The 72089-nt window shown below is 37.0% G+C and overlaps 1 long non-coding RNA gene across 1 annotated transcript; it reads left to right on the top strand.

The window, feature by feature from the left end:
* Window positions 1-16096: 16096 nt before the first annotated feature.
* Window positions 16097-50598, top strand: LOC131904701 (uncharacterized). The gene is made up of 4 exons (XR_009377802.1): window positions 16097-16235; window positions 16360-16633; window positions 35778-35870; window positions 50422-50598. It is a non-coding gene; the product is annotated as an uncharacterized LOC131904701 (long non-coding RNA).
* The last annotated feature ends 21491 nt before the right edge of the window (window positions 50599-72089 follow it).

Below are 72089 nucleotides of genomic sequence, written 5' to 3'. Positions count from 1 at the left end.
GCAGTCTAGGAGTCCTTTTTGTTAGATTTATTTGTTCTTTCCAAGGGACCTGAAACTCAGTCAGGTTGTCTCCACATTAGCTTTTTTTTTTTTTTTTCCTTTAAATCCACTAAGAGGAAAATAGGGTCTGAAAGATCCCTGTTTTAAGAGAGAAAAGAATTTTGTTTGTGGGATAGAGGATTCCAGATCCTCCTGGGCTTGGCAGAATTCTTTGTTCATAGCTCTACTTCTGTGACAACGGAGAATGTAATCTCTTTGTATCTTCCTTTAAGAGGTCAGTTTCAAGACACAAGCTCCTGAATTCCTGTTAAACACTCTGATTTTGCAAGTGAAAAAATCCTGGTAATACAAGAGTTGCAGGGAGACATATAAGTGAGGAGTCAACGCTGTTTTTAGCAAAACCTGCTGCTTATTATGTGTTCCAATAATTTTATCCAATAAGATTGCGAAAGAAACTAGACAATGAAGTCATCAACTAGAAGCTGCTTTTGCTAACAAACAGAAAAAACAAGCAAATGAAAGGACTTAACATTGATTCTTCCTTTGAGCACACAAGGTCAAGAAAACTGGGGTGGAAGGCTGACATCTCTGACTTCATGTCTGTCTCTCTGTCCCATTTATTCTGGCTAAAGTTACAGAGATACTATAATCTTCCCTTTTTCTCCTAACGTGTTTTTTTTATTGTTAGTACAGTGGCTGGTTTTTTGTTTTTCTGTTGCTGTGATAAGATATTCTGACCACAAGAAACTTGGGGGAAGGAAAGGGTTTATTTGGCTTATATTTCATGGTCACATTCTTCAGTCAGGGCAGTCAGACCAGGAGTTCAAACAGAAACCTTAGAATAACACTGCTTATTGGCCCTTATCTGGCTTGCACTCATGCTCATGGTCAAGTAACTCTTTTATATGGCACAGACTTGTATGCTATGGATGGTGATATCCATAATGAGCTTGGCCCTCCCACAACCAATCATCAATGGAAACAATGCCTCCTAGACATAATTATAGGCCAATGGGGTCTAGACAACTTCTCAGTTGAGGTTCCCTCTTCCTGGTCCACTCTAACTTGCACCGGGTTGACAGCGGAAGCTAGCTAAGACAGGGTCTCATGTAGCACATGTTAACTTCAACTGTGCTGTTTGGCTGAGAATGACAGCGAGCCTATGAGCCTGCTCTTTCTAACTTCCTAGGGCTGGAAGTATATACTTCAGTATGGATGTGGATTTCTCAAAAGAGATTCTCACTTAACTGTCCTTAGAATAATTGTATGTAGGACTTTGGCAGACTGCGTAGTTATATTTTCAAAGGGTTGAAAAGGAACTGAATGAGATTCCAGCTTGGTTCCCCAAATCCATCTGACAGGATTGTAGCTGATAAAGTAATACCCTGGTCATAAGAGTTATATGGCAAGTTCAGATGTTTTGCTCTGTAAAAGGACTTAACTAGTCTCACTTATAACATTTCTAGAAGATAATAGAGAAAGGAGCAAGGCCATATTCAAGGTTACTACACGTGCTTTGTGGCTACCTTAACATTCTTCTGTAGAAATGACTCTCTGTGAAGGGAATATTGTTGCTATTAGCATCCTTCAGTGTCAGTGTCCATTATACTGGAACTCTTTATTCTTAGCTCACAAGAAATTTCAGCAAGACTCTAAGACCCTTTCCTTACCATGACCCCTTTATTTTCACTATTTTTCTATCTTGCCTCATCTTCTGACAGACAAGTAATTTAGAGATCATTATTCATTTCCTCATAAGTAAAACACTGACAAATCTGAAAAATCAATTCATTTTAAATCCACTTGGGAATTGAGGCTCAGCACAAACCCTCATATAAGAAAAAAGATAAAATCGAAGACAGCCTCACAGCTTAAAAAGGAGCCAATTCTGGGGCCAGCAGCTAACAGAAGTATTGAAGGCCTAACTTCTCATTTCTGGAGCCTGTGACCTGTATAGTCTGACATAAAAGCTCCTAGGGAAGCCCCATGCCTTCATGGGTTTTACTTCTAGCAGACTGACCAGTTTTTAGAGTGAAGATTAAAGAAAAAAAAATCCCCTCTGGCCTCAAAAAAGGAAAAGTCGCATTTTTGAAATACAGCCAGGTAAGTCTGTAATCCTCAATAAAAGATACTGCCATCAAGGGAGAGTATTTTACTGGGGTTTACTTTACCCAGAGAAAGGAAACATCCTAGTACGGCCTCTTGTAGCTGTTGTGAACAGGCTGCATCAGAAACATTAATGAACAGATTTGTGTCCTTAAAGAATGTCAGAATTCATTGAATGACAATAAATTTACAAGGCACTGCAGTTTCATTCACAGACATTTTCCAGATGCTCCTGCTGTCAATGGTGTCCCTGGTTGGACTGACCACAGGCCATTTTATTTCAATCTGAATGACTAATATAAACTTTCAGAGCATATATTGTATATCACAAAGTAAATATATCTATACTCTATATTGTATATATCTATATTGTATATATCTATATTGTACAATAAAATGAAATGTGGCCTTCATGGCAGTTTTGTCCACCATGGTCAATATTTAAAAGTAATTGCAACATGATAAACACAACAAAAGACAGCGGAAAAAGGTAGCACGCAACTGACCAAGATGTTTGAGCTAGCAAATAAATATTTCAGATGATAATGCATCCAAGAAAAAGGAGACTGTGACTGGAATAGAAAAAATAGTTTACACTATATGATCACAATTTAAAGTACATGAAAACAGTGCTCATGCATTAAGGGAATCAATATTGTGCAGATAATTTTCCCTAATCATCATGCTAATCATTTCAGTTACATTAATACAGAAATTAATTTGACTTACAATTTTATCAGGTCAGTGATATATTTTTATTATTTTTTGTTACCAAACTTTGTTTACATTTTTTGGGAAAATATCAATGAAACCAAACCTTCCCTCAACACAGATTATTACTCCAACAAAGACAGACAAGAAAAGAAGCACTTTTGTTATTGAATGAGCACCAAACAAAAAATGATTATCATAGGGAATCTTCTGAGAGATTAAATTAAATAGTCAGAAATTGTACTGGAGAGATTGCTGGGTGGTCAAGAGCTTCATTGATCTTCCAAAAGAGAAGGTTCAGTTCACAGAAGCCACATGATGGCTTACAACCATATGTAACTTCAATTTCAGGGTTTCTGACAACCTCTTCTAGCTCCATGCGATCCAGGTACACAGATGATGTATATACATAGATAGAGGTAAAACAGATACACACATAAAAAGTACAAGTTACAAGCAAAGAAAATAATCTTTTTAAAGTCAAGAATCTCAATATTTTTCAGCAAAAAGGAACAGTCCATTCCCTATGTTATGAAGGTAATAGTCTCTAAGTAAGAGCATTAGTATCATAAGTTGTCTCATTATGCACATCTTGCATTTACTTAGTAATGTGGGTGATTCTGTATTAGATAATTAGTTAGCCAATGAGAAAATTATACATGTGTATATATACGTATATACACATAATTTGTACATGCATGTTTATGCACATATATATGTAAATTATATATACCTATATATAGTATATGTGTGTGTATATCATGTCTATGACTGGAAGTTGTTTTGCACCTTGAAAAGAGGAGCCTAAGAAGTTATGATTTTACCCTTTTGTAGAGATGAGAGATGATAGAGTATAGGGTTTTCTAGTCCTAGATGTTTAGATTTCAAAAGAAACATCTCCTGGAATTTTCAGAATGCTATCTATGGTTCTTACAACTTCTAGTTGCTTGTTTGGCAGTCAAACATTTATGTAGCTGTTCAGAAACAGGGAACAAATTTCAGGTTTTCTCCGGTAAATGCTCTAAGAAACCAGAGGTCAGAGGTAAGGAAGAGTAAATCTTTTCCATTTTTTTTGGAAGAATTAGATATATTAAATTTAAACTGTAGTCAGCATTACAGTCTCCTCCTTGGTTAGTAAATAAATAGTATTGCATTTTTCTAATCATGTCCACTGTTGCTTCTAATTTTTTTCTGTCTATTTAACCAACAAAATCCTAGAAAAGGAAGTTGGTTATCAGAATTAGCAGAGAAAAGAAGAATTACTGAGTTTAATGACATCAGATTCTTAATGAACAATGCATTTATTCCTACTCACATATTAAATGTACAAATTTATTTTCAAGTCAGTAAATATTATTTGGTAGGTCTTTATTGTCTTTTATCTTTTCTTTTTCTCATTTGAACTTTTAAGAAAGGATTTCACTCTGGAGTCCAGACTGGTCTGTTTGTAATTTGTGATCTACTCGTCCTAGCCTTCTGAATGCAAATATTCCAGGCTTGCACCTCTATTACACCATTATGTCCTGGTCCAATGTCTCATCCCCTTCACATCTAAAGTGTGTTTAACTCTGAAGGCGGATCATCTAACTGTGTAATCAAGGATTTTCCTAGAGAGTCTGACAATCACTTTTCATTTCAGTAACTGAATCTTCCATGCTACCCACAAAGGTACACGTAGTAATAACTTTATACTGACCACAGGCTGTTGGATAGAGATACAACTTTTAAGATGTAGGGTCTAGGGGAAGAATCTGGAACCTTGAAACTGTGCCTCTGTAGAGGATTTTGTGTTACCACCTCCTTCATTTTCTTGTTTCTTTCTTTTCCTTCCAACTGTGAAGGAGTAGCTTTGCTTCAGCACACACGATGCTGCATTGCAGCAGATCCAAACAACAGAGCTTTGAAGTATTGCGTGAACCTATCAATCTGTGAGCCAAAATAAAATATTTCTCATCCATTTGTCTCCAATATTCATTACAGTAGAAGCAATTTCACCTACATAATAATGTAAATGACATCACTTCTAAGTGACAGTTTAGGTCTTTTGTTAATTATTTTCTCTTCTCTAATAATTCTCTTGGATAAGAAGTGAAATACAAATATATCCATAACCATTATCTAATGCCAAAAGTTTTATTATGGACCTCACATTGAAAGGTACAGATTGCATTGTCAGGGCTTAGTGACTATGTCTTTGTTTTAAACCTCAAAGACTAACTTAGTCTACAAAAATTCACAGAACAAATTAATAATACAGTCACAGTAGAGTAAATCTCCCTGAATCATACCTACTCACCTTGTTATTATGTGTTCTAGAACTGAACAGAAACTGCATGCCAAAGTTAAGCAAGTACATCACAGAACTGTCCTGTTCGCTCTCTCATTGTAATGCTAGGTCGATGTTTGCTAAGAAAATATTTATTTCTTTTCTGCATTACTCCACTAATCAAAGCACATGAGAAAGCACATTTGCACAAAAAATTTCAGATCTATGTATTAAGATGCAAAACAATCATTTTTACTTTGTTATTCTAAAATTTACAAATAAAATGGTTTGTTTTGCTTTGTCACCCATCAGGTTGCTGAGTACATTAATCTATATTAATTTGTCTGAGTACTGAAGATTTCCTATTAGTAAAGAATTAAAAAGTAATATAACAAATATCCTGTTTATTTTGTAACAAAATGCAATTTTTATATAGAAATAATCCTTCTGTAAAAAGGCCAACTGTAAGAATAACAGTGTTTGGTAGAATGCTGCCTGTTACCTTAGCTAATCACTGTATAAGAATTAAGTTTTGACTCCTTTGTGGAAAATGTGGTTTAATTCTCCTGAAAAGATGGCTTCAAAAAGGAACCATGTTTCCAGTTCGTACTTCCAGTTTTTCAGCCCCATGCATGTGCCAACAGAAGCACTTGAAAGGGATTCCTCAAGCCCAGCACCATGGCAGCTTATCTTTCCTGGGGAGCATTTTTATGCAGACAAAATTCTCCAATCAACAGACTTCTTTGGACTATTCATTCTGGGTCCAAATGATTTGACATTTCACAGTTGCTGGGAAAGGGAGAAGCCTTGTTTTCATTGGATTTGATTAGGGAAGGATGCAGTTGAGCCAGGCATAGGAAGGTGAACTCAGTAACAACTTTGTAGGCCTGCCCTGCCACACATGACTTTAACGGAAGACCTTCCATGCTTATTTCTGAACTCCACTTAGAGTTTTAACAAACCTACTGGTGAGTATAAAGCCTTAGGCCATTTTCACATAATGGTTGCAGAATTGTAGAGAAATAGTTCATTTTACTGTTTGATTCATTTGCTTTAATGGAAAACTGATGCTTACAAGAAACTACAAAAAATTTAATATACTGTAGAAAGGAAATGTCCTCTAAGCAGTTTCCTGTGCTCTATTCTCCTAAAAGTGGTAACAACATATATTAATTGAAACTTTATTACTCTCCAAACTTCGGCCACCCAGACAGACACCAAACAATTAAAACTTTCAAAATATCTTTCTCTTTAGAAGGATTCATTCTATGGACTTCAACTGCCACCAGCTTCCTGGTAAAGTTGATCAAAGAACTTTCTGCACTTTGGGCTTATCCAGCAACAAATTCTGCCAGAAGTATACCTCTAAGGCTTTGAATGAATTTTATGTAGATGGTTGGCATAGCAACAGTCTACCGCTGCCTTTAAAAAGTTTATATTCAGATAATTTTGTGAATGAAACTGCATTATTAACAAAGCACATGAAGACTGTGGTGCAGCAAGGCTCTCAATTCCTATCCTCTTTTATCATCAGTTCTCATCTTTTTATTAAAATACTTTTAGAAAATTGAGGCTGGGAGCATGGCTCAATGGATCAAGCACTTGCTCGGTAATTATGAGCACCAGAATTTGATCTCTAGCACCCATTAAAAGCCAGGTGTGACCACGGATGTCTGAAATCCCAGTGTTGAGTGGCACAGTTTGGCAGATCTAGGACTGAGGGCTAATTGCCCAGCAAGATGGCAAGTCTGAGATTCAGTGTGAGAACCAGTTTCAAAACATAAGGTGAAAGAGCAATTGAGGAAGAAATTCTAACCTTAACCTCCAGACTCTTCATGGACACCCCTGTGGACAAACATGTATATGCACATCAAAACACTAAATCAATCAATCAATCAATCAATCAATCAATAAATCAGTAAAAAAGAAACAAGGTGTAGAGTAATGGAGGCAGACACCAGGTATTTACCCTGTGACCTCTACAAGTGTGTACAAAGTCACACACACATCCTTACACATATATGTACAAACACACACATATAAATACACACACAATTACAAAATTTACCTAGTCTTTAGAAAATGAACAAAAGTTTCTTGTATTAAATGGCATTTCTAAGTTTAGATTTTGCTGTATTTTAATGCCAGCTTTTCAGTTCTATAGCAATATCTTTGCCATCAGACACCTTGCCCTGTCTTCTGTGAGCTGTAGCATGAATGACTCATAACTGAGCAGGAAGCTGGAGTGCCACTAACAAATATGCTATCAAGTTCTCATCAGACATTTTTGTTCTCATTAAAGCAAAACATCATTTTTAAAAAAGAATTTCCCCCGTTACTTGTTACAGTCATCATGTACATTCACTTAAAGTCCAGACCAAGCATCACAGCCCTCTAAGCTGTTGACAGCTCATGCATGAGCACAGTTCACTCCAGACATAAACACCCACTTTTTAGAGTTTTTAAATTTATTTTACTTTATTTTTTGGATGAATTTTCACAGACAAGAATCCTTGATGAATCCAGGCCTGTGTTTTCCTCTCAGTATACGACCAGCAGTAAAAAGTATCCAATATGCAACATTAATATGAGATAAATCATATTGGGGATTTCAGAATTTGGAATAAATAGAACTGGTAGAGCTATGATAATTTATTTCAGTTTTTCATAAGCCTCTTCACATCCAACGGCCCAAAACAGAGGATTTATAGAGTTAACTTGACATGATGGCATAGGATTTGCCTACTCTGCAAAAGCTGGAATCTGTCCTTTGTAGAACCCTTTCATCAATTACCCCAGGTTTTTCTTTGTTTGCTTTTATAGAAGGACATGTTATCTGCAAAAACAACCATATTTCTAAATTGCAGCAATCTCTAGCTTATAGCTGACAACAAATTAACTAAATTATTTTTTAGTTTGGTAATATTAAAATCTTCCAAGTAAGGGCATAAAAATATGCTCCTGTAATGCACACACACAAAAATGTTACAAAGCCAAAATATCATTTATACATTTTTCTCCTTCTGAGACTAATGAGAACTTATCTGTATTTTGAAGAATTATAGGTCCTTCTTGTAGGATACATTTCTATCTTTATTTTGTGTAAACAACTAGAGAAAATAGAAGAGCCCTGAATCCCTCAAATATCTTATACTATAAATACTAGGTTCTTCCATAAGTAGATCAAACAAGTCTTTAGGCTTTTTGTTTGTGAGACAAAAAGGAGGGAAGGAAGCATTTTTGAGTATTTCATAAATGACCTAGCTAAGTTTCTGCCCCACTCTAATCTTCCTTTTTCTTTTTCTCTTTGTTTTTGCCTTTAGGAAAGGATGCCTATATGCATAACATCCCAACTCCAAGGGTTCTGAGGTTAATTTCCTTTTGTGTCTACAACTATTCCTATTCTTGGCAAAGAATAAAAAAAAATCATTCATTGCTTAACTGATGCTCAGTTTTGTTATTGGCTCCACAATTTCAAGAGTGGGTAAGGTCTCATTGGCAGATAAATAATTTTATAAGCAAAGAAGCACAGAAGAAAAAAAAAGGAAGGGGCTAGAGAAGGAAAAAGGAAAGAGAGAGGAAGGACGAAAAACTTGGTAGTGGATTCTCAGAACAATTGCAGCAACTGCATTAAATTTCTCTTCCTTCTGGTGCCTATCTGCAGATCTCTCAGGCCACATAAACATGTCCCAGGGACCTAAGGAGCCAAAACGGTTAATGTTTCCCAAATGCAACCTGCAATGGATTTCATAGACTCACACCGATGATGAATTAAGATATGAAAATGGTTGTGAGCAAAGCCAAATCAGGCTTTAGTAGAGGAAATTAAAGAAATGTGAGAAACTAAGGAAAACTAATACAAAATGCCCAAAATGGAAGGGATCCCCAGTGGAGGAAGAAAATCACTGTGCTTTTTGTCTAGGGTCTTTTACAGGGTTTATGGACGGAACTAGACAAAGTGTGAGGTAATCTCTATTGAGATTGGTAAATTCACCTATTGATTCATTGAACATATCACAAGGTGTGATGGTTATTCTTAGTTGTCAATTCAACTACTTTTGGATGGAGTTAACTAAAACCCAAATTACCTGGGATACCAATGAGGGCTTTTTCCTCAGTGAAATCATTTGAAGTGCAAAGACACTTCTAATCTAGATTTTTTTGAGATGAGAAGATCCCTCTTTAATCTGGACCATACCTTCTGCTCACAGCTGATATAAAGAACATGTAAGAAGGAAACTCTTTTATTCTGCCTGATTACTCTTGCCTCACCATCAAGTTCATTCCTTCATTAGCAATAAAGCCAAGTTTTTCGGGGATTATGCATATACTGAGATGAGCTGAGACATCTAGCCTTTTTGACTGAGCAACTACTAGATTCTTGAATCTTCTGTTCATAGGCAGCCATTGTTGGGTTACCTGAGCCACAGACTGTAAGTTATTCTAATGAATCCCCTTCATATGTGGGATTAAATAAAGTATATGGTGTTATATAACATATATACATAAAGCAGAATGAATCTCTCTACATATACATGCATATGCACACATATGTATGTAGAGAGTTTCATTCTATTTTATGTTCTGTATTTTAAGTTCTGTTACTCTAGAGAACCTTGACTAACACAGAAGATGAGTCAATGGAGAGACCACATACTTTGTTCATGTTGCTCTGGCCCAGTTATGGAGATGATCATGTACAGCTGGCCAAGTTAATTGTGGTTGAAGCCCCATAACCTCCATTCCATTTCTGTCTTCTTTGAGTAGGTCTGGCTGCCATTGGTACTTCTGACCTTGCAGATGTCTTCATGGTTGCTAATAAAACTATGCTCCCTGTATTCTCACATCCATGTGGCTAGGTGGTAGATCTACCAGGGAACCGACTGCTGTCACAGATACCAAGATGGATCTGAAGTCTATGTTGGTTAATTCACGTTTAGCTCATTGCATGTGAGGTAGTCTTTTTCCTGAAATAGGTGGAGATTTTGTGGAAGCTGTTCCTACTTACAATCTAGTCTGTTAAAATTAGTTGAATCAAAGAAGAATATATTAAATAATGACTGATTGGTTAAATCAAAGAAGAATACATTAAAGGTTGACATTAACATCTATATATTTCTCTAGACTTTATGGGAGTTGGCCAGCTGGCCTGCACACACTCACCTCACTTTCAGATGCCCTGTCTTGCTTCTAGCTGGTCAGTTTGGTTATCTGATGAACAGCTACAAGAAATCTTGTTTATCTTCCTCAGTGTTTCTGATTTCTTGATATAACCCTAGTATTCCTCTCAACCTGAATATCTGTCTCCATTGTAACACTGGTGATCAATGTGTAGGTTTTACTAAGTGTCTTTTCTTCTCACACCTACCCTGAGGTACCTAGCTCCCATCTTGCTTCATTACTAGAGGTCTAGAGATACCATGAGGTAACTCTGTATTTTGGAAACTATTTCTCATGTTTCTAATTATTCCTTTTGTTACATTTACTTGAGTTATTGGCAAAGGATATATTTTGCACATAACTTACTTAAGCATTTTGTAAACACGTTATTTGTTTTTTTACAGATCTATCAGAATAGCTTCACCATTCCCTAGGTTTCTAAGCAATGAATTGATTGGCATTGATCAAATTGTTTATCCAGGACTGAATGAGCCTGCCTTCTATTCCACACCTTATTTTTCTTTCTGCATGTATATGGCATTCAAATCAGAGACTTTCCCCAGAATAGTTCCACAGACATGTGACCCAGGCTTCTGATGTTAGCCTTTAAACTATGCAGCAACAACCTCATCTATATCTTGAAAAGGAAAAAAGAATAAGTCTAAACATGTGTTCCCTAATAAAAGAATGTATGTATAGGAGAACCTTGAAAGGAAAAAAAAAACTAAACTCTAATCCAAAGGTCAACAGTTTCTACTAAGCTATCGCCAATTGGTACACAACAAATTTTCAAAGAAATGGCCCAATTAAGTAGCAATGTATCTACCAGAAATGGCAAGGTTATATTATAAAAGTATTTATAGGTAGAAATCACTAGCCCTTGGCACTAACACTTCTAGTTTATCAATTTGAGTCACTTGGCCAGTATTTTCTAGCTTAGTATCTTGTGTCTGCAATTTACACATTTCCTAGCGTTCCTCTCTATGCTTAACTTCCAATTTCTTAGCTTTCTGTAGTAATTCCATGTAGACTCCTTTCTTCCTTCCCTCCCTTGTTTGTTAGCTTGCAAAGAGATTGTTCTATTTAATAAAAAGATCTAGCTAAAGAGTCAACATAATAAACCCCTTCTTTCCTTCTTTCCCTCATTTCTTTGTTTTTCTTTATTCTGTCGCTTATTTTTCTTTATCTGTCTTCCTTAGTCTCTCTGGTCCTTTCAAGTTTCCTGTCCCTTGCTTTTCCATTCCATCCCCTCTCCTCTCCTTCCTTTTGCTTCCCTGTCTCTTTTGAGAGCTTGTCTGAGGTCTGGTAAGGCAGCACAGATACTCCCATGTCCCTGACTGAAGAATTGTCTTTCTGTATAGGGGAAGACTGCCCTCTTCCAAGGAGCCTACACTTAGGATAGACACACATGAAGAATTGACAGAAAAAGAAGATACCTGCCTGACCATTCAGAGCAGCTGAATGAACGTTGGCAATTCATGAGGTATGACAAATGTCCTGTGTTACCATCACACCCAGCCTTTTGGTTCCTATGGTTTATCCTTGTCATCCTACTACTTTAACTTTGTCTTAGCACTGGATAGGCTCAAGACCAACCCAAGCTAGGTAGAAAAGAGAGAAGAAAAGATTAATCAGACTGAAGCAATGTTTTGAGCTGCCCTTGGGTCCATGCTTGTGACTTTTCAGATCTTAAGCCACTGCATGTGGAAATCAATTGAGAACTCACTCCTCTTCTGGCTAAAACTGCTTCCACTCTCCTTTCCAGATAAGCTTCAGGTAAGTTCCACCACTATTCGATTTTAACTTTTCTCTAGTTATGAGTTTTGAGAAATCCCTGGATTCCCTTGGTGCTTAGATTCCTTAGGGTGAAGATCTTTTATACTACAAAGCATTACCTTGCTGGAATCTGAATAGGAGAAATGTAAATTCTAGGGCACTTGCATTTTCTTTTTTGTAGCTATATTCATCAGTTTGCTTATCTTCCTCTAAGTTATCAGCTTAGCTATTGTCCATTTTGTTATACAATTACATTTTTATAGTTAGAGTTATAATCCTTACTATGTAATGTGTTCATATTAAGGGACACTTTTACAGGAGTGTGCTCCAGGACACAAAGTAAGGTCAAGTTTAGTCAAGAGAACTCAAAGATGTGTCCACAAAAATAGAAGAAGTATCATTATCAGTTAAGCCACAGACCTCGTACTTCTCTGCAGGTAAACGCACTGAGAAGGGAAACAGCCCATCTAGAACATCAGTGCCGTTTCCAGTCAGCTGAGGCACGAAAGGAAAAGCACTGGCAAACTAACAGTGGGATGGAGACAGCAAAGAAAAGAGAATGTGAGGTTTTTTTTTGTTTTTTTTTTTTTGTTTTTTTTTTTTTGTTTTTTTTTTTTTAAGGAGGGTTATCAAATTCCCTGTCTCATTTCTCCACTTTAATTCTGGCTACCTAAATCAGTTTTGCTAATAATGATATATAACATATAATTGCCAGCAATTTATCTCCTTGGGATGAGATATGTTTAGGAGTTCTGTGGGAGAAAGTTTGTGTCCCACCAACAACTCCCAAATACCCAACAGCCACTTCCCAAATTACCACACAGAAGTTTATATTAATTACAACTTCTTGGTCATTATCTCACGCTTATTACTGACTAGCTCTTACGCCTAAATTAACTCATAATTCTTATCTATGTTTAGGCACGTGGCTTGCTACATTTTCTCAGTTCCACATTCTCAGCTTGCCTTCTCTGCATCTGGCTGGCGACTCCTGACTCTGCCCTTCCTCTTCCCAGCATTCTTAGTTTGCTTGCCCCGCCTATACTGCCTGCCTGCTTGGCTACTGGCCAATCAGTGTTTTATTAAACCAATTTGAGTGACAAGTATTTACAGTGTACAAGAGCATTATCCCACAGCAGAGTTGCAGTTATACAAATAATAAATGTGCTCCTTTGTACAAATAAAAAATTAACTTTTGGATGTTGTATGACTATATACCCATCCACGACAGACAGGCAGAGGGAGAAAGAGAAGGAGAAGGGAAAAGGAGAGGTAAAGGCAGAAGAGAGGAGAAAGAGAGAGAGAGAGAGAGAGAGAGAGAGAGAGAGAGAGAGAGAGAAATTTAAACAAAGTAATGTTTTGCAGGCAATATTCTTATCCCTACCTTCTTATATTCTTAAACTGTATATATGATTTTTGAAACCCTTGTTACCATTATTTACTATTATTCAACAATAAAAATCTGCACATTGAAGGCATAGTCCATCTTGTCAGTACTGAAAAAGAGCAGAGAGCTACAGGAGATTTGTTCATGTTTAATTTACAGTTTAAAGTCTCTGATTTGCGCTGCTGAAGTATACAGCTTGTCTGTTAGTTGAGAAATTTCCAAATTTCCTGTTGTCATTGACAGGGTGTGGAAGAAATGTAATTAAAAACAACATCTCCCAGTAACCCAGGAAACTCTGCACAAAGGTAGAAGAGAAAGAAAACCTTGCTTACTTTTGTTGAATACATATTAATACAGAATGTAATGTGTGCCACAGACAATTCTCTAAAAGGTTGCAAAGATACAAAGAAGTCTTTGTCTTTTGTACATCCAGACAGATACAACACTTTGCATTCATGTTATCAAAATAAAACAAGAAAAGCTCCTGGCTGTAACAAAAAGAGTGTGGGGAGGGGTATTAGCCCTTTTATTTTCAATTTGTAGTTTCTTATGTGTAATCCCATGTGGTTTTCCTCATTTTTCTTTTTACTTTGGTTAATTAAATTATAATTGAACATTTGTCCTTGAAATGTTATAATGAATTAATTTATGTCATGTCTACATCAACCAGTGTTTTAGCATACCAAAGAATAATGAAAGAAGCCAATTGTTGTCCTACAGAACTCCTTTGGTCTAACATGGTCAGTTATTTAATTTGAATAGTTTAATGTCTATGCAATCAATTTTTGGTAATATCTACCTGCTTGGCAACTTCTTTTTCTGATTTCTTAAGATCTTTATATATTTTTCACATTTCTAAAATGTGTCCGTTAGTTGTTTTTTTTTTTTTTTTTTTTTTTTTTTTTGAGACAGTGTTTTTCTGGATAGCCTTGGCTGTCCTAGGACTCACTCTGTAGACCAGACTGGCCTCAAACTAATAGAGATCCACCTGCCTCTTTCTCCTTTGTGCCGAGATTAAAGGCATGTGCCACTGCCTCCTGACTTCATTAGATTTTCTTAATGATGGCCCTTATGCTGTTAAGTTTACTTATCACAATGTTTTTGTCCCTTCTACTTTTAAAATAGTTTTGCAAATTTTCCATCTGTAGATCAATAAGCATGTGAACCTAAATAAACCCAATTCTCCTTTAAATCTCTTTTGTTATGTTACTTTATCACTGCATCAAGAAAAGTAATTAAGACATGTGGAGTTTCAATTCTACCCCTTATTTATAATTCTTTGTGTAAGAGTTACCATTTATCTGGATTAGTTTGTTTTATACTGTCTTAAATATCTCTTACATTTAATTGACAAATAAATACAGTTGTTTTAATTGTGCAAATTAGGTATAAAGTAGTCCCTACACCTCTTGGTTCATGGATCCTGCCACTTTGAAATAAAAGTTATAGTTTTTCTATCAACTTAGAGTGATGCTTTTAGCATTATACAACTTCATGCCTTCCTCCCTGCTACACCTTTTGCTTTTGACTTTCACAGAGAACTAACCCAATAATTTTGTATGTTTCAAATGAAGGTGTGCTTATACCAGTCTTCAAGTTCTGAAGGCTCCATTCTTAACAACCTCTCCAGCCTGAGCCCTTCCTCTGATCCATGCTCCCATGGACATAGGGACTTGCCTGAGTCACCCTGTGGGGTTTGCTATGATTCCTAAGTCCAGCTAAATCTGTGTGTCAGAATCAGTTTAGAAGTTCTATGCTGTGTCTATGCAACTTCTCTTCCCTTGAGAACCTATTTTAGATTTGTGCTCCATGGGAGCACTCCTCTGAGTTTCTTTGACAGCTGTTCACATCACATCTTTGTAAAGAAGCACACACTTATGTTAATGCTTCTTCTTAAAACAAACAAAAACAAACAGTTTTTAGAATTCATTTGAACAAAGAATCTCTCTTCTTTTAAGATCTTGAACAAAATTTTACTACAAAACAAAATTGGTAGCTTGTTGCAATAATTATTGATTGGTTATGAGATAGAGCAGTTAAAAAGTTAAATTTTAGAAAATGCACAGGTGATTTTATTAACACTAACAACCTCCTTTTTCAATATATATATATATATATATATATATATATATATATATATATATGCTTAAATACATATTCATTGTCCATGGTGTTATATGATATAAGGATATTTTTACACAACTATACATTGTACATTGAACATATTGAACATATCCACTTTCCACATACCACGCTCTCCAGAAAATCTTAGAAGTCAATTTTCTTTGTGTGGCTTGCCCTATCACAAAATTGAATTCCTCATTGTAAACATATCTTAAAAAAAATACTTGGGTTTATGAAATATGACCACTTTCCCGAACATTTCCTAAACCAATGGAATTTTAATTAACTCCATATGAATGCTAATTTTTTTAAAAAACAAAGTTTGTTGAGTCTTTAATTTCTTATTTTTTGTATTTTTAATTGAAAATAGGTTTTTCTTTCATACAATACATCCCAAGCACAGTTTTTTCCCTTCCACTCCTCTCAGCATTTCCCCACCTCCTCTCTCCCCCAGATCTATTCTCCCTATATCTCCCTTCAGAAAAGAGCAGGATTCTAAGAGACAACAACCAAAAATGACAGAGAACGATACAATCATTTCATCCATAGCATTTGTGGGAACCTCATGCTATCTTTTCTACTATCTTTTCTACATTCTAGTTGTTATTAGAATAGAGATTTTAGAATTTTTATTTGAGCCTCTTAGGTCACCATAGAAATCAGCTGAAATGAGTTCTACTGACTTCAGCTCTGTCTTCATTTATGGTAAGTAGAGATAAACTTTCCCTATTTTCCTGTTCTCTATTATGGGTTAATAGTCTTTATATTTGATTAATGTTTGAATATTTCTGTTGTTGTTGTTGTTTTGGTTGACTTTGTGGATCCCTAGGTGTTTAGGCTTCCAGAGTGAAAATTACCAGAGAAAGATACATACAACATCTGAATATATCACAGAATCATAAACATATGTAACCTAATTTCTACAGATGAAGTAAAACGTGGAATACCCCCACAGAAAAGACTTTCTCAGCATTTGTAATTTCTACAGATGAAGTAAAATGTGTAATACCCCCACAGAGAAGATTTTCTCAGCACTGTGAAGGACAAGGAATGAACCACACAGTTTAATAAATGTAAACTAGAAACTGCAGTTGGACATGGAAGTGAGTTGAGAAAAGTAGTGTGTCTTAGAGCTCAATGGACTCTTTCTTTCTTTGGGTGGGCTTTTAAATGAGGAATTGGGATACCTGCTGCTGTTTGTGATCACATACATCCTTCACTGAGTCAGTGGCTTCATGAAGAATAACCCACACAGACAATGAGAGGATGAGTTTAGAAAAGGGTTTTATTGTAGGTAGATTCATGGGTGGGTGCCCAATTTAAAAAATGCAGAGTTCTATAAATTGCCGTTATTATGTTTAGGGATGTTCCCTGTATTCCTGTAGAACTGAATTGTATTGAAAAAAAAAAAGAATGCAGAGTTCTTGTGTAGAAGGAGTGGCTCCCCCAAAACAGCATGCCATTAAGCCCCTAGTCTAGGTTAGTTTTATAGAACTTAGGGCCAAATTGAAGGTGAAATGTACGTGATCATCAGTCCATCCTGCAGGTGTCTTGTGTTTCTTCTCAGTTTCAGTCATGACCTCTCACATAGTTTCTAGGCAGTGGTGCTCAGTCACAGGAAGATAAAGAGGGAAAACAAGATCTTCCTTCTCATATTTCTGGTGTCTGGTCACAGAAAGATATTTGGCTTCAACATTTCTAGCATCTTAGTTCTTCACCAAGAACAGAATTGTTAAAAAGGCCGAGGACAAACATAGATTTTTTAAAAAATTATTTATTTAAAAAAAGTTTTTTTTTTTTCATTTTAGATTCTAATCCCAGTTCCCCCTCCCTCTCCTTCTCCCATCCCCCTCCATCTCCCCAAATCCCATGCCCCCATCCACTCCTTAGAGAGGGTAAGGCATTCCTTGGGGAATCAACAAAGTCTGGCATACTAAGTTACAGGAGGACCGAGTCCCTCCCCCACTGTGTCAAGGCTTAGCAAGGTATCTCACCCTAGGGAATGTGTTCCAAAAAGCCATTTCATGCACCCAGGATAAGTCCTGGTCCCGCTGCCAGGAGATCCCCAAACAGATCTAGCCACATAACTGTCACCCACATTCAGAGGGCCTAGTTAGGACGCATGCATATTCCCCAGCTGATAGGCCAGAGTCCATGAGTTCCCACCAGCTTGAGTCAGCTGTGTGTGTGGTTTTCCTCATCATGATCTTGATCTCACTTGCTCCTGTGATCCCTCCTCCCTCACTTCAACTGAGGCCTAGGAGCTCAGCCCAGTGCTTGGTTGTGGATCACTGCATCTGCTTCCGTCAGTTACTGGATGTAGGTTCTATGATGACAATTAGGGTAGTCACTGATCTAATTATAGGGGAGGGTAAACTCAGACACCCTCTCCATTATTGCTAGGAGTCTCTAAGGCAACACTGCTTACTTTCAGGGCCCCCTACTATATAGACTGTCTAGCCATTTTCTGTTGGTATTTTCATTGTAAGAAAATGAGAGAATATGACTGTAAGAGATAAATTACTTAGGTTGTCTTGACAAAGGTTGAATATGTTGACAGTATTCTGTATTTCTATAATATACATGTTTTCTCAGATAATACATTTTTCCTGGTGGATTTAGAGTGTGCTATGCCTATAAACTACCAGAAGAAAACATTTGTCTTTCTGGAGAGCTGTGTTCTTTGTGTTAGTTTATTTCTGAGGACTCAGAAAACACCACAGGAGCTCTGGGCAGGTTTTACCTCCAACAGAAGCAAAATGAGTGATCGATTAAAGCATCTGGACCAGGCTTGCTGAGAACTGAGCAGATATTGGCATGTTATACACTTTTAATGAAGGAGAGCTTTCCACTTTTAATTTAGAAAGAATTTAAAATAGACACTATCAAGTTCCTTTTGTTTGATTGTGGTTTTTATTTATTTGTCTATGTTTTCTGTTTTGTCTTTAGTACTGATTATAGGTAAAACCTTGGCACTTTTTGGCTAAAATAACCATGGAGTCATTACAGAAAACACATTCATTCTACCAAATATTTCTGAGATAAATATATATGGCCTGAGAAGTTGGCAGCATTTAGGTGTAAAGGAGATTCCTTTTTTTTTTTTTTTTTCTAAGTGTCCCACTGACTCTGAACTAGATTCTGTGTACTTAGGAGCACTCTGAGATAAGTCTAAATTTGATGCAGGGAGATGACAGGCAGGGAGAAGCCCCTTTAAAATCTTGTTAAAAAGACATCTCTGAATCATCAGTGTGCAGGGTGTGGTAAACAGAGTGACTTGAGGAGCCAAAGCATAGCCTGGGAGATCATGCCCTATCTCATACAACAGAAGTCTTTATTTTTTAATAAGATCTCCACATGATTTAGAGTAGAATTTAGGCATTGAAAGTCCTGCTCTAAAGCACATTATAAGATGTGTCAGATCTGCAGATTTTCATTTCAGAATCACAAATCTGCTTGCTAATTTAAATTATTTAAATAATCCACTTATTATCCTTGGACCTTTATGAAATTGCTGATAAGTTACCCTGGCTTAATCTCATAAGGACAAAATGAAGTTAATCCATGCATGTGTTTTGCATTGGGTCAGTGTGACAAAATAGAGATAAATGTTCTCAGAGGCCGCTGAAGGAAGGAACAGGAGCTTTACTAGGATGTAGTCATTGTCCAGCTTGCAGATCATAATGAGATACTGAACTGCAAGTCCTCCCCCCCAGAAATCAAGAATATCTGAAGTCTAGACCTATGAGCACAGACCAAGATCTGAACTGACTCAACTCTGTCTTGTATTAATCTTTATATCCTCATTCCCTCACTGTGCCAAAGGGTCAGTTGCTGGAATCAGGTAAATGTTTGTTGAATTAAATCGACATACAGTGCTTAAAAAGCTATGTCATGGAGGGTTATTCCATATTTTATTCATTTCATTTTCAATGTAATTATACTAAGTCTACATCCCTTGTGCTTTTGCAAATTGATCTTCATCCTGTCCTCTGAAGTTTTACACACTAAGCCCATGTTTTCATACTAAAGCAATGTCCACGATGACAGTCCAAGCTAAAGTGCTCAAAACTTACTTCTACATGTGAACTACCCTTACATTTCCCAAATATGTCCTAAGTGTCATTTACTCAGATCTGTCATCATTATGACTTCCATACTCTTCTTAATCATGAACCTGAAGTATGCCTTTTGAAGGGGTGAAATAACAATTCAAAAGCAAGACACATCAGAGAGTGTTTTCCTTTTCAATCTCAAAGGATATGCTGAGGATTTTAGAGTTACAGAGAGTTGAGAGAATTGAGCCAGGGAAAAAAAAGTGAAGTGTTTAGATAGGTGAGATCAATGACTGTCTCCTAAGTGAGAGACACATTGCAAACACACTGTAAAATGATTTAAATAGTAATTGAAAATACCTGGAAAAAATTTGATTAGAATCTGGGGAATCTACAAAGGTAGCCGGATAGTAAGAAATTCATTTCCAAAGCTCATTTGATTCTGTCAATGTACTTTACTCAGTAAATTTGCAGGCAGTCTCATTAGAAGAATTAATTAAACTGCACTAAACTTTCTACAGTTATGTCAGTGTTGTAGAGAACTTTGCGTGCATGTGCAGCCACTTGCCTTCAAAATTCACAGGATGAACCATTTCAATTGCAACAAACAATTAGTTTTATTAAGTCAGGTTTTGACACTTTCATGCATGTGTATAGAGCATTCTGGTTACTCCCCCAACCCTCTTTAATCTCCCTTCCACCCCTTTCAACATGCCCATCCTCACTAACTTCCCATTTCCTACATTTATGACGTGTGCGTGTGCGTGTGCGTGTGTGTGTGTGTGTGTGTGTGTGTGTGTGTGTGTGTGTGTGTGTGTGACTTGTTGTTTGGTTTAATTAAAGCCATTTGTATGAATACTGACTTGCGACTACCCATTGGAATATAGTGAGGCCACCAACAGATATACAATAGAAGGCAATGAATCTCTCTTTCTTTGAATGTATCTAGAGGAAAGAGTTTAGCAGTGAGGGGAGGAGCCCCTTGATTCCTTTTTCCATCCTTGTCTAAATATTGATGGGTCCATTCTTGTGCAGGCCCAGAACAGTCACTCATAGTTGTTGAAAGTTTATAATAACAATGGCTACTATGCCACAAAGATGACATTTCATACCTCTTCTTATTTTCCAACTCTTTCTGTCCCCTCTTATCTAATGTTCCCTGAGCCTTGGAGAAGAGGATGAAAATTTCTTCTTTAGGGCTGAATACTTAAATATCACTTGTTTTCAATAACTTATCCAGGCAAAAGGCCATGCTTTTAGCACAATACTGTAGAAATAGATGCCTCTATTGTTTAGGCTGAGAGTGGTAATTGTCTATGGATATAAACATATACAATTAGAAGGTGGTGATTTGGCACTATGTCATTGAGCTAAACCTCAGAATTACATTTTCCCCTGCCTAGTGTCCTATGCTTTCTGATTCCATATTATTTTTATAGGGTTTAAAATATCAGTTATGGACTTTCTCCTTTGGAGTAGGTCTCAAATACAATCAGAGAGCAATTATCTATCCTTGTAACAGTTGTAACATTATTGTACAACAGGTGACATCTCCCTGACTGGTTGATACAATTGCCCATAGGATCTAAAGGTAAGTAAGACCATTGGTGTCTTGGTGCCTGTATTGCTACACAATAGCCTTCACAATACCTTCCTGTACTATGAAAACTAGCCAGCAGGAAAGAGGTGTCCAGTTCAGTTTTGGCTTAATTTGTCTATATCATACAAACAAGCTATGTGATATCTTCAGCAATAGGATTTAATGATCTAGTTCTGGTAAATAATCAAGGTCAATGGTAAGAGTAAGTGTTATTTCATGGATCATTAGGCCTTCTCAAATAATAACTCATAAGGAGTTTCACATACCTGCACTAGAGTTTTTATTTAATCACCCATAGATTTAAAAGGCAAGTCTTTTGATTCACCCAGTGTTTCTCTCTTCCAATATGTTTTGTATTTATTGCCTTGAAATGTTTTATACACTATATTTTGATCACATTCTTTCTCCTGCAAACCCCTTCTAGAACATTCTAACATCCCTACTGACCCAACTATATGCTTGCTCGCTCTCTCTCTCTCTCTCTCTCTCTCTCTCTCTCTCTCTCTCTCTCTCGCGCGCGCGCGCGCGCGCGCGCTAAAAGAAAATAATAAAAACAAACAAAATCAAAATTTCAACAAAAATACCGAATTGAACAAAATAAAAAGCACATAAAAAGCCTGGAGTCAGTCCTGTGTTGCCCAACTTTTCCTGGACCTGGAATTTTCAGTGGAGTGTGGTTGATTGACCAACTGGAGAAAACTGTCTTTTCCCATCAAGTATCAGTTGCAAATAGTTTCTCATTTACGGGTAGGATTTTGTGCTCACTTCCCCTTCTTCATGCTGGGGTGTTTCCTGGCTTGAATGTGCACATGTCTTATGAGTGCCATCTCTGTCAGTTCACATGTACATCAGTCCTGCTGTGTCTAGAAGGTACTGTTTCCCTGGAGCCATCTACCACCTCTGGCTCTTACAATTTTTCTGCCTCCTCTTCCACAAAGATCCCTGAAATGGAGGGATTTGATTAAGACATTCCCTGTTGGCCTGAGTTCATCCAAGTTTCTCACTCTCTGCACATTGTCCAGTTGTGAGTACCTATGTTAATTTTCATCTACTTCAAGAAGGTTCTCTGATGAGAGCCAAGTGATACACCAATCTATGTGTATAACAATACGATACTAGAGATCATTTTATTGCTGTATTCATTTAACAGACTGATTGTAGCATATCTATCTCTAGGATTCATGGCTTATTTATTAAGCTTCTTAGCCACTATAGTATGTCAGGTATGTATTGCAGCTCATAAAATGAGCCTTAAGTCCAATAAAAAGAAGTTGCTGGGTTTTTTGTTTTGTTTTGTTTTGTTTTTTGTTTTTGTTTTTAATAACATTTGAACCACCATTGCAGCAGTCTTACTGTCTTCTGACAGTTCCTGTTATAGTTCCTGGGATTTGTATCTGGGTGATACTGATGATTACTTTTCTCCTCCAGTAGCACAATAGTACCTTCCAATATCATGAACACTAATTGTAGGAGTGAAGATTCTAGCTGCATACCAGTTCAATTTCTCAATGCTCAGACATAGGTATCTTCAGCAACAGGGCCTTATTTGTCAGGTTGTGGAGGATAGCTAGTAGCCTTGGCAATGGACTATAATGTTTAGGGGACCTATGGGATCCCTCTGGTCAACATCTCATCAAAATGTAACCCACACCTGACACTTAGAGGTTTTATTTGGTGTCATAAGATGTTTAGCTGGGGCATTTTCTCTTCCCTTACATAGCAACTCCATTTAATTTCCTTCCACATATATTAGGAAACTTCTACAGTAGTAGGTAACCATGTGGCTTTCAAAAGGCCTTTAGTGTTAGCTGTCTCTTCTCATATTATCTCCTTTACCCTACACTCCTTCTTTCCTTCCCATTTAACTCTCCTATTCTAATTTCCTCTTTATTCCTTTATAACAGTAAATTCTATATCCCCTTCCTTGGACAATTCTTTTTTCTTCCCTGGTCTCTTACTAGCTGCCTAACCTCTGAGGGCTCTCAGTGAAACCATATATCTGCAGATTTAAAAAACTCCACATATAAAGAAAACATGCAGTGTTTGTCTTTTCCAGGTCTTAGTTATCTCATTCAGGGTGTTGGTTTCCAGCTCCATCTATTTACCTGTAAATTTCATTTTTATTTATTTTTTATTATTAAGAAATTTTCTATTCATTTTACATACCTACCACAGATCTCCCTCTCCACCCTTCTCCTGCTCCCCAGCCTTCCCACCAACCTATCCCCTATTCCCACCTCCTCCAAGGAAATTTTATTTTTCTTGACAGCTGAATAATATTCCATCTAGTAAATGTACCAGATTTTCATTGTGAATCCATCTTGGATGGAAAATAAAAATAGTCATTTCTAGTTTCTGAATTAGTATAAATAGAGCAGCAAAGAACTTGGATGAGCAATTATCTCTGGAGTAAGATAAGGAGTCCTTTGAGTATATGCCCAAGAGTGGTATAGCTGGATCCTGTGATAGATTGATTTTAAGCTTTTTGAAGAACTTTCACATTGATTTCCACAGTGTCTCTATCAGTTTACACTTTCCCCCAACATGGAGTATTCTACTTTCTCAATATCTTCTCCATCATGAGCTGTCATTTGTTTCATTGATCTTGGCCATTGTGACAGGTGTAAGATGAAATCTCAAAGTAAATTTGCACTTCCCTAATGGCTAAGGATGTTGAAATTTTTAATCATTTATTTGTGTTTCATATTTTGAGAACTCTCTAGTTCTATACCTAAATTTTAAATTGATTTATCTGTTTTCTTCATGATGAATTTTTTTTGTATTTATGTATTCTAGATACAAAACTTTTGTCAGTATAATTGGTAAAATTTTTTTACCATCCTGTATGCTTCCACACTGCTTGAGTGATGGTGATCTCTACTGTACAGAAGTGTTTTAGCTTCATGAGGTCCTTCTTGTAATTGTTTATTTCAATGTCTGTGGTATCAGGGTCCCGTTAAGAAAGTCATTTCCTGTGCTGATGAGTTCATGCCTATTCCATTATTTTGTCTTCTATCACCTTCAGGGTATGTGACCATTTTTTTGAGATCCTTAATCAATTTTTAGTTAAGTTTTGTTCAGGATGAGAGTTATGGACCTATTTCATTCATTTAAACACAGCTCTTCAATTTGACCAGCACCATTTGTTGAAGAAGCTTTATTTTCTCCAGTGTGTATTCTTGGCTTCTTTTTTTAACAATCAGGTGGCTGTGGTATGCTGAAGCGTATCTTGGCCTTCAATTCTATTCCTTGATTACCATGTCTGCTTTTATAACAGTATCATGCTGTTTTAAATACTATAACTCTGTAAAACACCTTGAAATATGGGATGGTGTTATCTTCAGAATGTTTTTTTATTCCTTTTTTGTTTTGTTTTGTTTTGTTTTTTTGTTTTTTCAAGACAGGGTTTCTCCATGTAGTTTTGGTTCTTGTCCTGGATCTTGCTCTGTAGACCAAGCTGGCCTCAAACTCACAGAGATCTGCCTGGCTTTGCCTCCTGAGTGCTGGAATTACAGGTGCGAGCCACCGCTGCTCAGCTGTTTTTCAATATTAATACTTGTTTTAGTTATCCTGGTTTTGGTTTTGTTGTGTGTGTGTGTGTGTGTGTGTTTCCATGGGAAGTTGAAGATTTTTTTAATTTTTGTGAAAAATTGTGTTTAAATTTGGATGGCAATTACATTTAATCTGTAGATTGATTTGGTAAGATAACCATTTCACAAATGAATGATAATGATCAATTAGCATGGGATGTATTTTCCATTGTTACAGTAACAGAGCATGGGTATAGTAACAGAGCATGTGGCTTTTTCTTTTCTTTCTTTTTTTTTCACTTAATTTTTTTTTAATTTTTATTTTTCTCTCATATATTACATCCCTAGTGTAGTTTTTTCTCCCTCTACTTTCCCCAATTCCCCCTCCCCCATATTTCCCCTCTTTCTCAGATCAAATCCTCCTATTGCCCCTCTGAAAGGACAAGGCCTCCTAGGGACATCAACCAAACATGGCATAACAAACTACAATGACACCAAGCACATAAAATCACATCAAGGTTGGATGAGGCATGCCAGTAGGAGGAAAAGGGTCCAACAAGCAGGAAAAAGAGTCAGAGACAGCACTCACATCCACTGTCAGGACTCTCACAAGAACATAAAGCTAGTCAGTCATGACATATACGTAGAGGGCCTAGGTCAGACCCCTACAGGCTTCCTATCTCTGTTAGTGACCATGAGTGCTGGTCAATTGATTCTGTGGGCGATGTCCTTATGGTATCCCTGATCCTTCTGGTTCCTCAAGTCCTTCAATTCCCTTCTCACAGGACTTACCAAGCTCCACCTAATGTTTGGCTGTTGGGCTCTGTATCTGCTTCTATCAGTTGCTGGATGAAGTCTCTCTGGTCTCTCTGGTGATAAGTATGCTAGGCTCTGGTCTCAGAATTCTCTTCAGGCAGGACAAATTGTAGGTTGAAGATTTTGTGGCTGGGTTGGTGTCCCAGTCTTTCCACTTGAGACTTTGTCTGGTTACAGAACATGGCCAGTTCAGTGTCTGTATCCCCCATTACTAGAAGTCTTTGCAAGGGTTACTCACATAGATTCCATGACATTTACATTGTACTAGGTTTCTACCTCATCCCTAAAATGTCCCCATATATATGCCAGTATTTTCTCCCAGTGTTTTCTCCCTCCCCCACAATACCTGATCCCTCCTGTTTCCAGTCCAAACAATCCAAACAAACAAACAAACAACAAACAATTCTATTTCCCCTTTCCAGTGAGATCCTTGTGTCCCCTTTTGGATCCTCCTTCTTACTAAGATTCTCTGCGTCTGTGGATTGTAGTATGTTCATTTACTTTACAGCTAATATCAATTTATAACTGAATACATACAATGTTGATCTTTCTGGGTCTAGGTTACCTCACCTAGGATGATTTTTGTTTGTTTGTTTCCATCTCATTGTCTGCAAATTTCAAGATTTCATTGTTTTCAACAGCTGAGTAATATTCCATTGTGTAAATATATCATATTTTCTTTCTCCATTCTTTGTTTAAGGGACATCTAGGTTGTTTCCAGATCCTGGTTAGTATGAATGAAGCTGCTATAAACATAGTTGAGCAAGTGTCCTTGAGGTATGATGGACTGTCCTTTGGGTCAGGAGTGCTATATCTGGGTTCTAAGGTAGATTGATTCCCAGTTTTCTGGGAAACTGCCATATTGGTTGCCAAAGTGGCTGTACAAATTTATACTCCCACAAGCACTTATGTATACTATCATATTGTCAGCTACTAGCAATACATTGACTTTTTCCTTTCCTATTTGTATACTCTTTATCTTATTGCTCTAGGTAGGGTTTCAACATTCCTTTCACATTCTCTCCAGGAAGAACTGTCACTGTGTTTTTGATCTTAGCCACTCTGACATGTATACATGGAATCTTAAAGTCATTTTGATTTGCATTTCTCTGGTGGCTAAGGATGTTGAAAGTTTCTTTAAGTGTTTCTTTGCAAGTTGAAACTCCTTTGTTGAGAATTCTCTGTTTAGATCTGTAACCTCATTTTTTTTTTTTTTTACTGGATTATTTGGTTTGTTGGTGTCTAGTTTCTGGATTTCTTTTATTTTGGATATTAGCCCTTTTCAGATGTAGGGTTGGTGAAGGTCTTCTTCCCGTTCTGTAGCCTGCTATTTTATTCTATTGATGATGTCCTTCGCTCTACAGAAGCTTTTCAGTATCATGAGGTCCTATTTATTAACTGTTTATCTTAGTGTTTGCACTATTGGTATTCTGTTCAGGAAATTATCTCCTGTTCCAATGCTTTTAGGACTATTCCCTACTTTCTCTTCTATCAGATTCAGTGTATCCGGTTTTATGTTGAGGTCTTTGATCCACTTGGACTTTTGTGCAGGGTGATACATATGGATCTATTTTCATTCTTCTACACACTGAAATCTGTGTAAGACAGCTTCATTTGTTGAAGATGCTTTCTTTTTTCCATGTGTAATTCTGGCTTCTTTATCAAAAATCATGTGTCCATAGCTGTGTGGATTTAAGTCTAGATCATCAATTCTATTGATCAACCTGTCTATTTTTATGTCCATACCATGAGATTTTTATTACTACAGCTCTGTAGTACAGCTTGAAATCAGGGATGGTGATATCCCTGGAAGTTCTTTTATTGTATAGGATTGTTTTAGTAATCTTGGATTTTTTGTTTTTCCAGATGATGTTGAATATTGTTCTTTCAAATCTGTAAAGAATTCTATTAGAATTTTGACGGGGATTGGGTTGAATCTGTAGACTGTTTGATAGGATGGACATTTTCTATGTTAATCCTATTGATTCATGAGCAAAGACAATCTTTCCATCTTCTGATATCTTCATCAATTTCCTTTTTTAAAGACTTGAAGTTCTTTACATACAGGTCTTTCATTTGCTTGGTTAGTGTTACCCTAAAATATTTTATATTATTTGTAGTTGTTGTAAAGGGTGTTGTTTCTCTGATTTCTTTCTCTGCCCATTTGTCATTTGTATATAGGAGGTTTACTGATTTTTTTTTTTTTGGTTAATCTTATATCCAACCACTTAGCTGAAGGTGTTTATCAGTTGTAGGAGTTCTCTGGTAGAATTTTGGGGGTGACTTCTGCATACTATCATATCATCTGCTAATAGCAGTACTGTGACTTGTTCCTTTTCACTTTATATTTGATCTCCTTTAGTTTTCTTAGTGTTCTAGCTAGAAATTCACGTACTATATTGAATAGATATGGAGAGAGCAGACAGCCTTGTCTTGTTCTTGATTTTAGTGGAATTGCTTTGAGTTTCTCTCTATTTGATTTGATGTTGGCTATAGGACTCCTGTAAATTGCTTTTATTATATTTAGGTATATGCCTTGTATCCTTGATTTCTCCAAGACTTTTATCATGAAGGGATGTTGAATTTTGTCCAAGCCTTTTTCAGCATCTACTGAGATGATCATGTGGTTTTTTTTCTTTCAGTTTGTTTATATTGTGGATTACATTGATAGAATTTTGCGTGTTGAACCATCATTGTACCACTGGGGTGAAGCCTACTTAATCACAGTTGATAATCTATTTGATATTTTCTTGGTTTCAGTTTGCAAATATTTTATTATTTTTGTATCAATGTTCATGAAGGGAATCGGTCTGTAATTTTCTTTCTTGGCTGAGTCTTTGTGTGGTTTGGGTATCAGGGTGACTGTGGCCTCATAGAATTTGGCAATATTCCTTCTATGTCAATTTTGTGGCATAATTTGAAGAGTATTGGTATTAGCTCTACTTTAAATGTCTGGTAGAATTCTGCACTACAACCATGGGCTTTTTATTTTTTTGGTTGAGAAACTTTTTTAATGACTACTTATATTTCCTTAGGGGCTATTGGCCTATTCAAATTGTTTATCTGATATTTATTTAACTTTGGTAAGTGAAATCTATCAAGAAAATCAATACAATTGTCCATTTTCTTTGTGGTGTGCCAGTTGTTTCATTTTTTTTTAACAGTAATAACAGTAGGGTTTTTATTGTTAACACTCAGCAGCAATAGTAAACAGCCTGAGGAGATAGGAGGTATGAAGACAGCATTGTTAGGTGGCCTATACCTTCATGGTAGAGAGCTCTGAATGGAGAACTTCATTAGAGAATGTTTGAAGTAAAAATGTTCAAGATTTTAAGAGCTTGCAAGTAAATTAATGGGTGTGACACAGACTTCCATTGTATGTATTGAAACAACCACTACATGCTTCTGTTTTCTTGTATGCATCATACCTGACACTCACACTGATATTTTAGGAGCAAAAATTTCTCTTCTTGAAGAACCATAAGAGGCACAAGAAACCAGAAAACGTATATAAGATTATGGTATATCATGTATTCTGTTTATAACCCTATCAGAGTTCAATGGCAGTGATCCTGAGACAGATTTCATCCTCACCCTCAGCAGCCTGGTGTCTGAAGATATTGCAACTTATTACTGTCAACAAAGGTGTGATATCCCTGCCACAGTGATTCAAGTTACAACACAAACCCCTCAGGAAAGAGGAGTGGGCTTCTCCAGCTGTTCCTCCTGGAGTCCCCCACCTGTTGACAGTATCTTTTATGTGAATCCAGGTTTTAAAGATCTTTTATTAGAAAAGGCCTAGGAAAATGATGTCTACCTAATTCTGCAACAGTTCTGTAACAACTGACTATGTATGATAATGTCTCTCATGATTATCTAAGAAAAGAAATATTTGCACCCGAGTATAAGGTTTTGAAGTATGACCTAATGATTCTTTGGATTTTCTCAATGTCCATTGTTTGTTATGTCTCCCTTTTTGTTTCTGATTTTGTTAATTTGGATATTCCCTCTCTGTCTGTTAGTTAGTTTTGACAAAGTTTTGTCTACGTTGTTGATTTTCTCAAATAATCAATTCTTTATTTCACTGGTTCTTTGTGCTGTTCTGTTTGTTATTATTTTATTGATTTCAGCCCTCAGTTTGTCTATTTCCTGTGTTATACTCATCGTGGGTGTGTGTGCTTCTTTTTGTTCTAGAGCTTTTCAGGTGTGCTATTAAGTTGCTAGTATGAGATTTCTTCAAATTCTTTACGAAGGCGCTGAGTGCTATGAACTTTCCTCTTAGCACTGCTTTTATTGTGTGCCATAAGTTTGGGTATGTTGTGCATTCATTTTCATTGAATTCTAGGAAGTCTTTAATTTTTTTCTTTATATCCTCCTTGACCCAGCAGTAATTCAGTAGAGAGTTGTTTTGTTTCCACAAGTTTGTAGGTGTTCTGATGATTCAGTTGTTGTTGAAATCCAGTTTTAATCTTAGTGATTTGATAGGATATATGGGGTTATTTCAGTTTTCTTTGTCTGCTGAGACTTGATTTGTTAATGACTATATTGTCAGCTTTAGAGAAGATTCCATGAGGGGCTGAGAAGGTATTATTTTGTGTTTGGGTGACATATTCTGTAAATGTCTGATAGGTTCATTTGATTTAGAACATCTGTGAGCTCCATTATTTTTGTGTTTAGATTTTGTCTGGATGATCTGTCCATTGGTGAGAGTTGGGTATTGAAGTCTCCCATTATTAATGCATGAGTTTTTATATGTGATTTAAGCTTTAATAATGTTTCCTTTAAAAATGTGGGTGCCTGTGTTTGGGGGAAGATAGATGTTAAGAATTGAAATATCATCTTGGTGGATTTTTCCATCTCAGTGGATAAGTATGAAATATCGTTTGCTATCTCTTTTGATTAATTTTGCTTTGAAGTATAGATTGTTAGAATTAGAATAGCTACATTAGCTTGCTTCTTGTGTTCATTTGATTGGAAAATCTTTTCTAACCCTTTACTCTGAAGTATTGTCTGTCTCTGATGTTGACTGTGTTTCTTGTATGCAGCAGAAGGATGGATCCTGTTTTCATATCCACTCTGTTAGTCTTTGTCTTTTTATTGAGGAATTGAATCCGTTGATATTGGGAGATATTAATGACCAGTGACTGTTAATTCTTATACTTTTGTTCTTGTTGTTGTTGTTGGTGGTAGTGTGTATACATATACGTGTGTGTGTGTGTGTGTGTTCTCTTTCATTTTTTTTTTTTGCTGCTGTGTGATTATTTATTGTCTGTGTTTTTGTGAGAGTAGTTAACCTCCTTGGGTTTAACTTCTATAGGGCTGAATTTGTGGATAGATATTGTTTAAGTTTGTCTTTGTCATTTAATATCTTGTTTTCTCCACCTATGTTGTTTGAAAATTTTGATGATCATAGTAGTCTGGGATAGCATCTATGGTCTCTTAGAGTCCACAACACATCTATCTGACCACGCCCTTTTTTTCTTTAGAGTCTCCTTTGAAAAGTTGAGTGTAATTCTAATAGGTCTACCTGTATACAATACTAGGCTATTTTCCCTTGCAGCTTTAAATATTTTTTGTTTGATCTCTATGTTTATTGTTTGGATTATCATGTGCAAAAGAGACTTTCTTTTCTATTCTGATCTATTTGGTCTTTTGTAAACTTTTTGTGCCTCTATAGGCATGTCCTTTATTAGGTTAGCATAAGTTTATTCTGTAATTTTGTTAAATACATTTTATAGGTTTTTGAGCTGGCATTCCTTTTCTTCTTCTATTCCTATTATTCTTAGGTTTAGTCTTTTCATGGTGTCCAGATATACTGGATTTTTTTGTTTTACAAATTTTTTAGATTTTAACATTTTCTATTACCAATGAATCTATTTCTTCTATAGTATCTTAACTACCTGAAATTCTCTCTTTCTTTTTATTCTGGTGGTGATGCTCACATCTGTAATTTCCGCTAGCTTACCTAGATTTTCCATTTCCAGAATTTCTCACTTTTTGTTTTATTATTGCTTCTATTTCAATTTTCAGGTCTTGAATAATTTGCTTCAACTATTTATTTGCTTTTTCTTGGCATCTTTTAAGGGATTTATTGATTTCCTCTAAATTTTTGTTTGACTTTCCCTCAATTTTATTAAGGGACTTTTTCATTTCCTCTTTAAGGACTGCTATCATCTTCATAAAGCTGTTTTTAAGGTTGTTTTCTTGTGTTTCATCTGTGTTGGAATATTCATGTCTTGCTGTTGTAGGATAACTGGGCTCAGGTGTTGCCTTATTGCCTTGGTTGTTGTTGATTGTGTACTTACACTGTCTTTTAGGAATATGGGTTTAGGATGATTATAGGTCGAGGTGCTTATTTATGAGTTTGTCTTTGTTGGTTGGGTGTTTTGTTTCTTCATTTCTGTTTCCTGGTCTTCTGGTCATTTATTGTTTTTGTTATTTATTTATTTAGTTAGTTAGCTATTGTTTTTACATCCCAATTAAAGTTTCCCCTTCCTCCCTTCTTCCCAGTTTTTCACCCCCCACCCATCCACTCCTCCTCCAATGTATCATTCAGATATAGGCAGGCCTCCCATGACTATCAGCCAAACTTGGTGTACCAAATTGAGTGAGATTAGGCATCTCCTCCTATATTGAGGCTGGATGAAGCAATCTAGTGTAGGAGGAATGGGTTCCAAAGCATGCAACACAGTCAGACAGCCCCTGGTCTCACTGTTAGGAATCTCACAGGAAGACCAAGTTACAAAACTATAACTATATATGCAGAGGGCCTCACTAAGTCCCATGCAGGCTCCCTTGTTGTCAGTTCAGTCTCTGTGAGACCCTATGAGCCCAGGTTAGTTCATTTTGTAGGTTTTCTTGTGGTGCCCTTGAAACCATTGGGCCATACAAATCTACCCCCACTCTTCCACAGGATTCCCCTGAGATCCACTTAATGTTTAATTTGGGTCTCTGCATCTGTTTCTGGCAGTTTCTGGGTAAAGTCTCTCTGATGATTGTTGTGGAGCAATCTTTTTGTGTACTGTGAAGATATGTCACTCTGATTGGCTTAATAAAAGCTGATTGCCAATAGGTAGGCAGGATTTCCAGGCACAGAGGATGCTGGAAAGAAGGCAGAGACCAGGAGATACAGAGGAAGCAGCATGTGAAATACAGAGCAAAGGTAACCAAGCCATATAAAAGAACATAGATTAAAAGAAATGGGTTAATTTAAGCTACAAGAGCTAGTTAGAAACAAGTCTAGCTATCGGCCAATCTTTCATAATTAATAATAAGTCTCCATGTTGTTTTGTTGAGCTGGCAACCCAAAGAAAAAGACATCTACAAATGGTGTCCAACGTGGTGGCATATATTTCCACATAAGACCTGAAAAAGCTTTTAAAGAGGTGCCAAACACAGAGAAACAGAGCCAAACACTGCTTCCTCATCCCACATTCTCTTATGTGGGCCAAGGTACAGTGGAGGCCTGGTCACTGCCTGCAGGCTTGAGCCACCAGCATACTATGAGATAAGCAGCATCGTAGTTTAAGGTTTTGGTCATCAAGCAGAAAAGGTTACAGATATACAGTAAAGCACATGTAGATTGACATTAATAGATGAATTAAGATGGCAGTGTTAGAGTAAGAAAGTGAGGTTTGGGAAACAACACACAGAAGTCAGAGTCTGGGTTCTAAACAGAGATGAGCAGGCTTACTTGTGAGCTGTTGCTTATAGTGACTCTTTCTGGGATTAAGGGAAAGACTGGTCTCTGATAGAGCCTTGCAGATGGTCCTGCCTTTGTAGAGATGAGACAGGTAAGGCAGAAAAGACAACAATAATGCTTTTTACCTTAAATGATATTTATATTGCATCAGTTGCAGAGGGGGGCCTAAATAAGTTAAAATGTTCCAGTAATTCCAATCAAAATAATATGAAAATTCACCTAGTTGTCCTGAAGAATCACCTATCCAAACTGTGTTCCACAAATCTTTGGTCAGTCACCTAGACCTCTGCATTCTTGGGTAATTTTTTCCATTTCTAGGGGTGTGCACCTACAAAACCAGAGTGAGAAAGCCTCACAGTTACCTTGGAAAAATTAATGGAGGTCATACCTTGTGTGTTTCTCGGATAATGCTTCTCAGTATCCTGGGTAATATACTGGCAAAAGCTCTTTAAGAAGAAAACTTCCACACTATGACTGTGTTAATTTCCCTAAGGAATACCCTATTAGCAAAGTGAGACAAATGCCAGGAAGAAGTAGAAGTGACTGTGAGTGTAATTATAAAAATATCTCTGTTCTGATCCAAATTAAACCATTATAGAGAGATCACCACAATGCAGTGGAAGCAGTAGCCAATCAGAATCTCTCAATACTCATGGGGGCCAGAGGATGAGCAAATAATTAAACTTTTGTTTTTTCTTATGTGAGAAATTGTGAGGTTTGGAAACCATATTTGGAAATTTCTAGCAAGAGTAAAATAGAAACACATATCCAGGCCTAATATTCTGTAGGTAGTTCACATGCACATCATGGCACATTAGCTGGAATGAATAGCAGAGTCAGATACAATTAGAAATTAAGACTGTATATCACAATACAGAATTCCTTGAAAATTTGATTTCCATTGTGCTTTCTTTATGAGGATATATTCACCTTTATTTTTAATGTGAAGAAAGAGAGTTTTAAGTATATCAACCTTTCATTCCTTCATGATTGATTTATTTATATTTATGTTTGGATTCCTTATGATATATAAGCATCACTTGATTAAAATATGTTAAAATATAGTCTTATATTATTTTATGAACTTAAATATCTCTAGGGTAGAAAAGTGCCTTTTTGAATCAAAGAATCATGAGGAACACTAATTCATTGTTTTATTTGTTAAAATGATTTGTTGATGATAAACAAGCTACCTTTTATTTTCATTACAAATGTAAGCACTTACATATGCATTGCACAACAATATATATACACACACACACACACACACACACACACACACACACACACGCACGCACGCACACACATATATATGTTTCCTATGCTGACCACATTATGATTTTCCTGTGAACCTAAGCATGGCACCAGATTTACTCTGTCTACTGAGTAGAAGTAGGCATAAAATAAGCAAACAGTAAGTGTTGGGTATCATTGCCATGTCACCAACCAAAAGGAAATCAACTTCCTTTCAATGTCCCTAAGTAATTTCTGTAACTGTAACTTCTTTCTTGATTTTCACACAACTGGAAAAGCCATAGGCCTTCCAGCTGTCATTGAACTTTATGGCTGCCAAATCATTGTTCCTAAATTTTTTAATTAAATATGATTAATTAGTTAAATTTACATAAATATAACATTTTACATCTTATCTAAAATTCCACATTGCTGTTGCCATATGACTTGGGATGCTAATGTGTCTCTTTTCTATTGCACACTTTCTTCACTTACAGCAGCTGAGATCGTTTCACACAGAAGGCCAAAGCCAAGCGACCTAAACTCTAGAAGATTTACATTTTCACCTTCATGAAAGAGGACTGTGATGATGAAGAGAGTCTCTCACTGTCTCTGGCACTCTAAGATGCCAGCTGCACAAGTTCCATTGACAGCAGTGGCAGTAATGCGCCTTAGCGAGCTCACCCTCCTTGGGATCTGGAAGCTGTTCACTGACTAATTGAACTCTTCCCTAGCTGTGCTTGGTCATGTAAAAGCAACAGTGCATGTCATTTTTTTCTTCCTTTCGGGTATCACTGTGAATATGTATGAGTTCTATGGTGTTAGGTGCAAAGCAAAAATCAATTATCCAATTTAGGAATATTCATCCACTGCTATTCTGTGTTAAACCTGATTCAATGTTGGTGATAAACTAATTTATATTTATAAGTGTATCTCAGTATATATTAAAAGTAGAACAACTAACTGAACACAAATGATTTCTAAGGCTTTCATTGCAAGTTTAGTTTTTTTCTTACTTTTTAACACTTATTTTGTGTTTATGCACATATTGTGCAGCACAGCCTGCATGAGGAGACAAAATGACAATCCGCAGGAGGAAGGAGTCCTTTTCTTTTCCACAGGGAGTCCCTTTTCTCTTTCACCATGGGAAGTGGAACTGAACTCTGACGATCAGGTTCAGCAATAAGCACTTTTGATTGCTGAGTCATCTCACTGCTCCCTTACCACACCCCACTTGAAACAGGGTGTGTTGCCCAGGGTGGCTGCAAACTCCTATTTAGACTAGACTGACCTTGTACTTCTAATCCTCAGGCATCTATCTTCAAAGACCCGGATTATAGATCTATAGCCAACACACATTATCTATAGTGCAAGGGATGGATCCCAGGAATTTCTGAATGATAGGTAAGTACTAATTAGCCTCATCCCCATTGCTATTTTAATTTTCAATCAATTACTTCTAGAGGAATTTTAGGTTCAAATAAAACTTAGGTAGAATGTGAGTCCCCATACACTTGCATGATTTCTTGAAATGTGGACATCTTGCTTGGTATTGCATATTTGTCACTCTAAATGGACCACTGCAGTGTTTATCATTATCACCCAGAGTTCATAGTAGTTAACATTAGGTTTCCTGGGAGCTATAGACTTTATGAGTTTCAATAAATGCATAATGGCATGCATCTACCATTGATGCGTATAATATAATTTTAAAAATTCACACCTAAACTCTGTTTGAAAATACCATTATACCCTGGTGTGGTGGTGCATGCCTTTAATCCAAATACTTGGAGAGCAGAGTCTGAATTCAAGGTCCCTCTGGTCTACAGAGCAAGTTCCAGGAGAGCCAGAACTAAAATACCATTATGAAACCTCAAATGTTGTATGCAACGGAATATTGCTCAGCTTTAAAAAAAAAAAGTGAAATTGTGAAATTTGCAGATAAGTTGATAGTGGTTAAAACAAAATTATACTGAGTAAGATCACTTAGGCAATGAAAAACAAGTGCCACATTTTCTGCCCTATATAAAGGGCCCAATTTTAATTCTATTGCTTTATGTACATGAGGTGCTGTCAGGAAACCACAGATGGAACATTGACATGGAATGCATTCAAGAGAGGGTAATAGAATATAGGTGAGATGAATTCAGAGGGTGGGAGGACTGAGGACAGAAGGATTCAAGCAGGTGGTGAGGTGGTGTGGATCAGGAAATGAAGAGCCAGGGGCAAAGTTGACCAAAATGAAGTATGCATGAAGAAAGTACTGATGATCATGCAGTCCTGATTTAAAAAAAAAAAAGTAGTACAAAAGGGCATAATAAAACATATGTAAATAAGAAATAAAATGGTGAGGCTACTGGGAATTAAAGGTTTAAGTGGGGCTGGGGAAAGGCATTTGGGAGAAGGAGAGGTAAAGAGGAGTTAACCAAATTTAGGATGAATGAAGAAGCCTTATGGAACACCAGTAGTAAGCTTATATATGTAATATTATTATTTATATTTAATATTTTATATATAAAGAATAAGAATTTGAACAGAGGTACCCCACATTAGAAAATAATTTTGATCCCAAGAGACATGGATTATTAGATTAAAAATCTCAGTCCTAGTCTTGGATTACCTCCCAATGAGTCTTTGATTAGAGAGACTCCAGTGGCACCCAAAGCAATAGATTACTCTCTGCTGTGGGATGTTCTGTATGGCATGTGTTGCTAATTAGTCCATAAATAAAACACTGATTGGCCATTGGCTAGGCAGGAAGTGTAGGCGGGACAAGGAGGAGAATAAAGCTGGGAAGTGGAAGGCTGAGTCAGAGAGACACTGCCAGCCCACCAGGATGAGAAACAGCATGTGAAGATGCCGGTAAGCCACGAGCCATGTGGCAAGGCATAGATTAATGGAAATGGATTAATTTAAACTGTAAGAACAGTTAGCAAGAATCCTGCCACGGCCATACAGTTTGTAACCAATATAAGTCTCTGTGTTTACTTGGTCGAGTCTGAGTGGCTGTGGGACTGGCAGGTGAGAGAGATTTGCCCTGACTGTGGGCCAGGCAGGAAAACTCAAGCTACAAATGGCGTCCAACATGGTGGCAAGATTTCCACCTAAAAACTGAGAAAAAAGATTCTAAAACGGAGCTAAAAACAGCTTCCTAATTGTCTCTCTCAAATGAGCGGCAGCTGCTGGTTTCAGCTACTGGTGGGTTCCTGGCATGTGTGCTCCACCTGCAGTATGGCAGGAATGAGGCCTCTGCAAGTGGCACATTAAGCTGCGTGGTGGATTTAGCCTTTGCTAGTACAAAACAAAAAAAGAGGTTTCTGGGCTGTACGCTGCTTGGATAAAATCATAGACCCCTGATAGCTCCCAGAGCTGGTGGTAAATGTAGCCATGTTGGGAAGCTGAGGCGGGCAGAGCCAGCAGCCACAGCTGCTGCAGTTTAAAGCAATAGATTCACAATAAGACAGATTCAGATGTAATAGTTTAAAATGTGTGTAAAAATGTATGTAGGCTTGAAAGAGAAAGAAAAAGGAATATATACAGTTATATAAAGAAATAAATAGTTTTTAAAAATAAAGTCTTTAAAGAGACAGTAAAGGTAGTATAAAAAAATAAGCCACGTAAAAATGGATATTACATAGAGAATCTGGATTGTGTTGTCTTTGGGACTTTTAACTGCAGAAAAACATTTGATTGTAAAAGCTGTTGAGTTATGCCAAAATGTATATTTTAAAGATATCTTGACTTCAAAATTTGGATGTAAGGATATGTTACTTTGGAAAAGAGTCTCTGCTTTTGTTCCCACAGAAAGCCAAAGGCTATGGATTTGTTCAAGATTAAGATACATCAGGTTTGACCAGCCAAGACCCCCTGAAGGTCTCCAATGACACCATGGCCCAGATGATGCAACATCCAGAACCGTTTCAAGGCAACTGGCTCAGACGATACAGCCTCACAGACTACTCCATGATCCTAAAATTTTGTTTGTTTCCCCATAAGATACAGCGCCCCCTTCCAGCAGGAGTAGTAAGAGAAGCTACGCCCAAATTCCCAAATTATATGTAATTTTACTTTGTTAAGGTTAAAATCTTCCTTTTTGAAAAAAAAAGGGGGGGGAGTGCTGTGGGATGTTCTGTATGGCATGTGTTGCTAATTAGTCCATAAATAAAACACTAATTGGCCATTGCCTAGGCAGGAAGTGTAGGCGGGACAAGGAAGAGAATAAAGCTGGGAAGTGGAAGGCTGAGTCAGAGAGACACTGCCAGCCCACCATGATGAGAAACAGCATGTGAAGATGCCGGTAAGCCACGAGCCATGTGGCAAGGCATAGATTAATGGAAATGGATTAATTTAAACTGTAAGAACAGTTAGCAAGAATCCTGCCACAGCCATACAGTTTGTAACCAATATAAGTCTCTGTGTTTACTTGGTCGGGTCTGAGTGGCTGTGGGACTGGCAGGTGAGAGAGATTTGCCCTGACTGTGGGCCAGGCAGGAAAACTCAAGCTACAACTCTCAATGCTCTTTGTTGCCCAGCAAAACTAGAGGGACAGACCCTGGTGTTAAAGAACAACACACTTTGGTTGCAAGTCACAGAGAAATTATTCTTGATCTGAGTTGGAAGCACTCCCTTCTAGTTAATTATTATAGTTCTGGAAAGTGATCTGCAGGCTCCTGGATTAGAGAAGATACAAGTTGCAGAGAGTAGAGGAAGCCTTGAGTAAGTGAAGTCTTGAGAAAGTGTGTATTTTACCATGGGCACAACTTCTTGAGGACTTCAAGAGCAACTGACCCATGGGAAATTAGAAAGCCATTACCCATGTGTGGCAGGCTCAAGAGGAATGACAAATTTTTCCTCAGAAGTCTGAGTCTGAGTGTTTATGAACTGTTGATCAGGGTGTACAAAGATTAGCAACTGTGGTTTCTTCCTCTGGATGTTTACAGCCTGAGACCTTTACAGCCTGTTCACCTACATAGACCTCCTACCACAACTGGCTAACCCTTCCCACTGTGCAGTGCTTAATGAACATACTGAGATTCCATGTGGTGGTAATAGTAGAGAACTCCACCTAGTCCCAGCTTCACTGTAGGTGTGTCTTATCTGTCTGTCTTTGACTTCAACTTTCCCATAACCAGAGTCACAGGACCCAAGGCAAGATCTTATTTAGTGCTTCACCCTGCATGATGTAGTATAGACATGGCAGGCAGTATTTGAGCACTATTGTTATAGAGGAAAGTTAAAACACATTCTAGAGAAATCATAGGTCATCACAGACAAACTATTAATGCTTTGCTAAATGCTCATGCTGTCAAACTTCCTTCTAAATACTTTTGTTATGCCATAGATTTGTGCTGTTCCCAAACTTTGTCTCTTAGAAACTTATTATTGCAGTGGGCAGGGGTTAAAGCAGAGATGCCATACTACTAAATGTGCAGAGAATAAGTGACTGTCTGGACATCTATAGATTGGGCATTTATATCAACCCCCTTTTCCTTAAGGCTCAGGGAACATCATGGATAAGGTGAGCAGACAGCATGTAAAAGCCAGAAGATGAGAAGTGTTGTGAAATTTTGCCCTTTGAACCTGACATGACTGTTATACATAGGGACTCACAGCAGCTATGGTTTCTTACACAAAACCTGCGCAAGATAAAGCAAATTATAAATTCCAGCGTGGAGGGGGGAGGGACTTAGGAGGTACCCCAGTAGCTGAGGGGATAGTGGCTGGAGGAGGGAGAGTCACTTTTTTTAGCAGTGTGGTCACTGATAGGTTTTCCATGCCCTAGAGGATGACCTCATACCCATAAATATATAATTACTCAAGTAATTAATAAAAAGTAATTAATAAAAAGTAATTAAGAAAAATCATAAAAAGTGATCATGAAGTTGGGTGAAGATGGATTGGATAGAGTCCTGGGAAGAGCTTGAGAGAGGGAGAGAAAAAAATTGGAGATGATTAAGACACATGTATTATGTTTTCAAAGAATAAATAATAAAAATGAAAATTAATTAAAAAAGAAAAAACTTTACATCCAAATTTTTGTCCATATTCTTAGAATGCTGAACATTCATTCCATGCTGAAATTCAGGAATCCTTTCATGTCACTACACATAAATTAAAATAAAATACTAGAACAACCTTAAGTCCAATGTATGTTTGAAATATCAATACAACTTATGTTTAAAAATAAATATTTTAAAGTTGTCTATTTACGTGTGTGTGTGTGTGTGTGTGTGTGTGTGTGTGTATGTGTACATGCACATATATAAGCATGCCATAGTATATGTGTGAAGTTCAGAAGACAACTTACAAAAGTCAGTTCTCTCCTTTTACCATGTGAGGCTCAAGAATCAAACAGAGGTCATCAGGCTTAATGAAACATGCCTTTACCTGCTGAGTCACCTCTCCAACCTTATATTCATTTTAATGCTGGAAATAAGAGCTAACCACTTTAATTCTATTTTTTAGAAATCATTAATGGCTACACTGGTGGATATACAGGAGAAATTCCTGTCTTTAAATCTGTTAACAACTGAAAAAGATGGTTAAGAATACAAGGTCAGGAGTAATACAATCTGCTCTGGATTCTCAAACACTTAAAATATGTGTGCTGGGGCACAGGTAATATTTACCTCTGCTCTCAGTTTGCGCATTGGGAAAGTGGGCGTGATGTTTCTTTCTGTAACATACGCAATTAATCAGCTTTCTAACTGATACCTTTGTTGTAGTCATGTTTATATTATTTATAGATGATTGGCACATTCCATTATCACTAAGTGATGATAAGATTTAGAAATCCTTAACATTAAATGTGAAACAAAATTTGCAAATTCCTATTTCATACTCTGGAAAACAGTACAGTGCTTATGGTGCTTGAGTAATTATATGGATTCGGCTGTGATGCTTAGCAGGCAGTATACTTCTAAATTATACCAGCATGCTTCAGGTGGCATTAAAACATACCAAGCTGAAGGCTATCAATTTTACCACCTGAGAGGTGTGCTAATCACTAAAATCACAGAGCCTAAAATGGCTTCTCCATTACTGCCAATGAGAAGAACAGTTGGGTCCATAGATTCATTAGCTTTTACTTTTCTGACTGTTGCTTTCAAAACACCACACGTGCCTTCCATTTATAAGCTTTCTTCAGTATTTAGTTGCAACCTAAGGTCACCTAATTATAGAAAAAATGACACTGAACAGTCATAAATGTCTGGACATTAGCATGAAACTAACCCTGTTTGGAAATTCAGCTCCCCTATACTTTTACATTACCTTGGAATAATTAATTGAAGCATGTTGCTCTTTCTAAAAATTGAAGACATGTACTTTCTTTACACAATGTAATGAGGATCAGCCAAGGTACCCTTAGTGTGCTTAGAATAGTTCTGACATGTGATAATCAATGGATTTCTATTTTACCTTTCTTGCTTTGTCTTTAGTACTCAGTGAAAGACCTTTTGAGAGGCTTTTATGTGTTAGCCTTACTTTATGAGTTTAATTGGACTGTAGGATTACACTGGTCTGCCAGAGTGCATTAGATATTCTGTATACTGCAAACCCGAGGGCTTGAGGTCAGTGTCTTCTCTAAAACCTATCAGCAGGTTTACGGCAGTGTATTTGGGGCTTTAGGATTTACTGGGTTCAGCAGACAGGGCTTGGCTTTTCAGAGTGAAAGATTTTACTGAACAGACAGAGCAAATACACTGGTTTTAATTCTGGTACTGCAGCCAAAATGTTTTTGATGACCATGGCACCTTGACTTCATGGCCATTTTCAGTGATCATTTCTATGGAATTATTTTATAGAAAAGAATACTTTCAAAGGTCTCTGGGCAAGTTATGAAAATCTTTTATTTGAATGAAAAATAATGCACATTCAATTCTATAGTGGATGATTCAATATGATGAGTTAGTTTAGTTTTATGAAGTACTAAAAGTTTATCACTTCATCAGGAAAACTTGGAAATGGTATGTTGACCATAATCCTCAGAGACTGGTAAAAACTTGGGGTTTGGAGGGAGAATACAACGATTAAGAGTACTTAGTTCCCAGAACCCAGATATCACAATAACCTACAGCTCCACTATGGTGATATTTTATTTGTATTAAAATGTTATTTGTATGTTAATAAATAAAGTTGCCTGGGGGACAGAGCTATTAGCAAGCCATAGGAAAGCAGGGCAGTGGTGGCATACGCTTGTAATCCTAGCACTTGGTAGGCAGAGCTGGGTAGATCTCTGTGTGTTCAGGGATACAGCCATTATTGGATACACATGCCTTTAATCTCAATACCAAGCATGGAAAACCTGGAGGCCTATACAGACAGGTCGTGACGAGGCGGTCATGTGGTTGGGTTTACAACCAATGAGAAGGCAGAACAGGAACACTATATAAAGACTTTAACACAGGGGTAGTTCTGGTTCGGAGGGGTAGGACCACTGCAGGAGGAAGGGTAAGGTTTTAGCTCTTAGCTCTGACCTCTTGGCTTTCTTCTTTGCATTGGTTCTGTGTTTCTTATTTAATAATAAGGTTGGTTACATCTACACTCCACCTTCAGGAATTCTAATGACACTCTTGATTCTGTAAGCACCTGCACTTATGCACACATATCACACACACACATGCGCACACACAGTTAAAAATAAAATAAATATTTAAAAGGTTGTACACTTATGCACATTGTTCCTGGGACCTTCAGTTACTCAAAGCATACAGACTTAGATGAACCTGGTGCTGGTAAGTACGCATAAGTTGCCTTGTGAAGGGCACTCACTCCAATATCTGAACAGAGAACAGGTCCTCCTGTTCACAACCATAGCTTATCCCAAGAAGAATGTTGGTTTACAGTATAAAGACCTAAAACTCTTTGGCAAAAATGTATTGTGTATATTTATGTTGTTGTTGTTGTTACTGATTCTATTTTGTGGGGAACATTGCTTCTTTTCTCTTCTTTTATTTTTTTAAAGAAATCTTTTAAAGATTTACCTTTTAAAATTCTTCCTTCAAAAAATGACAAAATGCAAACTTATTCTGCACTTGTTTTTACTACAGAGTATACCACTAGCTACACGCAATAATTGGAATAATTGGAATAGTAAAATATGGTTACAGATTGAGGTGTGCTGTCCATTTAAATATACAGTTTCATAGCATAACAGAAGCATAAGAGAGAAGAATAGTAGGACACAACTGTTGTGGATAGAATGGGAAAAGCATGTGGGAAAGACTTACACAGAGAGGGTGGAGGAGTGGCAAGATAGAGGGAGAGCAAAGGAGGGGACAATTAACAGCACTCATATTTCAAAAAGTCATAGAAAATCATATTATTTTTATGTTTGTTTAAAGTTACATGATATGTATGTGTATACATGTGTGTGTGTGTGTGTGTGTGTGTGTGTGTGTGTGTGTACGTACAATTTTTGAATTTATGCCCTCACTTGAGGTGACAACGCTTTCTATAGACTATTTAACAAAAATCTTAATGCCAGTCATGGCAAACATGTTGGTCAGGGGATCACAAGAGACCCCAAGACAGCACATACCAAGATAGGGTGTTGTTGTTGGCTTAAGTGCCATCCAGGCAAAGATCAGAACTATTGGTGAAGATACCATACACTTCAGATCCAGGATGTGAAGAAATCCACAACCACAACAGTGATGAGAAAGACATATATTATAAAAGGTGCAATGGTGTGATTTTTACATCCCAATAGTAACCAATAGCTGCCCAGTTGGTCATAAGTCCTTTTTAATAGGAGGAAATCCGTGCATGGTGCTGTAAACTTATCCTAGTATCAGTGGCTGGTGAGGTCATGGAACTTAGAGGAGATTCTTTTACTTCCACTTTCCTGAAGCAGTATAACTTCCACTTGCATTATAAATACGGATCCTCATATCGAAAGATTACCACTGTTACCTGGGTGTCCCCCAGCAAAACTACAATGCCTATAGGTCAGTAAAGGGTGTGGAGATAAACTACTCTGGAGATGGTTTCAGGGAACAGAGTCTGCTTTATTGTACATGAGCAACCACTTATATAGTGGAAGCTTATCGACGGTGATTGGTTAGCAGATTACTTCAAATTAGATAGTGAACACTCATACCACCAGGGTCTCTATGTGGAAGAAACACATTTAAGAAGTGGTGAGTGCATACTTATCTGCCAGCCAGCTACTGGCTACTCACACTACTTCAGAATTCTGTGCTCTGCCTTCTGGGCCATGGTGTGCCATGCTTCTTATTTGGAAGCACAGCGTGCAAGATAGGTTGGCCACCAGATCATGCCTCTATTTTCTCCTACAAAGGATAAGCATAGCTCTCACCCCTCACTAAGGAAACCTTCTTTTGTGGCAAACCAAGACCATTAGGGAAAGCCACCACTTGTCAAAATGCAGAGATCAGTTGACCATGAAGTGCCTGCCTCCAAGTAACACATTCACAACACAAACCATACGCTTACGGCTCAGGAAACCTCACAGAGAACTGCAGAAAAATTGTAAGAGCCAGAGGACTAGGATGTCTCTACAAAATAGTCTGTTAAAACTAAATTAATAAATAAGATGGTACAAAGAAGGTGAGAGAGGTTAGGGAGGAGGAACTGAAGTTGGGAGGAGGAATTGTGTGTGAATGTGATAGAAATACTTTGTATGAAATTATCAAAGGATAAAACTTAAAAATTAAAAATAATATAAAATATACAGTTCCAAAAGAAATGTGTTAAAATGGATGAAAACAGTGCAAACATGAAATTCTAGATTAATCATTGATCATTTAATACTTTGCATAATATACATTATTAAAATGCTTCACTTTTTCTCTTTACTTTTAAAATATAGCTTCTAGAAATATTAGAATTACATATGTGACTCATATGAACACAAAATTGCCAATGTCTACCTTTTTTTTTTATATCTCATGTGCATTTCCCATAGGGTCTTAAGATTGTTTTAGGCATCTGATAAAGATATCATATCCTACATTAATATTTTATCCCAATTTCTTTCTTTTCTAGAAGCTATGTTTTTATAATCTATGAACAATCGAAATAATGTCCCTAAAGGTACAATAGTGATATTCATATCTTGATAGTGACCAGCAGCTGTCTAATTAGATACAAGACCCACTCAACAATAGGGAAATTCATCAACTGGAAATCTAGCCACCTATCCAAGGATAGTGAGGTCATAGATCTTAGGGAACATACTACTATTACTTTTCTAGACCATCATAATTCCTAAGAGCAGGCTAAAAATCATCCTTACACGCACTGATACATCTATGATATAGCTTCTACACCTTAGGTTCAAGTAGTGAGAGGAGAAGGGTGCAGAAAGATTGTGAGAGCCAGCGGACCAGAAAGTTAGCTGTGAGATTGTGTTAAAGAATGAAGGACTCTCCATCCATGATGTCTCAACAATATGGCTCCCTAAACAAGACCCGATCAATGAAAAATACTCATAGATAGCCTAGCACAGAAGGTGGAAATCTTATGGAGTCTCACCTCTAGACAGAGCTATCATGACAAATAGTATTTCTTTTTATGGGTGAATTGTGAGTTATTTAATATTGCTTAGTTTTGTATTTTGGAAATAATATTAAAATAAATACAGGAGACATAGGTTGCTTTGTGACCTCCTTGGTTCCTCATTCTGATGCATAGACTACTTCACCATACTGGTACACATAAAGTGGGCCAGTTATCACCACAAGAGTATAATACTTTACAATTTTAAAACATCATATATTTGCTATCTATTTTCTAGAGACTTTATAATTTGATCTTTTCTATACTGTTTTTTATTAAAAACTAATTTTAACTCTATATTTCTATTGATTCACATGTACACTAATAATTTAAGAAAACTATGAACCATTATTTAGCTGTCTTTTACACATTCACATGAGAATAGACATGCTTAAACTGAGAATATAATAGAGTGTGTGGCTCACTGTCATCTATAAGACTGTAAATACAATTTTGTGGTTGGAGATGGACTGAGGGTTGGTCGATAAAAATTAGTGAGCGAACTGCTAGCACTCTGCTTATTGTAATTGCCTTAAGAGTCTCTCATCTTCATGGGTACATTATGCTTTTCAGTAAATGTTATGCCCAGCACTACCTTTGGTAAAATGATTATTTTTGGTTTGGATTGGGATTTTGGCCATTGTCTTTTCTTTTAAAGCACAATGCTTACATTCTCACATTAAACATGTGCAGATATACTGAAAATAAATTCCTCTAACATATATTTCCCTTTTCATTGATATTTGTTTTAAGAAACATCAGTTAATCTAAGGTAGATAAATTTACAAGCAAACTATTTTTATCAATTTATGCTGTGAATAAGGGAAGCCTTTGGTAGGATTATAAGCAAATTTAATATTAATTAGAAATTAAAATTTATGGCATTTTAGTCCCTGCTTCTTGAATTAGTACTCTTCTGATTCAGAGAATGATTTAAGTATTTCAGAAAAAGAATTATTTCATTTACATAAATAATTTGAATTTATAGTTGTTATAATTGTTTGAATATATTAATATTTCCTTCTTATGCACAGCATACACCTTTTAGTTCACACTATAATAATTTTGCCCAAAAATTATGGTCCAAAATTTTTAGGTATACTTGCTCTTATCTCTGAGAACACACTTTAAATCACTATACATTAGATAACTGCCACATTTTCCTAAATTTTATGTATTTTAACTATTACTAGTTATGTTTTCATGTTACATTTGATGAAGATTCACTGATACTTTTTTATAATCTTATAAAAATCACTTCTGACATAAATAACACCATAGACTTACAGTTTCAGAAATATTTGATGGTCGTTGCCTGGATCCAGTGTCACTGAAGATTTTGAATGATTTTAGAATGCCTTATCTATTGCAACTTAACAAGCCACCCCAAACCAAGTGCTTTAAAACAATGACAATTTATCACTATTCAAGAGCTCTGGCCGGCTGTGAGGCTCTAATGAGATAGGAAGAATTTATCTCAGCTGGGCCTGCTCATGCATCTGAGCTCCCTGGCAGAAGGACAGTGCTGGCTGCTCCAAAGTGACGTCTTTCTTTGTGTAGTAGACTGGCCTGGGTTTGATCTTCTGGTAGTGTCCAGAGTTCCAAAGCAGAATGCATGCTAAAACACTGAAGGTTCAAGCTTGCAGGTGGCAGAGTATGATTATTTGTTCTCTGAGGATCAAAGCAATTCATAAAGCTTGATTCAAAGGATGGAGAAATAGATTCCAGTTCTTGGTGCAATAGTCTGCAAAGTACAGCTGCAAAGGGGCATGGTGGGCACCATGCATATTTTTACTACCTACCACGGTCATCAGACATGTTCTGTCGCAGCATCTGGACATTATTTATAATTCTTTGTCAACTCGTTATACTGACAAGATCACATCAAAAAGCAAACTAGATGTCATTTTCTATATTATATGTTTGTATGTGTTTATGTTTTTTTTCTGTTTGGTTACTTGAGCGGAGGTTATAACTTCCAAATATAATAAACTGAAGTGTCTGTAATTTATAGTGTTGACAAAACTGGTGAACATTTTCCTAGATTCAGTTGCCATTGAATCCCACACTCAAGGCTCCTTCACAGTAGGATGTTATTTTAGGGGATGTTTGCATGTGAGACTTCTAACTCTTCTTTTCCTATATATTTCTCAGAGCTTGTCCCGACATTTTACAAATTAATCTCAAAGTTTGTCTTGCAATTCACCAGGAAGGATTCCAGGTTTGCCCTTTTGCTCTGCCACAGGATAATTCACTTAGACCCAATTTCTGTCATTAAAATATCTCTGATAATTTAATTAGGCTGTTCATATAAATGCATGTGAGTGGCAACATTAATTTTATGAGTTAAAAACACACATTTTGCCGGGTGGTGGTGGCGCACGCCTTTAATCTCAGCACTCGGGAGGCAGAGGCAGGCAGATCTCTGTGAGTTCAAGGCCAGCCTGGACTACCAAGTGAGTTCCAGGAAAGGCACAAAAGGCGCAAAGCTACACAGAGCAACCCTGTCTCGAAAAACCGGGAGAAAAAAAAAATTACCTAGATCTGGCAGATTTTGATCTTTTAATCACTTAGTTATTAAAGGTATTATATTTAATTAAACTGTAATTACATTATTTCTCCTTCCCTTTCCTTCTTCTATCATCTCCAATGCTTCCTTCCTTCTCAAAATTCGTGCCTTTTTTCTTAGTTTTACATATATAAATACATAAATATATAAATGCAACTTGCCATGTTCATTTAATTTTGCTTGTAGATATATAATTTCAGGACCAACAACTTGGTGTTGGATAGTCATTTGATATGCTCTTCCCTCAAGAAGAGTGTAATCTCCATCTCTCAACATTCCTTACTTGTCTTTAGTTCTATGCATAGGGCTGAAGCATACTGGGTTTTCCCCAATATACCTTAACATGTCAATTGATGTTGTCCTTGTTAAGCTCATGTTTAGGCAGTTTTGTTCATCAGACTATGGTTAGAGCTTCTACCATTATTAGGAGAAAATGTTACAGCAAACCCACTAATCTTCTGGCTCTTACAATTTTTTTGCCCATATTCAGTAATGTTCTCTGAGCCATAGGTTCAGGAGCTGTTTTATAGACAGGTCCTTTAGGGTTGAGTTCCACAGCTCTGAATATTGATTGCTTGTGGTTTTCTGTAATGTCCCAGTCCATTTAAAAATATATTTACCTGATGAGGAATGAGGACTACACTTATCTGTGGGTATAAGAACAAATACTTATAATGTAATTATGGATTATGCTGGTTTACTAGAGTGGTGGTTGTCCATTCTTCTCTAAGATCCAAAATTTCACCAACTCTGAGTAGTTGGGTAGGTTTTTAGCACCAGGCATTTCTTTCTTGTTGGCTGTGTTTTAAGTATAATTAGAGAGCTCTTGGTTACCATCACCAATGTGTGCCACTACTACACCCTTAGGGTCACCATGCTATCCTGGTCATTTTTGTAGTTTACAGGCATCAAAGCTGAGTAGTACAGATGCTTCTTTCGTTTAGAACCTACATGGTGCCTCTGGCACTATGAAAGCAGGCCTCACCAAAGAGTCTTTCAGGTTAATTCTAGATAAGGGGCTTCTGGACCCTGTATTTGAAGTATATGATGGTATACGGGGTCTTGCCTTCTATCTCAGGGGCTCAGACATGGACAACAGCAATAGCCTGTAATGTTTTAGGAGTCTCTTGGACAACTCTGAGCAATAACTCAAAAACGACTCTCATATCTGGTGTTGGGGTTTTTGTTAAGTTGTCTTTGGCTTTTGGAGGGAGCACTTTTGGTCCAGATGGGATAAGTGCACTTAAAATATGTAAGTATGTGTATGCACAGACTTAAATGCATAATATGGATTTTTAGGTAGGTAGTTAATAGAAGGATTCCTTATAACTTTTTTGACAAGTTTTTTAAAATTTTTGTTGTTGTTTTTTAGTTGACTCATTGTCATTGAGTAACAGGAGTTTTCTATAGCTTTAAGTATTTATTAAGAATAGGTTTTGTAAATATTTATACATGTTGGTGTTTGCATATTCAGTTGACTGGTGCTTTTCCCATGCAAAAGATCTTCAGGAATGATTTAAAACTATCTAAAGGTGTGACAAGACTGAGAAATCCTGAAAAGTGTGATATAAGAATGTGCTACTGTTAAATTACACATCTAAAGTGATTAGACATTAATCAACATTGTCTAAGAGTGAAAGATGTGATTAAAGAAAGATAAGTTGCATAAAATCTGCAATATCCCATGTTTTATTGTTACACTTCTTAACCTTAGGGAAACTCTTTACTAACAAGCTTTACTGTGAAGAAAATATCTATTTCAAAGGAAATAAAATGTCCTATCTTAACTGAGAATTATTTTCAAATGTAAATATTAATTATATTATACTTAGTAATATTTTTATATCAAAAATACTATTCTAGGTGTTGAAGGGATGGCTCAGTGCTTGGAGTACTTCTGTGCAAGCAGGATTAGCAGAATTCAAATCTCCAGGATCTGCATCAAAAGCTGGGCATGGCTTCACACCTATAACTGCAATGTGGGGTAGAGAACTTGGAGCCTTGCACCGAGTCCAGTGAGAGACCCAATCAAAATCAAGGAAAAAAAGACAGAAAGTAAGAGAATATAACACACAATGTTCTCTGGCTGGCTTTCACACTTATGACACTCCAGTATGCCCCCCCCCCTACACACACACACGTGAGAGAGAGAGAGAGAGAGAGAGAGAGAGAGAGAGAGAGAGAGAGAGAATTCAAGTAAGGTGTAAAGAAATGTGTGGGGCTGTCAAAATGGCTCAGCAGGTAAAGGTACCTGAAAATCTGAGCTCCATTCTTGGAGAAGAAATGACTCCTGAAAACTTTCCTTAGAACTCCACACATGCATAGTGTCACATATATGCCCAAATGCATATACATATTCATACAAAGCAAATAAATATAATTAAAATAGATATCAAAGTTAATGTCCCATTATTTCTGGACATTTCCCCACTCCTTAAAAATATTTATACATATCCATATGCACACATGTATATGAAAATTTATACATATATGCAGATGTTACACATTTACAGTTTTTTTATGAATGTGATAATTTGTTCAAGGTGATTTGGAGGCTTATTGTTAGAATAGCTTTGTATTTTGAATTTTAAATGTATCTTGTTTTAGGTTATTGAGGAGAATATCCTGTAACTATATTACTGAACTGGAAGAGGGAAAAAAACCAACTCTACAGTGCATTACTTCATAGAGAACAGACATATTTACAGTATTCCACACATAAATAAATACTGTGTTTTAATCCAATACAGTATCCGCTCATCACAAACATCTTCTCACTGGCTCTTACTACTGTTTATAACATCAAAGCCATGACATTGTAAGCTCTCACACAGGGTAACCGGATATCAGTGTACACAGTGTGCTTTCCTGTGTTATTTTGTGCGGTGTCTCTGTCCTGGATCTTGGCAGTTCTATAAGCCACTGCTCAAATAAAAGCTGTTCTCTGAAGGTATCCTAATGCCCTGGGATGAATTAATTCTCTCTCTCTCTCTCTCTCTCTCTCTCTCTCTCTCTCTCTCTCTCTCTCTCTCATCTATCTCTCTTTGTCTCTCTCTCTCTCTCTCCATCTCCTAAAGCCTTTGCAATTTCTTTCTTGGTCTGGAATGAGATGTGTGTACTGTCTGGCAAATAGCAGACCCTCAATAATGATAATTACCTTTTGTTTTCCTATCAGGCTCCTTGTTTCCCAGTGGAATGTTGTTAAATGGCCTTTCTGCCCTGTTCCTCTGTGGCTTTTTATTTCTGGCAAGGAGCCTAGCTCCTAGTGCACAACTGGCTGTTTTATAAATGTTTGCTCAAAAACTGAAGAGATGAATGCTGCATTTGCAGTGTGGCAAGAGAAGAAATATGCAAAAAGAAGATGTTCTATATTAAAAGTTTTCCCATTTTTTGAATGGAAAAAGAATCTGTGAATGACAAGATTTTTCTTAGACATGAGTAAGAATGTGCATGGTCAAACACTCTCACAAGCAAGTGAAGGTAACCCTTCCAGAATAGCATAGGGTGGGGCAGCCTATTATGGTATAGAACTCAAGGTTTTCCCTTAAAATTGAATTAATCACCCATCATATATCATCCAGAGTGGGATTTTGATATCTTCAAAGTTGAGTAATGTGTTTCTTGACATCTCTCCTGGAGAAACAGATAAAACACATCAATATGGGAAGTAAAAACCTGGACATGAGTGGGGGAAATGAAGGGCGAGGGTCGAGGGAAAGAGAGCTTGGGGGAGCAGGAGATCCCAGCTGGATCAACAACAGAGAGGGAGAACAAGGAATAGGAGACCATGGTAAATGAAGACCGCATGAGAATAGGAAGAAGCAAAGTGCTAGAGAGGCCCACAAAAATCCACAAGATACCCCCACAATAGACTGCTGGCAATGGTCAAGAGACAGCCCGAAATGACCTACTCTGATGATGGGATGGCCAACACCCTAATTGTCATGCTAGAAACCCCATCCAACGACTGAGGGATCTGGATGCAGAGATCCATGGCTAGGCCCCGGGTGGAACTCCAGGAGTCCAATTAGCGAGAAAGAGGAGGATTTATATGAGTGAGAATTGTTGAGACCAAGGTTGGATAAAGCACAGGGACAAATAGACAAATGAATGGAAACATATGAACTATGAACCAATGGCTGAGGGGCCCCCAACTGGATCAGGCCCTCTGAATGGGTGAGACAGTTGATGGGCTTGATCTGTTTGGGAGGCATCCAGGCAGTGGGACCGGGTCCTGTGCTCATGGCATGAGTTGGCTGTTTGAAACCTGGGGCTTATACAGGGTCACTTGGCTCGGCCTGGGAGGAGGGGACTAGACCTCCCTGGACTGAGTTTACCAGGTTGATCTTAGTCCTCGGGGGAGGCTTTGCCCTGGAGGAAGTGGAAATGGTGGGTTCGCTGGGGGGAAAGGGAGGAGGCGGGAGGGGGGAGAACAAGGGAATCCGTGGCTGATATGTAGAACTGAATTGTATTGTAAAATAAAATAAAATAAAATAAAAAAGAAAATCTAAACAAATGTAGTCTACATTATTTTTATGGCACTGCCTTGCTGATTAGAACATAGGAGAAAGTAGGAATACAAATTAAGCACAGATGTTTCTGCTATCAATGTTTTGTAGCATTTTTGCCAGTTCCATAACAAAAGTGGCATTTTAAAACTTGAATTATTGAATAAGCATATGCACATATATATAGGTGTAGTATGTATTTGTATATGTGTATATGTGCACATATTTATGTATTTATAAATCTATCTCCTTTTATTAACTTTATTATAAAAATCTTGCAAGTGAAGAACATCACACATTAAAGTTAACCAGATTCAAATTCTGTTTATGTCAATGAACCTCTATACAGTTAGAACAGAATCATGCTATACTAAGGTAGCCATGATCAACTCTCTAAAATAAATATGAATTATTTCCAAGATAACGTCTTTTAACAAATCTCGTGTGTTTTACTTAGGTATAATCATCATAGATGTAGTCATTAATCATTACTTATATGAAATTTTTACTTCTATTATCTATTCTATAAATGATGTGGATTTATTTTTCCTGACTAAATAATTAGTTATCTTTATACAGCAATACAGATCTCATACCACTGTCTTGAATGACACCCTATTGTCAAGATCAAAGATTCCAGAGGGCTGTATTACGCAAATGATCTCCTCTTCCCTTTAGGAGAGTCTTATGTTATTCGAAGGATGAGGATCAATAGCTCAATTAGAAAGCAAGTCTCACAACAATTGTTAAGTTGGATCTGTTTCTTAAAGGTTTAGATACTGAGGGAATAGCTTTTTCTAATTTTCTGCTATTGCAAGTGAAAATAACATACTTTATTTGAACCAACAACCTCTGCTCAGGTAAGAAATAAATAGTGTTAGTTCCTTTGCAGAAAGTTCCATCAGGAGAGGGGGGTCTCACACAGGAACCATCAGGACTTGCCGGTCCATCACATCACATCTTCCAAGCAACAGAAACAATATCCCTCATGCTACTCGTTTTAAATTGGTTTCCTAATACTCACGTCTATCCAACTACTCACCCAGATTAATCCATCCAAAGGCTACATGCTTGATTGTTCCCTGATCCCCTGTCTTCAGTACCTCATTTCCATACAGTTATCTCATTCACAGAGAGTGGATAAATTTTCTATTGGATCTTAAATGATAGATGAAGTCCCTGGAGAGAAAATGATTACTTATCTTTACTTGCCCAGAGAAGTTCTGGTGTATTCTTGTCAACCTGCTAATAACAACCATTCACATTTCCCAAAGTACTTGCCATTTGAACAATAAATTACATGTTTTCTATATTTATTGGCTTAATGGCTACCTCATCACTTGTGAAATATATTTTAACAGGTGAACGAGGCCTCAATATCTCCCAACTTAATTCAAAGGCATCATTTTAGAATAAATCCCGAAGATGCTATTCAGATGTATTTTGACACACAGTTACTAAATTTGTATTTTGTAAATAAAAGCTGTTCACGTTGTTGCAAAGAGTTAGCCAAATCCACATGCTAGGAGTTAAAATTTCATTATTTGTATATGAGGATTTGAATTATCCGATAATACCATAAGATTTATTGCTGCATTAGTAGTATTTCCTTGTGCACCCACTGAAACACAAGGTATATCAAATGCCTGTGATGTGTCAGCCTGGCCTTTCCCCATGCCTCTGTGGTTTGTCCCTTAGTGTCCTTGCTGTCCTCAATTAACTTCAGTCTTTGTCTAATGTCTATTAATTCTGTATTTTTTTTTTTTTTTTTTTTTTTTGGTTTTTCGAGACAGGGTTTCTCTGTGTAGCTTTGCGCCTCTCCTGGAACTCACTTGGTAGACCAGGCTGGCCTTGAACTCACAGAGATCCGCCTGGCTCTGCCTCCCGAGTGCTGGGATTAAAGGCGTGCGCCACCACCGCCCGGCTAATTCTGTATTTTTAAAACTTAGGTCCAAGACACTTTGGCTCAACCACATAATTTTTTTTTTTTCTCTTGAGAGTGTGAACAAGCCTGGCCTGGAATCACAGAGATCCTTCTGCCTCAGCCTCCCAAGTGATGAGATTAGAGGTGTGTGCCACTTTGTCCCTCCCAAGCACATACTTTTTAACCCTATTATACTGTGTGACTGCTTCTAGGGCTAGTACTTGAAATATGACTCAATTTAAAAATTTATACTTTTTTTTTTAAACTGAGTGAAGGAAAGACTCTACATTATTTATTGATTTTTCCAGAACTCACCTCTTCTGAAGTGTCAAGTGCTTAATAAACAGTTGTAAAAATGATTACGTTTCTCATTCTATATGATTAATTATAATGAGTGAACAAGTGACAACATATGAATAGTATAAACACATATATAACTGGTATTGAAGTACATTTCACTGACTTTTGTTAAAAAAAATGAACAAATCAAAAAATGAAAGAAAATTTAAAAATTAAGTTGTTTTGATTTCATGTCTTGCTGCTTTTCTTGATGATAACAATTTTAGACTATTATCCTCACAGTGTGGCAATTTGTAAAATTTATCTTTTTAGTTGCTAAACGTGGATAAATAAGCTATCTTCATAATGTGCGAGACAAATGGATTTCTCTCTTTAATATTCACTCTGCAATCCAAAGATGAAGACTGGGCCATTGCTCACAAATATTACAAATAATGCAAATATCCTTGAAGTTAATCCCCAAGAAAAAGAAACAAGCAGTGTGAAAATGAGTAAAGAACTTAGGAAACTCAGGAAAAGAATTCTCATGCACATAAAAAGAATGCATAAAGCTGTGAACACTATCATTTAGCTTATGCACAAGAGCAGATTATTAGAAATCTAAATAGCTGTCATTTGTTTTGGGCCTGTGAAATTTGCAAAGATTCTAATAAAGGATAACAATAGAGTCACTTACATAGTAAAGCGCTGCTGAGTCCTGGTGGTAGGAAAGTTTTCCTTTTATAATTTTATTCTTTGTAGAATTTCATACATGAATACACTATTTTTACATCATTTCCACCCCTCATATTCTTCCCTTGCAACTCTGTCCATGCTCCTGTCCCACATCCTCTTCTCAAATTACATGTATGTGTGTGGGTTTAGGCCTGATTACTTAGGTTTTGATAAACTGTGTGGGCTGGCTCATCCTAGGGGAAATTGACTCCCCAGCCACTGACAGCCTATTGCTCTTCAGCTAGTGGTGGAGCCTTCGGACTCCTCCTCTATCCATGTTGACATATTGACTGGGACAGGTTTGGACTTGGGCAGGCAATTATATTGTTGATGATTCATAGGTGCAACATCCCTGTCATATATAGAAGATATCATCTCACAAGAGTCCCCCAGATCTTCTGGGATGGGAAAGTTGTTTTTGACCTCCCTGGAAAATATTGGGGCATTGTAGTTCATGGACAATGAATATTTTCATAGTGGTTTTTTTTTTTCCTGCAGTGATTATACCTTTGTGAAACCTTTGAAGAGCACAGCACCAAATGGAACTTAGCAATCTAAATAAATGAGCTCATTTTTAATAAAGTTTGTTTATCCAAATAGCCCCATAATGGATAATTAATTGTGAAAAATCAATTTTATAAAATTTAACAAAGCCATTGCACTGTTAATTAGACTATTTTGCTGTAGTTTGGGGGATAAAAGAAAGTAGAAGCCTTGAGTAATAACTCAAGTATGTTTCCTAGTACTGCAAAGTAAGTAAGCATATGTTTAGCTTTCTACATTTAGAGTAAACAGAAATTCCCAGGTTAAAAGAGCTATAGTTGTGCAGGGACGCTTGGCTCAGCCTGGGAGGAGGGGACTGGACCTGCCTGGACTGAGTCTACCAGGTTGATCTCAATCCTCAGGGGAGTCTTTGCACTGGAGGAGATGGGAATGGGGGGTGGGCTGGGGGGAATGAGAGGGGGGAGAACAAGGGAATCCATGGTTGATATATAGAATTAAATTATATTGTAAAATAAGATAAAATAAAATAATAATAATAAAAGCTATAGTTATATTAAATGTTCTACAAGGCTGATTCAATGGGGAGAGCTGGAATATTACATGAGATAATGGGATGGTTGAGCTGGGAGAGAGATGGAGTGGGAGAGCAATGGAAGAGATATCTTGATAGAGGGAGACATTATGGGTTAAATGAGAGACCTGGTGCTAGGGAAATTGCCAGGAATCCATATGGATGACCCCAGATTAGAGTAACAGCAAAAGTGGTGAGGGTCCTTGAAATGGCCTACTCTGGTAATCAGATTGGTGAATTCCCTAACAGTCATCATAGAGCCTTCATCCAGTAACTGATGGAAGCAGATGTAGAGACCCACAACCAAGCATCAGGCTGAGCTCCGGGAGTTCAGTCAAAGATAGGGAAGAGGGATAATATGAGCAAGGGGGTCAAGATCATGATGGGGAAATCTTCAGAGACAACTGGCCGAGCTCTAAAGAATTCATGAACTTTAGACTGAGAGCTGTAGAACCTCCATGGGACTGGACTAGACCCTCTCCATAAGGGAGACAGTTGTGTAGCTGGGACAATTTGAGGTGCCTCTGGCAGTGTGATCAAGATCTATCCCTGGTGCATGAGCCTGCTTATTGGATCCCATTAGGTATGGTCAGATACCTTGCTCACCCCCGATAAAGCCAGGAGGGGCTTGGTCCTGCTTCAACTGAATGTACTAGGCTTAGTTGTTCCCCCATGGGAAAGCATACCTTGTTGGAGGAGGGGTGGGGTGAGAGGGAGGGTAGAGGAAAGAGGGATGAGAGAGGAATCTATGATTGATATGTAAAATGAATAAATAATTAATAATCATTCTGCAAACTCACAAAAAAGGAATAATTATCATGTAAGAATTGCATTCACAAGATCTAGTCCATTTGTATTTGACAAATTTAGAGGAAATACTCCATTTTCTGTCCTCTCTTAATGAGTTCAAATTTACTTTGTATCCATGACTGAGGGAATCTATAACTATAACTATCTAGTTTTTAACCCCATCAAAGACCCAAGAAGGATATAATATTACCTGAGTAAACAGGAAGTGCAGAGCAAACAACTTCCAAAGCTAAGAAATGACAGAAACAGCTGGCTACCTGAACTGTCACCCAAATTTCCTCTGCAATGTTGTGGCACCCATTTCTGGCCTATGGGCCTAAAATATCTGATAGATTTTTCTATGAAGCAGGAATTTTGAAAGACTGTCCTACTATGGCTTGGCAAAGTTTGACAGTTTTCTTCTTTTGTGTCCTGCTTGTCCAGTTTTGACAGCATTCTGTCAGAAGTTGAGGCAAGGGCAATTTCTTTGTCCAGTGACTAACCTTGCCACAAATGGAAGCAAACTCCATATAGAGGTTCTTTGATGCCTGTCATCCTCTTTTGAAGCAGACATGCCTCACTGTCATGAAAAGCCTTTTGTTATTTAAACACTTTGTGTTTTAATATTAAAACAATATTAAGTGTTTGAAGATCATCTGTCTACTTAAAATTTGTCTCTGTTTGACCTTGAAAATATACCTAACATGACTATAAATTTGATTATTATAGATGACTAACCACTAATCTGTTTTCCTTTATTATCCTAAATAGCATTCAAGGATTGAAACCTTATATTACATTTTTAAATGAGCTGCATAAGTACAATACCTCTTAAACAAGCATAGAAACATATATACTGCATAACAAAATAACCTTAAATTTGTATAAATATATAAAAGTACATACCAATGTAAAATGTTTGGGACTAGTGGTTGTTTAAATGTAGACTCAACAATCTACCCTTTCATCACATCATTTCTACACTATATCCTCTTTTTTCATTTCAGAAAGAGATCCTTGGATCTAACCTCCTTTGTTTAGCTTTCTGCCTGACCATGACCAATAAAAACATGTGACCAACACCCTGAATGATGGCAAACATCCATAACCTATTGAATAACCAAAAACCACCCATCCCAAACCTTGGTAATGTGGGCATCATGTTTTCTAGTCTGTTCCCTGTTGTCTATGGGCAATGACATATTTAGGGAACCCTGAGAATTGAGATAATGGTCAAGTCCTTGGAAAACTAGCCATAATATGTGTTGTCTAGTCTTTGTACAATGAAAGCACAAGATTTATTGGTAGTCCTTGATAGAATAGTCTGTGAGGCTAGACCATTTCAGCCACAAGCCTTGAAGCTGTTCTGTATGCGGAACTCTGAGGAAACTGCAGCAGAGGCATTCTGAGCAGCCGGATCACCTGGTCCACCCATTTTCATTGGTGTCTGGTCCCTTTGCTCTAAAAACACACATACTTTCAAAGATAACATATGTATCTGCATTAACTAAGAATGGGCTGTGCATTGTACACAAGCCAGCCAAAGATTATATTTTATTTAATGGCTGAGCAGGTAATATGTACATCACCTGCCTTGTAGTTTTTCAGGCTTATTTCTTTATACCTGTAGCCAGGATTTTAATGATGTCTCCCCTGATCAAACCTGATCTCTATCAACCCTGAATGAATCTACAGTCTTTCATTTTCTTTGGAAACAAAAGCATAACCTCTTTCACCATGCAATATGCTTTTTTTTTTAAAATTCCCAGCAATCTAATGGTAGAGGCTAGTGACTCTGAGTTTGAGACCAGCCTGATCTACAGATTAAGTTTCAGGACAGCCAAGCTTAGACAGTGAAAGACAGAAAGCTGGTGATGATGTAATTGAACAAGGTGAATGGTCATGTTCAAGCCCCAGGAAACAGCAGAACTTAGCATCTTTGGCCATGTGGTTTTGGGTTTAGAGTGAAGGCTAGAAGAAAGGAGTTATGGAATAAAGTGGCTGAGGCCAGGCATGTGTCAGGGGTGTCCCTAAATGGAGGTCTAGTAGAGAGACCATTGTGTGAAGCTGTGAAGTTGAAGCCTGGAGTGCCTTGGGGAGCCAAAGATGTTACAGATGCCAGATTCATGGAGTACTTGCTTACAAGAACTGCAACAGGGAGTAGAACCAGCACAAGAGAAAGAAGTGTGTTGCAGTCAACATAGCTGAACATATTTGGAGATGTGGAAAGTGTTTTGACATCAGACAAGAACATGTAGAGTTTGGAATTTTCCCAATTGGTTTTTGATCTTGCTTTGATCTAGTATTTCCTTGCTATACTTCCTTCCCTGTGTTTTGGAATGGTAATGTATATCTTGTGCCATTATATGTGAGAAATATGTGATCTGCTCTTTGATTTTGATTTTTATAAGTGATTACAGTTAAAAGATTACATGAATCTCAGAATAGACTTTGAACTTCAGACTTTAAATCATTGTTAAGACTGTGATAGACTATGGGGACTTTTGAAGTTAGACTAAATGAATTTTACATTGTGATAGTATTACAAGCTTATGGGGATGAGGGAGTGGAATGTGGTAGTTTGAATGTAATTGGCCCTCATAATCTCATAGAGAGTGAAATTATTAGGAGATGTGGCTTTGTTGGAGTGGGTATTGCCTTGTTGGAGGAAGTGTGTCACTGTGGGGGCAGGCTTTGATGTTTCCTATCCTTAGGATACCACCAGGTATCTCAGTCAACTTCCTGTTCCTTGCACACCAAGGTGTAGCCATCACCGTGTTAGCCCAAATGCCACCAGGCTCCCTGCCATGATGATAATGGACTGAACTTCTGAAAGTGTAAGCAGACCACCCCAATTGATTGTTTTCTTTATAAGAGAGGAGATGAATCTAGGGGCAGGAGAGACAGAAGAGTACATGGAGAGAAAACAGGAGGTATAAGACAGAAGAGAGGTAAAAACCCATGAGGCAAAATAGAGATTAATATAAATGAGTTAATTTAATTATAAGAACTAGTTAGAAAAAAGCTTAAGCTAAGGCTGAACTTTCATAATTTATAAGAAGTCTCTATGTCATTATTTGGGAATTGGTGGTACAGAGAAAGACTTGCTGCACTTGAGTATTCACATTCATGACTGAACAAGCTCTTTTTGTCTTGGGGCACTTCTTGTTCTTCATATTTTATGCTGTATGTTACATGAGAAAGTATCTTTGATTATACTATCAGAAACAGGTAATAAATTAACAAAAATAAAGTAATCCATTTTCCTTTAAGCGTCAACAACATGTGATGTCTTAAAGACCTATAAAATAAATTTTCTTTTTGTATGACAAAACAAAAAAAATTACAAAAAAAGAAAATGCAATACTCATCTTCTTATGGAAAAACAAAAATCCAGGAGAGCTAAAATAGTCCTATACAATAAATGAACTTCTGGAGGTATCTAAAATAATCCTATACAATAATTGAACTTCTGGAGATATCACTATCCCTGATTTTAAGCTGTACTACAAGAGCTACTGTAATAAATTTCTCATGGAATTTGCATAAAAACAGACTGATGGATCAATGGAATCAAATGGAAAACCCATACCTAAGTTCACACACCTATGGACACCTGATTTTTTTACACAGAAGCTAGAAATATAAAATGGAAAAAAAATAAAGCATCTTCAATAAATGGTGCTGGTCTAACTGGATGTCAGCCAGTAGAAGAGTGCAAATAGATCCATACTTATCACCCTACATAAAACTCAAGTCCAAGTGGATCAAAGACCGCAACATAAAACCAGATACACTGAACTTGATGGAAGAAAAAGTAGGTAAATATACTTTTTATTATGTATTAATTGGTAAAGTAGATGACTTTACTCAAGATGATACAACTATAAAAAACTGACATTAGACTTAAACGAACTTATTTTATTTCAGGTAGAATCTTTTTTTTTGTTTTTAAATTTGCTTGTATAAATCTTTGTACTTGCATGTGTATGCATTTAAAATACATGTACCCATACTTACATACACAGAGATTGTTTTGGTTAAAATATTGTGCAAAATTTGTTTTTTTTTTCAACAAAAAAATCCAAAGCTATATTGATATAAAATTTATAGCCTTGTGATATACATATTTGCATGTGTATGCATGTCTGTGTGTACACACATACATATACATATTTTAAATCTTTTCTGTAGAAGTATTTATTTTTATTTATGTGTATTTGTGTTCCTGCTTATCTTTATGTGTACCATGTGTATACAAGTTGCCTGAAGAGGCCAGAAGAGTGCATCTATCCCTTGGAATTGTAGTTATAAGTGATTTTGAGAGATTTGATGTAGGTGCTGAACTGAACCATGGTCCTTTACCAGAGTAGCAGGAACTCTTAACAACTGCTACATATCTCCAGCCTTCATGTTTTTGTTGTTGGGTTTTTTGTTTGTTTGTTTTTGTTTTTGCTTTTTGAGACAAAGCTTCTATGTGTAACAGCCCTGGCTGTCTTGGAACTCTGTGTGTAGACCAGGCTGTCCTGAAACTCATAGGGATCTTCCTGCTTCTGTCTCCTGAGTGCTGGGATTAAAGGTGTGTGCCACCATGCCCAACTAAGCTTTCATGTTTTAAAATCTTTCTGAGTAATCTATCTTTGTAAGTGTCAAGCAAAGTAGTTTCTGGCCTCTGGTTTTCCTTTCTTTTGGCTTTAACAAGTAAAAGACATAGCAATTCCATTCTTCTGCTTATGACGCACCTTTTACATCTCATTAAACCCTGACCTTAGGGTCCTGCCTATGGCATTACACTTTTTTTTTTTAACTGAATAGTGGCACAATTTGATGTATAACTTTTCCAATCACCTTCTTAGATTATGTTTGTTATTTTCACAGTGTGGATATGTCTTACATGAATATGGAGCTAAGTTTGTGCAGACCATAGACAGACTGGCATGAACTATAATATTATTACTTCGAGTTTTACAACTTTAGTTAATTTTAACTAACATTTTAAATATTACCAAACTCAATCCTGCAAGAGGACTTTTACTTTACTTGTGTAATGTACGGTATTATTTTTCTATAAAATAATTAAAAATAGGGCTGGGAGTCCAGTTGCTGGATCAAGCACATGTCAGAAGGAGCTCCTTGAGTATATAGAACCCCAGGGCCAGTGTAAAAGGATGAGTGTGGCTGAGTACCTAAAAACACAATGTGAGAGGTTTGGAAACAGGAGGATCAGTGGGGCTTGCTGGCTAGCTAGTACAGCCAATCTGTAGACTCTGAGTTCAACAAGAGGCTGTGTTAGAGAGTAATGGAGAAAGACTCCTAAGCTCTACACACAAGCAAAAATGACACAGAAACATATATACATGCGAGCACCACATACACACTAATTTTTAAAAAGATACACATTAAATTTTAACTGTAAATGTTCAAAATACTTGTCAGTGAGAAACTAAAAAAATTGCTTAGCTTTAATCTGACAAGGTAGTTTTTAATGTAATTATGAGACAGCTAATTATCACATATCCTAGACAGCTCTGCTGTCTGATTTATCATGTGTATCTCTAGTTGTACTTGAAATATTTTAAAGTAGCTGCTTGGGGAAGGTGAGTGAGAATGCTAAATTGCCCTTTTAAAATGTGTGCACTGCTTATGTTCATACACACTGTTATCTACCTTTTGAGTTTTACAGAATTTAGCCTTTTATGGAATTTTTCACTTACCATGAGATGTGTTCTGATGTGACATGACACAGACAGTCACAGGCATAGCATGTCTGGCAGCTAGAAAGTCTGGTCCTCCACCACCAACCCCAGGAGTGAGGTTTCTCTTTCCAATGATGCTCCAAGTGGCCAAGTTTCAGAGGCTGCCTCTTCTCTGTTCTTCCATTATCAATAGAGAAATCTTCTTTCATATATTTTTTGTTATTGTATTATTTTTATGTTGCTATGACCAAAATACTTGACAGAAACAAAGGAGGAGGGATTTATTTTGGCTCATGGACTCAGAAGATTCATTCCATCATAGTGAAGAGAAATGGACAAACACTTTGATTCCTATCATGACAGATCAAGGAGAATGTTTTTATTCTTTAACATTACACTCCCCCCTTTTATTCCTTCTATTCTTTAGCAGCCCATGGATAAAACAACCTGTGTTCAGGTTCTGTCCCCTTCTATGACTTATCTCTGGAAATGCCTTCATGAAAATGATCAGAAGTGTGCCTGACCATATCCTAGGTAATTTCATTCCAGTTAAAGTGGGTAAAATGGCTTACCTAGAACAGTTATCTAATATTCCTAATTCCAGTGGGTTTCAGGCTATGTTCTCAGTTTGTGACAGAGAAGCCTCCAATATCCAAGAAGTAATTACTGAAAACTGCTAAAAACAAATCGATAAATATATTTCATTAAAAAAACACACAGGATTCCAATTTTTTCAATACATTATATAATGTAATATAATTTCTTCAGATGCAAAATAAATATAACAGAAATTATGGAAAAAGCATCTGTCTTAGTATATGTTCCAATTTCCATGATAAAATGCCATGAACAAAGCAACTCAACGAAGAAAATTTATTTCACCTCACAATTCAAGGATACAGTCCTTCATGGTTGGGGCATTGGGTAGAGTGTCAAAGCCCCAGAATCCTGAAATAGTGAATAAGATTACATTCACAATCAGGATGTACGGAGCACTCAGATGTTTTTCTACATTTTTTACAGTCCAAGATTCCCTTCCTGGGAATGTCCAGTTCACAGTTAATATGGGTCTTCCCAAATCAACTAACCTTAATCAGGACAATCACCATAGACATTCTCAGAGGCTGTTTAATCAAATCTCTTTTAAGTATGCCCAGAACAGGTTAATCTCCTAAATGACTTTAGATCATTCTCAAGTGACATTTAACACTAACCATTCAAACAATGCCTTACTAATTTTAAAGATTTAGAAGATTGCTTTAGACAAATGAATTTCTTGAACTTATGAGAGTGCTGGTTGGACCTACCAGGGAAACTAAGTATCCTTTATCATCTTTATCTGATTTACGTCATGCCTTCTCTTTCTGTTTTGTATCTTACTTGTTCAGTGAAATAGACATTGTGACTTATATTCTCCTTGACTTATTTTTTGAAAGTGAGAAAAGGGGCCAAATTTAGATTTTTGTGTCAGTTTAGAGGGAAAACGAATTGTGCTGTATAGAGTGATTACTGGAGTGCTAGCCATTAAAATAAGATACATCCAAGGATCCTCTTTCCTGCTTTAAAAGATTCTTATCTACAATAGAATATGTTATACAATCAGTTCCTGATGATGAGTACAAACTAACAACCACCAGAGCAAAGTATACACAGGGCTCCTCCAGTGCACACTACCTGTCAGTGAAATGTCAAATTATTACCATTTCAAGGAAAGAAACTCATTCACAACCATGAAAGTCTACAGCCATTTAAATATATAATGCAGTAAGATGATTGTGCTGGTAAATGAGTTTACCACCAATCCAGATGACCTAAACCCTACAGAGGACCAGACCCCACAGGGTAGAAGGAAGGAATCAGCTACTGAGAGTTGTTTTCTGATTTCTGTGCAAGCAACATGTCAAGCGAGCACACACACACACACACACACACACACACACACACACACACAGAGAGAGAGAGAGAGAGAAAGACACACACACACAAATAAAACAAATAAATGGAAAGCAAATAAATATGGAAGTTATTTAAAACCACTGACAATTTTCCAAATAGAGTGACGTGCAGTGATTATTCGTTCCCTTTAAAATAATAGTTATTTTCAGATGAATGTCTACTATTTGCTTGAAACCAACATGTCGAGTCTGGGTGTTGTTCTTATAATGGTGAACTCTCAATTTATAAATCTTGATATTGAAAAAAGATTATCATAAAATAGGAAGTATACATTAAACTTTGTTAGCCTAAGATTGTTATTAATTTTGTGATTTTTTCCTAATGTCATTTATTTAGTATATTAGAAAGCTGAAATAAATTAAAAATCTGAAAGCTATGAAATAGAGACAATTAAAGAAAAGAAAACAAATATTTAGCCTCAATTTCAGCTCTGCCTCTAGCTGTCGTTTGAGATATTTCATGCCATGGTTTTCTTTTTAATAACTAAGAGCCAGGTGTTGTAAAAAGGCCAAGAGTGAAGACTTGTGTTTAACTCTCTTCTCTATAACAAAGGTCAGGAAATTCCATCGCCTGTCAGATCACAGTCTTGATAGCTACACAGGAAAATTCTGCTTGAGTTTTAGTAATGTTCTCCAGTCTTGGCAAGTCACTCACATGAGAGTGACTCCATTATCTTTTGCTTTCGACTAGTGTTAAAAAATGTCTCCAGACTAATAACAACTAATAGTTTATGATTATAATCTCACATCTACAAAAACAATTTCGATACAGTTAATTTCTTTGACTAGATAAAAGCTACAAAGCTTTATTTTTCAGCATAATTTAGTGACATATTATTACTGGTTGTTATGAGAGTGATAAATTATGAGTTTTAATATTTTGTAATTTCAATTCTGCACTCCCTGGAATAATAACAGAATTGGAATTAGTATCAGTAAATGATAAATCCCTAACACCTTCAACATTTTTGTGAGGATTACTTACAAAACATGATGACTCATGTTTCTGTGATTGCTATATAAATTAAAAATTATTATAAATTAAAAGTCTGAAAAGAAGCAGAAAAGATACATCATGATGCAAGGTTTCAAGTTGATGGCCTTTCTTGTCATATGTTTATCTATGCATTTCACAACTTTATTGTATAGTGTTATCGATGTCATCAAATGCAATGCAATAGCTTTGGTGAAGATATGGCATAATTTTGTTCTAGTCAAGAAAAAATATTTGCATCCAAGCATGGATAGAAATAGAAAATAAGCAATTATATTTGGCTAAGATGTGTCAGTCTTTAGGAATACTATTTTTCACATCATTGCAAACAATGGTGGTTCATTGATAAATGTGTGTTTTAGTATATTGCAAACTATTTATGGAGGCTTGTTTGGATACCTTGCTTCTCTCCAGATCTGTATCACATAGATCAGTTATTTTTAGGACCTGATACATGATTTAAACATTTTTAGAATATATGAGATTAAAAACATTTGTTATTGTAATTGTTTTCATATGCCAGAAAATCATAATTAAACATTTCAATGGCATTTTCTTAGTCACAAATTTATGAGGTTAAAAAGAAATTAGTGTGAGCAAAACCTCAAAGAGACTTCTGAAATAATGTGAATGTTAGGTGGAGTGGTTCTGGTGTGGAGAAGCTACTGGGAAGGAACATGGGTCTGAAAATAGAACAAAGAAAGAACAGGCCATGAACTGGATTTGTATGTTAAAGAGGAATCATTAAACATTTACTGAGTTTTGCTGAATGTATACTGCTCCACATTTTCTAGGTAACTTTACATGTATATAAATACCTCCCCTGGACTAATTGTTTGAGAACAGAGACTGTCTTTCCATTTTCCGTTATCATGCCTGCTTATAATTTGTTCATTCTATAAGTATATGAATGTAAAGTAAAAGATGTTACAAATATCTAAAGGACAAGAATGAAATGAATAAAAATGATGTTTTAATGTTTGAGGCAGTCCCTTGAAACCAAAATGTGTCACTTCATGTGAACATCAGCCTGCATAAGAGCTCCTAAAAAATGGCATTGCTCTTTCATTGCTCTCTCATTCTGTCCCTCCCCCAGCTTGACCATCCCATTCCCTCATGATCTCATCCCCATCCCCTCCCCTCTTTTGTCTCCCCTCATCCGCAATTTACTCATGGAGATCTCTGTTGTGATCCATGAGTCCCTCTTAAGGTCCTCATTGTTTCCCAGCTTCTCTGGAGCTGTGGATTGTAGTCTGTTTATCCTTTGCTTTACATCTATCATCCACCTATGAGTGAGAACATACCATGTTTGTCTTTCTGAGTCTGGGTTGTCTCATTCGGGTTATATTTTCTAGTTCCATCCATTTGCCTGCAAATTTCATGATGTCATTGTTTTTTACAGATAAGTAATACGCTATTGTGCATATATATCACATTTTCTTCATCCATTCAATTGAGGGGCATCTAGGTTGTTTCCAGGTTCCGGCTATTACGAATAATGTTGCTATGAACATAGTTGAGCAAGTGTACTTGTGGTATGATTGAGCATCCCTTGGATATATGCCCAAGGGTCTTGATTCCCACTTTTCTGAGAAGTCGCCATACTGATTCTCAAAGAGGCTATACAAGTTTGCATTTCCATCAACAGTGGAGGGGTGTTCCTATTGCTCTGTATGGGGTAAGGGAGAAACCTTGTGCTAGGGATATTCCCAGGAACCCACAAGGATGACCCCAGATTAGACTACTAGCAATAGTGGAGAGAGTGCCTGAACTGGCCTACCCTGATAATCAGATTGGTGAATACCCTAACTGTCATTATAGAGACTTCCTCTAGTAATTGATGGAAGCAGATGCAAAGATCCACAGCCAAGCAACAGGCAGAGCCATGGGAGCCCAGTTGAAGAGAGGGAAAATGGACTGTATGAGCAAGGGGCATCAAGATCATGATGGGGAAATGTTCAGAGACAGCTGAACCAAGCACATAGGAATTCCAGATCTTTAGACAGACAGCTGTGGAACCCACATGGGACCAGGCCAGAATCTCTGCATATGGGAGACAGTTGTGTAGCTAGGTCTGTTTTAGAGGTTCCTGGCAGTAGTATCAGGATCTATCCTTGGTCCATGAGCTGGCTATCTGGAGCCCATTACCTATGGTCAGACAAGTTGCTCACCCTTGATGTAGGGGCCGGGGCATGATCTTACCTCAACTGAATGTACCAGGCTTTGCTGTCCCCCCCCCCATGGGAGGACTTACCCTTTATGAAGAGGGGATGGAGGTTGGGTTGGAGGGGAAGGTGGGGGGGATGAGGAGGAGGGATGAGAGGGGATCTGTGCTCGGTATGTGAAATGAATAAAAAAATTTAAATAAAACAAATGAAACAGAAAAAAAGGTGTTGCTCATGTATTTTAAATGCTTGACAACTGTTACCTAGTTTCTTCTTTCACTTCTGGCACACGTCTGATACCTGTGGAGCACCGAATGGAAAATCAGCAGTATTTCATTTTAATTAGGAGCAGAATACACGTGTCTTAAAGCACCGTGAATGTAGCACTCTTAGTGCATTTTGCAAAGCTCCCATATCTACACAAGACCTACAGGAACTCTTCTGGGGCTCTTACACAATCCTTAGCTGATTGCTTGGATTGGAGTTTGAGGCAGCTGTGGAGGCAAATCGTTTTGCATCTGAATATGGATTTTTGTGAGGTTACATAGCTTTTGTCAATAAACCTGAAAAAAAAAAAAGGCTACACCTGTGCTCTTAGGAGGTCGTGCAACTTCTTAGATAGCAGTACTTCGGAGATTAAAGTGCATCATTGCAAACTTGTTTTCAATCAAATTGTTGCGTCGGCATTGTCCCCTGGATTAGAGAAGCATAAACTCTCAAACGAAGTGCTCAGCAAATCCTGAAAGTGATAATGGCAGGAAAGAAACACCCTAAAGTTTCAAGGAAATTTTCAAGGGAAAATATTGCTGGGAAAAGATTTTCAGTGCACAGAATAAAATGCAGTTTGAGAAGTGTTAAGCAAGTAGATTAGAAAACAGTGAAAGAGTGACTCTCAGAAAAAGCACCCAAGTTCAGAAACTACCACATGTGAGCGCACACAATGTGCTACGCACCAGTGTGACCACAACCAAGTTAAACTGTTTTAAAAGCTTTTCTTTTTTTTTAATCATCTCCAAATGGTTCATTATCTAATGTGACATTATTTTTTTGAAATAAGATAGTGTATTCTTCTTCTCTATCTGTCCTTGAGTGATATAATACAGGGCATGCCATTGAGTAAATCGGGCCATTTGAATTTACCCAATGCAATATATATGAAGTCTCTGACTCAGTTTGGTTAACTAATAAACTGTGTGTGATTGTTTATATGACTTTAAAGAACAATTGTGTTACATTATTTACTTGAAGGCACAAACTTTGTTTGGCACTTTAATCCAGAGATGTTGAGTATTGCTCTAATGATCATATACCTCTTTATCTCATGGTACTAAGGTGATGTGCATTCTTCATCCAGCATGATAATATCCCTCATGTTATGAGAATATTTTACTTTTGCTCAGCTTATTACTGTTTGATTTCAGGCTAGACAGATTCAAAAGTTAACTACAGACTATCTAGATGGCTCAGCAGGCCACAAAACCCGGATGACAGGAGTTCAATTCCTGGATTCTACACAAAGGTCAAAGTCCCAATGTGAGCTAGTCTCTGAGTTGTGACTACAATGGATAAGATGCTTTAAAACTGAAGCCCCCCACCCCACCCTGGGTAGTCAACACAGGCTCCCATACCAAGTTGAGGCCGGATCTAGCCCTCCTCCTTGCAACAAGGCTGAACAAGGCATTGCACCATAGGGAATGGGCTCTAAAAAGCCAGTTCCTGTACCTGGGATAAGTCCTGGAGTAGGTGGCAGGGAGAGGGAGAAGGGGAGGGAGGTGAAATAGGAGTTGGTATGTAAAAGGAAGGAAAAAAATTAAATAAAGAAAAAAACCTGAGGGCCTAAGAGCCACTTTAGAAGCTGAGAGAGTCCTCAACCACCAGAACCTAGGGACTGAAGCTCCATACCATACCATTTGCTCCAATAACAAATGGCAGTCAGAAACACTCTGTTACAGGGTCTACCTGTGCTGGTATTTCATTTTAGTCCTGGGAGAATGTAGGCAGAGAACATATGCCTGTATATTCTGTGATCTGTACTATAGCAAGACAGGGACGAGTTGACTTCTCAAGGAGAAGCAGACTATTAACATTTTGTTAATTAACCTCTGGTGAAATTCTATTATTCATAATTTCTCTTGTTTTCCATACTTATTGTTCTTTGATAGTTTTTAATTCAAACAATAAAGACATTTTTTTCAGCTGTTTAACCAGTGTTAGGAAGTCAAATTAGACTTTATTTTGAATCCTTCATACATTTTTCCCTTTCTGTTTTAGATATTTTATTTGTTTACACAATAATCTATTTAGTAGATTCCATTTTCATTTTTCCTACTTCTTTCATCCCTCTTTCTTCCTACTTTCTTTATGTCTTTGTCAATATTTCTGTTGTTGTGAAGAGACACTATGACCACGGCAACTCTTACGAAGGAAAAGTTAACTAGGCGGCTGACAGTTCAGAGGTTCAGTCCATTGTTATCATAGTGGGAAACGGCAGCATGCGTACATGGTGCTGGAGAGGTATCTGAGAGTTCTACATTTTGCACAGGCAACAAGAAGTGAACTAAAACACTGGGCGCGGCTCAAGCATATATGAAACTTCAAAGCCCGCCTCCACAGTGACACACTTCTTCCAACAAGGCCATGCCTACTCCAATAAAGCCTACCTCCTAATTGTACCACTTCCTATGAACTTATAGTGGCCAGTTACCTTCAAACTACCACAGTTTCCACTCTATTTTCTTCCCTCCCTCCTTCCCTCTTTCCCTCCCTTCTTTCCTTCTTCCCATCCTTCTATCCTTCCTCTGCTTTTCTCTATCTTCTTCCATCTCTATCTTTCTATTTTTTTCTCTCTTTCATCTATTGTTATTTTAGATGGTTTTACATCATAATTTCAGAATTTCCCTGTCACAATACTAACGACAGTTAATTAAACTGCATTATCTCTCAACCTTAGTTTAAGAAAGCAGTTTTCAAATAGAACACAGTTGTAAGTATGTTTCCAAGATTTTGTATTTCAAGGTTTCACTGTTCCCTACGCAGCTGAAGTGGGTAAAGGATCAGATCAGTTATGCAACCTTCAATTTCACTGCTATTTGGCTGCAAATTTGGGACTTTATAATTGTTTATGGAACAGTTAGAAAGAAATAGGGAGTTTGTGGGATATGGAGGAGGATGAGAGAGGGCAGTGTGAGAGAGGTGTTTACATATGCAATCACAGTGAAGTGTGTACAGCATGATGTCAAACATTTTTAAATTAATTAAATAATATGAAAAGTATATTGTAACTTACAATGCTCCTCATATATTTTTTATCCAGATAAATAGTAGTTGCAATACAGATATATTTCACTAATGTAGTGTTCGAAAGATTTTCTACAAATCTTCTGTGGCAATCTTTTCAAGGTATTCATTTTT

The sequence above is a fragment of the Peromyscus eremicus genome, chromosome 2, assembly GCF_949786415.1.
Source record: "Peromyscus eremicus chromosome 2, PerEre_H2_v1, whole genome shotgun sequence".
NCBI classification, from domain to species: domain Eukaryota; kingdom Metazoa; phylum Chordata; class Mammalia; order Rodentia; family Cricetidae; genus Peromyscus; species Peromyscus eremicus.
The sequence above is the reverse complement of the archived record's forward strand: the minus strand, read 5'-3'. Positions and strand labels throughout refer to the sequence as shown.